The sequence below is a fragment of the Colossoma macropomum genome, unplaced genomic scaffold, assembly GCF_904425465.1.
Source record: "Colossoma macropomum unplaced genomic scaffold, Colossoma_macropomum, whole genome shotgun sequence".
Classification (NCBI taxonomy): Eukaryota; Metazoa; Chordata; class Actinopteri; order Characiformes; family Serrasalmidae; genus Colossoma; species Colossoma macropomum.
Genome location: NW_023494806.1, coordinates 11,225,076 through 11,284,301, shown reverse-complemented (window position 1 = coordinate 11,284,301; position 59,226 = coordinate 11,225,076). Strand labels below are relative to the sequence as shown.

General features: G+C 38.4%; 1 protein-coding gene across 5 annotated transcripts; it reads right to left on the bottom strand.

Annotated features, from left to right (window-relative positions):
• Positions 1-13,744: 13,744 nt before the first annotated feature.
• Positions 13,745-58,186, bottom strand: LOC118827296 (regulator of G-protein signaling 3-like). Of its 5 annotated transcripts, XM_036598601.1 has the most exons (25): positions 58,051-58,186; positions 56,175-56,372; positions 55,283-55,452; positions 50,136-50,186; positions 49,316-49,374; positions 47,319-47,413; positions 46,298-46,366; positions 44,820-44,880; positions 43,841-43,931; positions 41,592-41,659; positions 37,233-37,314; positions 36,371-36,476; positions 35,546-35,915; positions 35,140-35,188; positions 34,003-34,259; positions 33,806-33,889; positions 30,225-30,336; positions 27,488-27,531; positions 25,693-25,815; positions 21,437-22,243; positions 20,226-20,296; positions 19,773-19,877; positions 18,691-18,752; positions 18,247-18,413; positions 13,745-15,537 (listed from the first exon to the last, which is right to left on the bottom strand). In XM_036598601.1, exons 1-25 carry the CDS (start codon positions 58,098-58,100, stop codon positions 15,343-15,345), a joined length of 3,546 nt encoding a protein of 1,181 aa, XP_036454494.1. In that variant the 5' UTR covers positions 58,101-58,186; the 3' UTR covers positions 13,745-15,342. The 5 variants fall into 5 exon arrangements, with proteins under 5 accessions (XP_036454494.1, XP_036454495.1, XP_036454496.1 ...); XM_036598602.1 differs by lacking the exons at positions 55,283-55,452; positions 56,175-56,372; positions 58,051-58,186 and adding an exon at positions 51,273-51,481; XM_036598603.1 differs by lacking the exons at positions 41,592-41,659; positions 43,841-43,931; positions 44,820-44,880; ... (5 more) ...; positions 56,175-56,372; positions 58,051-58,186 and adding an exon at positions 38,756-38,907.
• Positions 58,187-59,226: the final 1,040 nt, after the last annotated feature.

Genomic DNA, 59,226 nt, shown 5'->3' with positions numbered 1-59,226 from the left:
TAATTACTGCAAACCCAGCGCATATTCTTGATTGGGAGGAATCTCCAGCGCTAAAGCCACCAGCTGTTTGTACTTATCTGGGGGCCAAGAGAGGGATTTGGGCCAAGAATGACACCAAGGGAGCATGATAAGCTTGCTTTGCACTGCCTGCCTTGTCTCTGCATCAGCTCGAGAGAAAATGTGCTGAAGTGTGGAGATTTAGAGATGGAGAACAACCAGACTGAGTTTCTGAGGATTATTTTTTTTTATTTAGACTTTAAGCTAGTCACTGAAACCTGTTTAAAATGTTAGATTATGCAATGAAGTTATGTGTTTAATGCAAAACTTTAAGTACATAGAGATCAAAAAGTTTAGATCATTATAACTATTCTTTTTTTGAGAGAGAGAAACTGTGTCATATGCTTGTATATCATTGCTCTCTGAACAAAACCTTGTATCTGGCTAAAGATAAATACATACATAAAATTGAATACATACATAAAAAATGATGTCAGTGCCATATCTGGGAATGGGGTCTGGGGTGGCAAGGGTCCCCACTGAAATTTCATTGAATTTCATGGAATCCATACCCTCCCACCCTGACAAGAAGTTGTGGTCTCACTTTATTTGGATAGTCCACTATAATCCCTGTAGATTATTTACAGATGTTGAAATTGTTAAAAAACTATCTGTTGCAACTCAGTTGATTCTAAACAGTGGTGGGGTTAGGGTTAGGATTTGGACCAGTGTTAGGGCTAGAACGAGAATTTTTTTAGAAGCACTTTGCTTCAAACTCATGACTTTTACTGTAGAAGAAACAGCACAATTTCCTACCAAGTGGAAAGGTTTCACGATGCCATGTTTTCATGAACAAAAGGAGTTTTGTGTGCTTCTAGTGGCATGATGATTGTGACAAGCATCAAAAATAGACTTGTGCTACATGCAGTGGGAATAAAAGACCACACTCACTGTAATTTTCACTTCATACTTAATGATTTTGATCTTTAATTAAATGATCCTTTATTTTAAATGTAGGTAATTTTGATTGTTACAGAATTTCCAAATATTGTGCCCCACCTTCCACCCCCCTCTCAAAAATTGGACAGGCCGCTGAGTGACGATATATGGTAGAACTACTCATTCACATGGACTTTAGCGTTGTGGTTGGAGTGACAAACTACCTCTAGAGTATAGCATGAAGTCAACTTCTATGCAGTTGGAACCGCACTTCATCTGAAAACACATCCGCTCTCCACTGGTTGTTGTCAGTAAACACGTTTGGCCCAGCCACAATGGCCAAATGTGTTTGTGTCTGCTTGCAGTCAGAGGCCACTCCACTCTCCGAGCAGGCAGTGAAATTGGCTTAAGGGAGAAAAGTGTGGCTTTGTGGCTTTAAGAGCAGCCAGTTCAGGCCCAGCAACGCGAGGTCACCACGAGGCCCAGCAGCTCTGGGAGGACTCCTGCGCCCGGAGCGGGTGTCCCTCTTCCAGTGAGGGATTTTCCCCCGTCTTCCGCAAGGAAAGGAAAAACTGAAGAACAAATCCATTTTGGAAATGCACTTGACCTCAGGCGATGGTGGTGAACCATTACGCCAAGTAGTGGAGCTTGTTATTTTTCAGGCTATTCTGGGAGGATAAATATGGACAGGAACCACTGCGAACCCAAAGGCCAGCACTCAGTGTGAAAATACATGCATAGCACTGTAAACAAGAGGAATAACAGCAGAAGAGGAGATTAAGGCCTCTCCAGGCCTATCATGGCCCAATGAATCTGAGCTACCAAATTTAATTGTTCTGTATATAAAACCTGTCATTAAATTCAGCACCTGATTCTCCAACCTAATTTAACTGTGCTATTTCGGTCTAGTGACATATTCACACTCCACTCACTAAAGCCTTCTTTTGTAGCAACTGCTGAAAGATCAACAAGCTTTACAGAACATTGGAAAAAGTGCCATTCAGCCTGATCATTGTAGCAATCTTTGCTTGGAATCACTACATTGCATAACAGGACTATGTTTATGTAGCTAATCAAAACGCATCCAAACTAATTCCGTAATCATTGATTTGATATGTGGTCAAAATGACCACTACTTTGTCCACACTTCGCCTTTATCACAGCTTCTTTTGTATTCAGGAGACTTGCTTTTAGTTTTTCAAAGAAATCTGAAAGTTCAGTCTTAGAAGTTTGTTGTATTTTGTTTCTTAAGATCCAAGTAAACACATTCAGTGAGGCTGAGGTCTGGACTCAGTAATGTTTTTTAATGGGTCAGTAATGTTTTTTTTAATTATATCATTATATTAATTATTATATTTTTTACATAATGTGAATAGCACTGACTGCTCTTTATTGCTCCTCATGTGATTATTCCAGTTAAATGGACCAATTGAAATGGTCCAATGTTACTTAGAAAATTAACTTACAATCTGCATAGAATAAAATCTTGTTACATTAAATTCCATTGAAAATTAGAAATCTTTTAGAAAAGTTACAGTTTTGGAGAAACATGGGTTTGGTCCATGCCAATATATATATATATATATATTTTTAACAGTGTGATTTTTACAGACAGACAGAATAAATCATTTGAAAGGAATAATTAATGTTTAAATATTTTGACAAAAACTGGTGGTACAGTTGCGCATTAGGTACTGGATGGGATTTTTGCCAACATTCTGTAAAGCCTGTCTAGAAACAGTAAATATGAAAGAATGAATTTGTGGGCATTGAGAGGTCAGTTTAACTTAACTGTGTTATTTTACCTGCATCAGAATGGGTACCTTTCTGAAAATGTCAAATAGGTACATAGTTTGCAAACAAATTTGGCTGATGGTGTTGATCTTTTATAGCCTATAGTCTCTGTCTGGTACGTCTCTAGCATAAGATTACCATGAACAATAATTTTGACATTTTTCCAGTATTTAGTAAAGAACAGAAAACCTTAAAATAGAAGACAATTTGTGGACTCTGGATGTAGCAGATAGAGATTAGGTTGGAAAATGCAGTATTCAAAGGTTCTTTAGGAAACCAAATACGGTTCTTCTGCGGCATCGCTCCAAAGAACACTTTTGGCCTCTTTTTAGAGTGTCTGTAGTAATACAGAGAAAGAAAGACACAATGATAAAAACTGATTTGTCCACATATTTGAATTCAGTTATTGGATGATATCTGCTGATAAGCTAGTTACTAGTTAAACTTCGGTTAATTTCCTTTAGCTGACATTCTTCACATTGGAATGGAACAGAACTTTGTGTGTAATGACCGGGAGCAGTAAGGCCTATCAAAATGAAAAGCATCCCAAAAGGAAAGGAATCCTATAGCGAGGCTTAGGCCCCATTTTCTCTCTCCAAGTGTAAAATGTGATGTTTTTGTGGTATAAAATGTGCCCAGGCTCTATATGTGAGATTTTTATGGGTCTGTGCTGACACCTACAAAATTCACTGCTGCTGAGAAAGAGCTGCAGTGCGTAGCAGGTCGGCTACGAGGATTCCAGGGGATTGTGTTACCCTCCAAAATTCTCCTGGCTCGCAATCAAGACGTGGGGCCATTATCCCTGCGTAGATGCCTAAATAGTTTGTTCTTCCCATATAATTTCAGCATTAAGCTTAAAGCAAAAACATGCACTTGCAGCTCATATTTTTCCTACACTATGACCACCTCATCACTCTTCACTCGCTTCGCTCTGGCTTACAAACAGGCCAACACAGGGAAGCATTAAACCATTCTCATGAAATTCAGATTTCGTCTTTCATTGAGAATATGTGGCGAGATATGGTTATTATTACTGAAATGATTATGATTGATGTCTTTGAGGAAGTAGAAGTTGAAAACAGTACAGTAAATGAAAGTATACCATCTGTTTTGAAGTGTTCGGTTTTCGCTTTCGGTTTAGTTTTATGGGCTGCAACAATTTTAAATGCCTTATACAGAGATCGCTTATTCTGTACATTATATAAAGATCACTTACTCTATACTTTATATTTTATATAGAGATCGCTTATTCTGTACATTATATAAAGATCACTTACTCTATACTTTATATTTTATATAGAGATCGCTTATTCTGTACATTATATAAAGATCACTTACTCTATTCTTTATATTTTATATAGAGATCGCTTATTCTGTACATTATATAAAGATCACTTACTCTATACTTTATATTTTATATAGAGATCGCTTATTCTGTACATTATATAAAGATCACTTACTCTATTCTTTATATTTTATATAGAGATCGCTTATTCTGTACATTATATAAAGATCACTTACTCTATTCTTTATATTTTATATAGAGATCGCTTATTCTGTACATTATATAAAGATCACTTACTCTATACTTTATATATAGATCACTTACTCTATACATTATATTTCATATAGAGATCACTTACTCTATACATTATATAAAGATCACTTACTATATACTGCATACTTTATATACTTATTCTATGCTTTATATAGAGATCACTTACTCTATACATTATATAAAGATCACTTACTCTATACTGTATACTTTATATAGAGATCACTTGCTCTATACTTTATATTTCATATAGAGATCACTTACTCTATACGTTATATAAAGATCACTTACTCTATACATTATATAAAGATCACTTACTCTATACTTTATATAGAGATCATTTACTCTATACTTTATATATATAGATCACTTACTCTATACATTTTACTTTATATAGAGATCACTTATTCTATACTTCATATAGAGAGCACTTACTCTATACATTATACTTTATATAGAGATCACTTACACTATATACTTTATATAGAGATCACTTACTCTATACATTATACTTTATATAGAGATCACACTATATACTTTATATAGAGATCACTTACTCTATACATTATACATTATATAGAGATCACTTATTCTATACTTTGCATAAAGATCACTTATTCTATACTGTATACTTTATATAGAGATCACTTACTCTGTACATTATACATTATATAGTGATCACTTATTCTATACTTTATACTTTGTATAGACCACTTACTCTGTACATTATATAGAGATCATTCCCTCTATATTAAGTGCACTTACCTTATATCTTATACTAAGATCACTTACTGTGTACTCTATAATTAACATCACTTTAACATTAACGTGTATTTTATGTGGAGGTTGCTTAGTCAATGCTTTGTACTTTATATAGAGACCACTTACAGCAGTTAACATTACCCCGCATTCATTACCATCACTATACATGCCTTTAAAATCACAAATACAGAACTATGGCAGCGTATCTTGAATTAAGGCCTCACTTTTATTTATTAATGGGACAAGCTTAAAAGTTTTCGGTCATTATATTTTACGACAGTGTTTTGTCTCGCAGTAAGATGCTGTAAAAATTATCGCCCTAACTGCAAAGGACTTTGATTGAAACTGAGGCATCTGGATTTAGGTCCTTTTACGTGGCAAAACATTTTCTCTTCCAATAAAAAAACAAAAGGGAAAAATTTTAATGCATACTCACTGCCGCAGTACCAGCCAACTATGAAGTTGCTCAACCAACTAAATTATGGCTAAATAACACACCAAAAAAGGAGATGCGAAGTTGGAAGCAGAGAATAGAAATACTCCTGGACAAAATGCACTTTCTTGAACTTCCTTTTCTATCCTAACCTGAACCACAATCCCAAGTGGCAATGCAACAAAAAAGGGAGATGCCTTAAGGTCATTTAAGAGGGCTTTCAAGTCCCGATTTAATAGCTGAAGTCTCAGAAGCTGGTGTCAGTTGTTGTTCTGTGGAGAGGCAGCAGTACATATTGCCTCATAAAGGTGATTGCAGGAGCTGTATGTTTTAGTGTCTTACAAGTCAGAGTAAATCAGCAAGCATCATAAATCATGGTGGAAATATCCCATAGTTTAGATTACAAACGCTAAGATTTATGGTAGTTCCTCTCAAAGAGCCAAACCCTTAGGACCAGGACACAGTAGCACAAAGTGTTTCCTTGCTCTGTTCTTCTACTAGAGCCAACTTTATTTATTAACAGTAACAAGATCTCGATCGTTTTTTACTGTTGGATTTTGTTAATTGTGCTTTGAATCAAACGAGTACATGTTTGCACATGAACAAAACATATTACATCAGCATAAGTATCGCCAAATCTAATAAACTGAAAGAAAATAATTGTAATCAAAAACTTTTTTCCCATTTTTCCCTCATTTGAAAATGCCAGCCGCCATCATTAAATGAGCATTTAATGATGAAATGACCAAAAACGTCCAAAAGTATTTGGAACAAAATCTCATTGCATTGATGTACATTAAGATTTAAGAGATTTATTGTCATATGCATAGTAAAACGGATGGCTACACTGTCTTACTTATTTTTAATTCTTAAGTAAAAAATAGGGACATAATAAAGAGGCAGATGTAAACAAATGAACTTAAAATTACATATGCATTATTGTGCAAAGAGCAGAGAGCAATGGTCATTAAAATGACAGAAGGCAGTGGTCATAGATGCACTGTGCATTATTGCAGATAATTAAAGTGCCCATAACGTACATTAAAATCCTGGACCATGCCAAACGCCCTCACTTTTTTGAACCAAAAGTGTTTAATGTAGTAGGTAAACATTGTTACATTTACAAAACCATTCACTTTCCAGTCCACACAGCCCACATACGGAAACTAAGCTGTAAAAACAGCATGTTCTGAATTCTTTGTTTTTGAGATGTCACAAAAACCAGCTCATTTACGTATATCCACCATTTCAGCCTACAGCAGGTTGGCCCATTCATGCTGAAAAGGATGTTATAATGAGTGTTTCAGCCTGGACTGTCTTTCAAATAAGGCACAATATAGACACAGAATATAGAACAGAGCATCTATAGCAATATAGATTATTTACATACATCAGTCTTAAAGGCACAATAACAAAAACAGCCTGTTTAAAGGATAAAGAGAGAAGTGGAAATGACCACATAAAAATGAATTATGGCTGTTTCTACAAAAAGCCATACAAATCTCATAAGTGGAAAAAATAAAACATAAGAAAAATATAGGATAAGTGGCCTCCCAAGATGAGAACACCTTTTTCAGTCTCCTCTGCGTTGCCATTTTGGAGAAACAAAGTTTTGCTATGACAGCAATGATATATTCTTTATGTGGAGCTGATATACATGTTTGACCCAGGTAAGTGTGTCTATGTGCACACACGTTCTCTGTGTGTTCTCCCGACGCACAAGGAAGAATAGCACTTGGCAGCTTCATTTCCCCAGGTTTGCACGGCTAGTCTGCTTGGCCACGGTCCACTTCTCTGAACACTCTGACAGTAGTGCTGCTTGCCAAAAAGCCTCTTGAGTAAGGTTCAACTTGTCCCCCTTATCTGCACCATGACATCACAAAAGACTGGAAAAATGGCTGTACGGAACAGCACTGCTACATCATCCACTGTATAACTCAGCTGTGTTAGCGATCATAAAAGGAGCCGTAGTCTTCACCGATGTAGGGATCATGCAATTACTGGGCCGTGGGGTCAGGGCCAGTGCAGTGCATAGCTTTGAGAACTCACGCACTGTCAACATGAGACAAGCAATACACAGCTGTTTAGAATTAGCCAGGAATTTTGTTGGGAGGGTGGGGGAGGGGATGGTGTAGGGGTGTTGTGGAAGTCGGTAATCTTTTGTTTTGCTTGTCAGGGAAAACCCAATGGCCTGCATCAGGTGAACACTTTGGACACTCCAGTGGGCACCGGACGTCAGTGCTGTGATGCTATAGCAGTAATAGGAGCAGCTTTTGTTTACTAGAGCTTTTGAAAAAAGCTGGAGTGCATTGTTTATCTAGTTAAAGACAGCAAAAAGAGATACAGCTCCATGGCCAAAAGTCAAATGATTGCCACGTTGTAGAGCCGTGATGACATTGTGTAGAGATGTATATCGTCAAGGTTGTATCAAATCATGTAACATCATTTTTTTTCATATTTTTGTTTTTTAGACAATTTTAAAAAATGCCAGCTGTTTTTTACTTTGTGTGAATGTTACATGACAAAAGGACCAATAGTAATGGTCTGAAATGATTTGGCCAGTACCAGGGCAAGAGGCGGGATTCTACTAGCCAATCCAAGCTCTGAAGCTGCAATACTGCTAGCCAGTGCTAGCATACAAGCTGCGGTTTGGTGGTATATACATGGGGAAAAAAGACTCACACTACTGTCACAACAAACAACCTCTCTGTAGTGCACTCAGTTTAAAGATGACCTTACTCCAGCAGGCCAGCAGGCTCAGTTGGGCCGAGGGGTTGCTTTTTGAAAACCACTACCTTAAACCGCTGCTGTTAATCATTTTTTTTTCAAACACACACTGTGGCGTAGATCATTAGCATCTGTTTTCCTTGGACGCGCTTGGAGCCCAAGGTGGGAGACACTGGCACACTGAGGTTAAGCTGACTGTAATTGTCCAGATTTTTCTAATCAGCCTGTGGCACTGTTTTTGAAGGAGGACTGAGCTAAAGCATACTTTGAGGTGAATGATGCAAAATGAAAACTTTTGGAGGATTTCATGCGTTGGCAGAAGGACTGCAGAGTGGGGTTATTTACAGTGGGAAAAGGAAAGACCTAATTTGAAACATCTGAGGCCACGAAAGAGTGGTGGGCACTGGAGGGAACAGCAGGATAGTGCCTCATGCGCAAAAAGAGGAAGGGGCCACATCATTATAACAGGGGGCTGGTGGATTTTTCAGATTTCCAAATGACCAAAAATTCATCTGATATGCTTTCAATTACATAAAGTGTCCCTGTTGCCTTTTTTGTTGCCTTTTTTGTAGAATTTTCTGCGTGGAAAGGAATGGAATGAGAATTAAAATGGCAGACAGAGCCTCAGTGACCCATTTCATAGCATTACATGTACAGTTTTGTCGGCGTATAAACTCTTCACTGTGTCTGGGCTAATAACATCAAGCCTCGGGGACTACAGTTGAAAATTAGCAAGTTGGCCAACAGTGGCACATTTACGTTATGGTCAGTAGCCTCTTTCTGCACCTGGAATGGAAAACAACTCAGATATTTTTATGTAATATAATCAAAAAAAGATGTTTTCCCAGAATTCTGTTATGGGATTACTTACGACACTGTTGGACCTCTTTAAGAAATGTTGTGACTCTATGTTGAGATGCTAGTGAGCAATGAGGCATCAAAGAGGAGGGTCGAGAACCCCCTGCTATGAAAACAGTTCACACTTCTCCAATTGCAGCTTTCTTAACATAAAAAATCATGGGCCACTGTTACAAAAACAGCATCTAAAAACAGTAAAAACACATAAATGTTGACCTGCTCACCTATCAAGACAATTCAGTTTGTTTCCAGTTTTCTGAATAATACACATTTCCATCAAATTACATTGCATCAGTGTTACTGAAGAAAAAATATAGTGCATTTTTGAGGGATTAAGGAATTAAGGGACCTCAAAGGCAAGAGGACATTGCATCCATGGCTACTGTGAAAAGGGTTTAATGTCCCTGATAACTAAATAAACAATAAATAAACAAATAAAAATAGTTCATGACTTCTGCACTGGCTTTATTTTACTCAGCATTTCACAAGCAATGACATTGCCTTTTTTATAGAATTTGCAGTGTGAAAAGTGACGGAATGAGGGTTAAAATGGCTGTTAAAAGCGTGACCCTTTTCACAGCACTACAAACAGTTCAGCCTCTGCATTGGCTTTATTTCACTCATGATATCGCCTGGAACCCACAGACTGAGTCGCTGGGGGGATCACCCCAGCATGGCCTATTGATTAGGCTCCTGCTAAAGCACAGCAGTGATGGACCAATCACTAAAGCGGCATTACAGTGGCTGTGCTTTTTGCATTACAGCCCATAACTTCCTGTAGTTTTTGGCAGGGATGGTCATGCCCGACTGCATCGGCCAGCTTGGGAAAACAGCGTTGCATTGCTGCGTTTTGGAACCAGTGGACTTTGTTTCATTCCTCTAACAGCCCATGTGTGAATGGAATAGCCACCGCTAGGAATACTCGAACCTTCCAAGCTGTCTGGGAGGGAAGCTATAGATGTCAGTAAATTGGCCTTGACTGTGTTTGTGAGCACGGTAGTGGAAAGAGAAAGTGAGAGCACATGCGTTAGCTTTGGAAGTGCTGCACATCGTGTACATATATGAGACCATGACAAGAGGGAGTGAGGGAGGGGTGGAGGGGGGTGTGGAGAAGTGGAGGGGAGGGTGAGTAAGAGTGAGATAGAGAAAGAGAGTTACTGTGCCTTTAAGAGATGGAGAAAGCTGGCTCCGTGCCCATTCTCCAATCTGCTGATGATGAGGCGAGGAAGGAGCCAGGAGCCATTTTTAGCGATGAGGTCATCCTTTATGGCTGAAAAAGAAAAAAAAGGAAAAAAAAGAGAAAAAGATAAAAAGAAAAGCAGCCATAGAAAGTGAAGTGTCTGTCGATGTCTGATGCTACCAGCCAGGACCTCCTACCTGCTACTGAACATATATATGCATTTAACAAACTCCGTACAAAAGATTTCTGCAATAAGCAAATGGAGGACTTGATTGATGTCATTGGAGCAACAGGTTCTTTGATTGGTGCATTGTGGTACATAGTGGTACATAGACTGCCGTTGCATATTGAAGGAAGTGGGTGACGTCATATTCATAATTCCACCAAAAATTATCCATTTGTACTAACAAGTCTTAACCGGTGCCTTGCAACTCTTTCCAAATGGTTTATATGCTGCTTTAAGGACTTTGAAAATAGTTCATTAGACTCAGTTAGCGATACGCAATGTTAAAGTGGTTAACCAGAAAACATTTCTAGCTCAGAAAAAATAAAAGTCCAGAGCTCAGTCAGTCCTGTGGAGTTAAGCTTGCGTGTTTTACCTCATATACCCTTACTATTGAACTGAGAATCTCACACACACACACACACACACATAGCACTGCCCTCCCATCCCTCAAATGATTTTCCTAAATATAGACTGTCTGGCCAGCACAGCTGTGCTAAAGGAGAAAGCAATGATTATAGCACCATCTATAGGGACAAATACATTCTTAAAATGCATTAAAAGGTAGCACAGCATGTTAAATTACACTATATGGAAAGAAATACAACATTAAAAACATATAAAAGCAGCTGTGCCAACTTTACATGATATATACTTTTGTTTTTTAAAAGAATAATATGAACTTTCTACGTTTAACAATACATTTGCCTACATCATATGTTTGTCCACGGCCTATTCTATAACATTTCAGAATATAGATGAACAGATTTTAATGCTTGTTGGGTGAATATGTGCAATGTTTGTCTTCTTCCCTCTCCTCTCTTGTAAATGAGACATCTGGGTGATATTACATCATCCCTCTTGCTAGACCCTCCCCAAAACGCTCCTATACATATGCACACGCGCACACACACACACACACACACAGAGTAAGCAAAGATGCCTTTATATGCCTCATAATTTCTATGACAGTCTATACCAAAATGAATTTGTGATGTCATGCTGTAGGGGTGTATGTGTAATGGCATGCATACGTGTGAACCTCATGTTGACAGCCTAAAATTATCAAGGAAGAGCATCAACATTAGCATAAGCAAAGATTGTAAGCTTTTACCCTGTATTAGCCCCCCTCCAAAAAACAAAAACAAAAACAAGCATGATTTTCAGGCTTTTCCCCTTTTACCATCCAACTTCCTGTTTTCTCACCCATGTCTAATTTCCGTTCATTTGTTTTTGTAACATATTACCCCTCAGGGTTACAGGAATGTATCCATTTTAAAGCTCTTTTCAAGAAACTACTCCATCCAAGTGGCTTTTACAACTGCTCACCCAAACAGACGCCTGAGATATGGCAATATATGGATTTCATGTATATGACATACAATGGCATATGGATTTCACTTATTTCCAGCTTATATTAGTCGCATATGGACACATCTGTGACATATATGCGAACTTATTTAAAATTGCCCATTTTCAAATATGGGACATTAATTTCAGCCATTTATCGGTGTATTTAAACATAGAAGTGTAACACACTAAAAATATATATGACAGAAAACATTCATATATGGTTGCATATATTACTCATGTATACTTCTTTCATGTTATATAATAATATTGCTTGTATGTTTTATTTCGATTTGATTTTTTGCTTTAAGAAAATGTTCATTGTTTGTATCAGACATATATGTATGATCCATATATTGTGCCTATATGTCCAATTGTTGATACTTATATGCATGTATATTTTGAAATATATGCCTGACTCCTTATGATACATATGCCTATATAGGGTTAGGGTTAGGGATTTCCTTTTGGTCACAGAGCTTAGCCTAACTCAAACTGTAAGACATGTGGTTCCTTTTTTTCCCCCTTTCACAATGAATATTATTTCCTAGGAATAGAAAAGGCCTTCAGCCAGTAAATTATGTAGAAGTATGTACAGTAGTTGTATTCTAGCCAACTTCATAGCACATTATATTTCCAAAGCTAGGCCTATAAGGCCAAATTATTGCCTTATTCTCAATTCTGGCTCAGTTATGTCATAGTTACCCTGCGGAAAAAGGGCTTTTAGAAACGACTAGGATTAAAACCTAATGGTTTTGCTTTCTAATAAGAGTTGGCTTCATGGTTTCCAACAGAGACCACTGGTTTCCTGTATAACACCTTTAGATCCCATTAGGAAACCATCAAAGGCATTTAGAAGCCACTGGTCGCCTGTTAAACCATTAGGATCCCTTACATTGTGATATCAACCCATTAAAAAAGCCAAAACACAGTACAAAACCAACAGGAACCAACAGAAACACAATGTCTTTCTATGGGTTTTTTAGCAGGGTAATAGTTTACTCAAGAAACAATAATTGAATCAGGACAGATTTGTACGCTACATGTTTTGGACGGAATGAGTCGTTTTTGACTAATGCAGGATGGCTAGAATACAACTACTGTACAAAGCCAGGTTTTATTGATTGCATTTCATGTTTTGTTGCCATAGTCTTTTCTGCCATCTAGTGTTACAAGAAGTGAAGTGCAATCTGAACAAAAAGTGTTTTTTAACAAGCCTCACTTTTTCCTCTCAGGGGAATCCTTGACCCCATCTTAAAGGCTGATCCATTACATTATTAGCTCAAATGAAGTTTATTAGACGAGCCCTAAGAAACCATAAGCGTTGGCTGGCAGCAGAACTTGCCCAGAAATCATTGCGACCTGATGTATTCCCTTATCAAAAGTTTTCAAGCTAAGGCAATAAAAATACTTTGAATTAGTTAACATCTCAAAGTCACAAAATTTGATTTGCTATGCTCAAAATGAGTTTTAGGTAGCAAACAACTCACAGTTACTTTGCTAACTTGATAGTTAGGAAGATAAAGCCTACACAACTCACAACAACAAAAAAGAAAGACAATACATTTTGGTTTTAAAACGAAGCTTATGGCAGAAAAAGCAACTATTCACCAAGTTTAAGTACACTATGTTCAGACATCTGAAAAAAAATCTGCTGCTTTACGCCTTCCGCCCTATGACTGCCGGGAAAGGCTCCAGCTCCCCCCATGACCCAGAAAGATAAGCGGCTTAGATGATGTGTGCGTGTGTGTGTGTGTGTGTGTGTTCTGCTTTACAAAGTTTGCATGGCAGCTAGCTCATTGAGGCTAACCTAACACAGTGGTGAGCGGAAGTTGGCAAAGTTATGTTAAAAAGACGTTTAAACTGGGCCATGATGCCGACTGCTAATGAGCTGATAACATTCATCACAATGCAAAACACTTTCAGTGTAAGTTAACTGTAACTATGATTTGATGTAGCTTTATTTGATCTGAATACGAAGCACTCACAGGCAGCAGTAAGTGGATTATGAGCCCACAAATAAATACAGCAATAATTGTAATTACAAGGAGATAGGATTAAAAAGAAAAGACAGCAATTTTATGAAACTCTGATCCCCCATAAGCCTAAAACATTGACCGAAGCACTGTCCCTCCAATGACGTTTGACTGTTTATGCAGCATCTATGCTCAGTTACTCAGTAGGAATTAGAAAACATACACAGTATATTGAGGTTTGATTTTCTGTTGAACACCTTCTGTATGCTTAAATAATAACATAGACTCCCTACAAACAGAATACAGCCATATTTTCAACAACACAGTTGGCTAGTCTATATATCAGAGTTTCATATATTTGTATATACTAGCTGATGATCTTATTGTTACTGTATCACTCCCCTACTAGTCTCTTTATAATGAATTATGTCAGGACATACTATTGTAAATGACAAATGCCCACTGCTCTGTCCATTCACATTGGGAAGTCATGAGGTGTGTTGCATTGAACTACTTGTATTGCACTTTTAATTTAAATACAGAGGCCTGTGATAGAAGATATGGAAATCCAATAAGCCAATAAGCACTACTGAAAACCTTAGGAATTTACACAAACCATTTTCTATGAAAAGTTACCAACGCACTTGGGGTACTTTAGTGTGAAATCTAAGAAAATGACTTCCACTAGTTATAATTCTTACAAATTTAGCATTGGATGAGACTGAATATATGCCTTTTGCACTGAAATGCAAATACATAGATACCAGCCATTTGTATCAGCTTATTTACAATGTGAAAACAAACACTTTGGAGTGTTTTGGAGTCCTGGTTAACCTGTGGTTCTCCTTCCAGCAGTGATAAAAAGTAATGCCTTATTTGCACACAAAACATCAGAACCATAAACTCATCTTATGGGCTTATATGTCTTTATGGAGACAACTCTCCTAAATAACAGAGTTTTAAAAAGTGAGATACTGATATTAAGAAGGCAGTGTCTTTAGCAGGGTGCATGTAAACTACATCCATAAATAAAGTCACTATTGATGTTTTGCCGCTGTTTAAACTCTCAGATGTACCTTGGTCTCAGTGAAGGAAAGGACTGCAGCGACAAACTGATCAAGGCAGTCAAAACAAAATCGAAACAAAACAGTACCAAGCCTTCTCTCTTCTTCCTCCTCACCCAACATGCTTTTTCACCCTCTGTACACTGCCAATGAGGCCACATGGGGAGATGGCCAACATTTACTTGTCGTCACCCAGCAGGGGGCAGCATGGAGTCAACACAACCCCATAGCTTGAGTTGTTCACAATAGACACTTATTACGTCTGTCACAATAGACCCCCTATATCAGCAAAACAACCAAAAAGACTTATACACGTACACAGTGCTGTACATCAGTTGGACAGTCTGATAACATACACCGATCACTGTCTTAAATCATCCATATGATACATCAACCTATTTCACCTCCTTAGGGATGTACTATCAATGGAGACACACTCTGTTCTGATGTCCTAATGTTGACTCTGCAGTCAGAGCAGGCAGCTTTAAGACAGCTCTGTGGCTGAGCTGGGTCTTTTTTGGTGGGTTAGGTCCAAGTAAAGGTCTGAGCGTAAGAAGCGAGGGTAGGGGTCTTTCTCCATGAGTCCATAGATCCTGCTCTGGGCCAGGTCAAAGCAATCAGCGCTAATGTTCTCCATGTTCTCCTTGGTCTGCTCCCTGGTGTATGAGTCCAGATTAACCTGCGAGCACAGCAAAGGCATGCATTAATTTGGTGTGCACAATGTTTTTGTACCTATTGGACACTGTTGTACTGTTACAGTGACAGTTTTGGGTAAAAAAAAAAAAATCATATTTACAAATGTATCATGCAAACTATCTGTCTAAATCATCACATGCTTGCCTCAAACAACAAGAAGTTATTAATTAATCTCAAATTTACAAACCCAATTTCCAGAAAAGTTGGGACATTTTGTAAAATGCAATAAAAACAACAATCTGCGCTTTGTTGATTCTCTTGAACGTTTATTTAACTGACAAAAGTACAAAGAAGAGATTTCCAATGTTTTCACTGACCAACGTAATTGTATTTTGTAAATATAAACACATTTAGAAGTTGATGCCTGCAACATACTCAAAAAGCTGGGACAGGCACATATTTACCACTGTGTAAGCATTTACCACCTTTCCTTTTAATTATACTTTTTGATCATTTGGGAACTGAAGATACTAATTGTTGCAGTTTTACAAGATTTCAACTGCTCAACAGTCCATGTCCGATTCTCCTCTTCATGATGTGCCATACATTTTCAAAAGTAGATTGATCTTGACTGCAGGCAGGCCTGTCAAGCATATGCACTCTGTGTCTACAAAGCCATGCTGTTGTAGCATGTGCAGAACAAGGCCTGGTATTGTCTTACTGAGACATGCACAACATCCCGGGAAAAGACGACGTCTTGATGGCAGCATATGTCTCTCTAAAATCCCAACATAGGCCTCCACATCAACGGTACCTTCACACATGTTCTTGACACCCATGCCATGGGCACTAATGCCCCCATACCACGACTGATGTTGGCTTTTCCACCTTCCGCAGACAAAAGTCTGGATGGTCTCTTTCTTCTTTGGCAAAGAGAACCTGACATCCATCCATCATCTAAACCGCTTAATCTTCTGGGTCGCGGTGGGGTGCTGGAGCCTATCCCAGCTGTCATTGGGCGGAAGGCAGGATACACCCTGGACAGATCGCCAGTCCATCGCAGGGCAGACAGACATACACAATCACACCTAGGGGCAATTTAGCACGTTCAATCAGCCTGACTGCATGTTTTTGGACTGTGGGAGGAAATTGGAGTACCCGGAGGAAACCCACGCAGACACAGGGAGAACATGCAAACTCCACACAGAAAGGACCCTGGTAACCCGGCCGGGAATCGAACCCAGGCCCTTCTTGCTGTGAGGCGACAGTGCTACCCACTGCGCCACCGTGCCGCCACCTGACATCCATTTTTACCAAAAACAAGTTGAAACACAGACTGTTTTCTCATGCAATGCTGTCTAAGTGCTCAAAGATCACATACGACAGTGGTTTCTGGCCTTACCCTACACGGACTGAGATTCCTCTGGATTCCCTGAATCCTTTCACAATATTTGTACAGTAGATGGTGAAAGAAGGTTCTTTGCCATCTTGCATTGAAAAATGTTCATTTTTAACTGTTTGACAATTTACTTATATTTACAAAATGCAATCAAGTTGGTCAGCCAAAACATTAAAAGATTCTAGATTCTTGTTTTCATTGCATTTTACAAAATGCCCAAACGTTTCTGGAAATGAGGTTTGTACTTTTAACTACTGTTTTTAGTAATGCAATATACATTTCTCTATTTTTATAGATACCAGTTGGTCAGAGAGTGTCAGACATCACAAAAGTATGTCTAGTTGAGATAGGATAGTGCATTGTGTCTAATTTTGATACTCAAGTATCCAGAAGAGTTCAAGAACAAATATATATGGTTAACTGCTGGGAAGAAAATAACAAAAAAAGGACAGCCGAATTTAACTTGGGCTGTAGGTTGACCTTCTTAGGTGATATCACCAGTGCACTGTCAGAGGAAAAGGGTTCTGCACTGGTACATTTTTGTCTATTTTGTATCTTTACAATGTTTGTGAAACTAGCTAACAGCAGCTAGAGAGATGTATTTTGCCTAGTTGGCGATAAAGCCACACTGCTTATGCCTTCCTAGGTATATTCTTAAAAAGTGTCCTGGGAAATGGACTCACATTCATGAATGCAATGTATGCACACTTCATGTTTTATAGAATAACATACATACTTGTGAATATGGTCAAAATGTCACAAAAAATGTCATAATTTACAGTCCTGTTAAAACATAAAATTGTACATTTTACTAAATTGTTGGCTTTTATATTTTCTTTTTTATTTTTGAATGTTTTCTTCACCAATACAGGTGATGAAATGTAACAAATACTTAAATAGGTATTTTTAGTATTTAAATATGGCACCTGGAGTCATCGAGTACCCATGCACAGCCCTAATTTGAGATTACTTGCTGCACTGAGGCAAGCGTGTGATTTAGGGATGCAGTTTGCACAGTGCTAATTGGTGGATATAAGCTTCCATTACTTATTAGCTAAATTAGGCTTTTAGCTCCAGTTCTAAAGTAAATAAGCTTCCTTTCGACACCAAACATATCTTTTGGGGTTAGAGCTGCTTCAAATGCAACAGAAAGATAAGCTTAACTGCACTAATTAGTGTGATTTAAAGTACAGAAACTTAACCCAGGCTCATTAATCATTAGAATATGATAGATCTTATTAGCTGTACTAATTTAACCATATTTACCTCATGTAATTTTGGCATTTATGTTTACATATAAAAACTGATGCACAGAGTCCAGCTGTCAGTACTTAATTTATTTTTTTAACCAACCTCTTTACACGACTGAATGGAGATATACTCTGCATATATCTTCTTTGCTCTGGAAGCCATCTTGGATAAAGACTTGATCCTCCTGTAGTCCTCGCAAGCCAGCCAGAAATCCAGATTCTCCTCGCTAAACTCCGTCTGCAAGAAGGAGCGAAACGCTGCCAGTCCATCTGACAAAGCAGAGAAGCAGTTACTACACATACTGTTACAACATAATGTGAAATCGAAATGTATTAGAGCATTTGACTCCAAACTAACAGTACATTAAATCAATGCTAGTTCTATTTAAATATATTTTCATTTTAATTTAAATCTAGAGTTCAATTTCAAAGTGATTTTGTGCTCCAAGTAAATTGAATAAAACATGATGTAAAAGGCTTCAATTATTTAACATCTATTCTACTCCCAAGAGACAACAGTGCAAGAAACAAAATTTCCAAAACTTACATTTGTGAGAAAGTAACAAGTCAAATGATTCTCCCCATTTAAGAGCTTCCTCTGGAGTGGGTCTACGGAAATAGCAGACAGAATGGACAACAACTCCATGATTTATTGCCAATGAGGCACTGATATTTACTTTACAACCAAGCCAGAAAATCCTGCCAAACAACCATTATGAGCAAGAAAGCAAATGCATAAAAACATACTTCTACATTTTAAGGACCTTTTACTCTGATAAAGCAAATCAAAACTAAAGCCTCGGTGATGTAAACTGCATTCTGAATGCATCCAGACGCTTGCTCAGAAACTACCAGAGTGCATCCAACGATAAAGGCACAAAGCTGTACATAGTGATAGAAAACACAATAAAATGCAGAAAGCTCCAATTCCATATGCAAATCCACTGTACTATGCCCCGCGTGCATATGCCTGCAGCCCAACATTTATTTTACATTTTAATTTATTATTTCTTTATTATTTAATTGTTTTTCTGTGAGGTCTTTACTTAAGGACTTTTCATGTCATGTGTTCACCAGAAACAGTCATACTTCATTTTAATGGCCTGTTTTCAACCTCTCTTTATCTCACTGACTTAAACTGTATATTATTGTTACTGTGCTTTCAAGACTGATATATGTAAATGATCTCTGTTATTACTGACAGATTGTCCTGTATTGTGCCTCATGTAAAAAGCAGTCCAAGCCAAAAACTCTTTATAAATTAGGCATGAATGGGTGGGGGCTGTATAGTTAGCTCATGATAGGCTGTTTTTGCAGCTCAGTTTCCATATATGGACCCTTTAGACTGAGGAATGAATTGAACTTTTAATTTTAAACAAAAACTTCTATTAGAAAAAAAACCAAAACATTTATTTTTTCCCCATGTTATGGGCCCTTTAATTAGTTAAAGTAGACAAAACCAACGTCTAACGATGACACATGATGTAAGATGGGGTTAAACCTATGTTTTAATTCAACTATCCAGGCATTCTAACTGTAGCTGATAAACAACTAAAAGATATGCTATACAGTGTGATTCCAGTCTTGGAGTCAGTTCAGGTAACAGAGGAAATAAACACTTGTACTCACTTGTCCGATTTGAAGACTTTCTCAAGCTTGTAGGCTGGATTGCTTCCATGTCTGTCATTGTTCTTCTTCCGAAGGAAGGTCAGTCGATTTTTCATGTCTTTGGCCCTATGGGAAGACCAGAAGAAATTCAGCACAGCCTTCATTTCTACAATGACTCACCACCTAACCAAGTACCCAAGCCTGTGTCATCGTTTGATGAGTCAAAACAAGGACTGATAGAAGTGGGAAGAGATTATCAGCAGGAGTTTCGTGACAGAAGCTGCTTTTCCCTGTGGGAAACAGCTGGGAGAGACGCCATCATTTACTGCACTGAGTGGTTATCTAGCATGGAGGAACAAGCGTTTTGGAGAATATAAATAGCCTATAGTGCCCATTCAATCTCCTACAATTCTACATTTATTGCAAAAGCACTAAATAAATGTCTGAAAAAACACACAAAAAGTCACAACTTACAGATTTTTTGACTTCTTCTTTTTCGTGACACTCTTCCCCAGCTGACATTTACAGTTTGGCTCGCCGCAGACCTGAGAGCAAGACAGAAAATGCTTTGTCATTGTGTAACATCTAATAAAGAAACTGAATGTTTCCAAGGAAGTCCAAGGTGAAAAACCCAGCAGCTTTAATCAAGCAAAAGATGATAATCACACAGGCTAGAGGAGGGGTGTCAAACTCCAGGCTTTGGGGAGCCGCAGCATTGTAGAGTTCAGCGTTCTACCTCATTAAACATAACAGATTCAATTCATCAGCTAATTAGCAAGGCCTTCGTGAGTTGAATCTGCTATGTTAGAGGAGGGAAAACAATGATCTTTGCAGAGCTGTTGCTCTCCAGGAGTTTTTTGACACTCCTGAACTTGAGAGACTTTGGATGGAGAAAAGGAGCTGAAGTTCCCCTCCACTCTCCCAAACGTTGTATCTGCATCATTTATACGTTACACGAGTTTTCACTTCTTGAAGAAGGTAATAGCAGCCAAACTATGACACGCTCCACTGTTAGAGTAAAATAAGCCAACATTAGTTAAAGGTTAGCTAGCCTTTAATTTTGAGAGACTGCAGGTAACTGAAATTGGTACATACAGAGAACAAGTCTAACGCAGAAAGAATTAGTAGGGATATGGGAATTGTGGGCCAATGCCAGCAATATTTTATACCTACATATCTGTTGAGGCTGATGCATGAACATTTATATGATATAAAATTTGAAATTTGAACTACATCCAACTGGATTGGCATTACAAAGAAATACAACTTTTATTTCTGTAGAGCAACTAATGCAGTAAAATCAATACAATATAGATCTACAATGGCACTGCTTGAGGTCTACTTTTTTCCAGATTCCTTTTCTTCCAAAAATGGTATGCCCTTCAGAACAAGGGATTTCCCTAAGGACAAGTGTGGAGTGGAAGCTGTAAGAGTGCCTGTCTTTCCCAGACTAAAAAAAATAAACTGCCGTATGAACTTAATTTCCTTTTAATCCAAAGAATCAGCATATATGGACTTCCTCACTATAAAATGCAACTGCAAATAATAATATAATGGATTCCAAATTCTAAACATACTCTTCGGTCCAGTCCATATGGTCTATATTAGAAATTAAGCTGCAAAAAAGCAGATAAGAATGCATTTACATATATCCATGTTTATTTGACTGCAGGCCTGAAACCTACCCTCCTGCCAGTGAAGAGCAGGCAAATATGGTGGACGGACCCCCCATTCTTGTTGAGCTCCTTCCTCAGGGTCTGAGGGGAAGGGATAGTCCAGCGCTCCTGCGTCTCCCTGCCGCTGTCCAGGCAGTGAATGGCCTGGTCAGAGATGAAGCGTGGAGAGCGGGGCTCCTGGAGCAGGCTGCCCTCACTGTGAGTGCGCCGGTGAAGGGAGCGCTGTACGCACAACCCTCCACTCTGTTGCCCCCTGCTGGGTGATGTCTCCACCAGGCTCCTCCGCTTCAGATAGCCTTCATCACTGTCCTCTTCCTCTTCTTCCTCCTCCTCCTCATTATCGTCGTCATCGGTGGATGGAGAGGTCAGTGGGTCTGGCTTGAAGGAGCGATCCAGGCACAGTTTGGGAATGATGAGAGGTGAGGATGAGGAGGATGAAGACGTGGGACGGGCGCCCACGCTTACCGTCTCTGAGGCACTCTCGCCCTCGCCCTGCTCCCTTCTCTCCAACTCCGCCTCCTGTTCGCCTCTCTTTGGCTCCTTTCCCCTCTCCTTCCAGATGGCAGAAGTCTCCATGTACACAGCTTTAGTGGCTTCGCCGGGCGGGGGAGGGGGCTGGACAGTATCTCCGGTGCCGCAGCGCAAGTCTGGGTAGGAGAGGTGCTCGATGGGTGTGCTGGTTCTGGTTCTGGTTCTGCTGTGGCCTGTGACTGGGGACCCAGAGGGACAAGATGGAGAGCAAGGTTCTGAAACACTATGTGGTCCAAAGCCAAGCAACCCTAGATCAGCCTGATCCCCAGCTTTTGGCTCCAGCATCTGCCAAGAAAGCAAATGTAGCATTAAGAGAAGTATTTTATTATAATATATTATAACATAAGTATGTATATACCTTAACTTATTTCAGTTTCAGGCAAAAATGCCATAAGTACAAGTTTGTTTTTTTTTATCTCAGAGAAAACTGAGAAATACGCTAAAGCCTCAACAACTAAATATACTATTTTTCAGTATTCATTGTCCACCTTTTACCTTTATTACAACTTTTTATTTCAAGACACTTGTTTTGAGTTTTTCAAAGAAATCTGCAGGGATAATTTTTCACACAAAGTTCAGTCTTAGAAGTTGGTTGCATTTTTTGCTTCTCGTGAACAAAGTAATCCCAAACACATTCAGTGATGTTGAGGTCAGGGCTCTGAAGTGGTCAGTCCATTGTTCTGAGAACACCAACAGTTTCTTTGTTTGATTTGTAAATTTTCTTTTTTTGTCTGCTTCCTTTTCTCAGTAATGGCTTCCTAACAGCTACACATCCCTTCAGAATCATAGTGTTGTGATGTCTTCTCACAGTGGAAGGAGGGACAGAAACACCTGTGGATTTTTGCAGATCTGAAGCAAGAGCTTGATTTTCTATTCTCTCTCAAAGGTTTATGGACTGTTTATTTGATGGTGACAGTTTTTTGTGGTTGTTAGCAGTCCCCTTTTTTCTAGGTCTTAGAATATTTTTTTTCCAGTTTTAGAAACTCCTGCTTTTTCACTTATTTTCCTTTGACTTTCTGCTTCTATGAATCATCTTATTTCTAAAAAAACTTAGAAACATTCCCTGAAAAAAGAATAAATTGTTCTTAATAACTATTTTGACTGGAAATTAAATGAATACAGGGTAGTTTCTCAATGTTTGCACAGTACTCCGTATGTAAATGTAAAAAATACATTTCCAATGCCGAATCTCCACTATTTTTTGGTAATAAAGCCAAACACTTCCAGATATCAGTATTACATTATTATGGTACACTGTAAAAAATATTTGTTATTCAGCCTAAAAATGTCCTTCATAACAAGCAGTTTTACTGTCTTTTCATTTCAAGTCAAATCAAGCAAAATAACAGTTTAAATGAACAAAAGCAATGCTCATCACTGTTCATCAATCATGCTCAATCATTAAGCCCTCAAAAAGAAACTCTGTCATTTCCATTTTTTACAGTGTAATATTACATTACCACATAATCAGTATGGATCAAGACTGGATGGGTTATTTTCAGTGACTCTGAACAGCCGAAAAGTGACATATACTGTGCTTGATAGCAAACAGAAACACAATATAATGCAATTTCTTGCCAAGAGTTCTTCTGCATTTTGCTATTTTTTTGACAGCTGAGCAACCAATAGCAGAATCCTTCAACCACGGCCATCAATTGTGTTATTATAAAAAAGATATTTGATGCCACATCTGATATCTTCCATGCCAGGAAATTACAGCATGGTGATGGCACAGCATTAAGGAAAGAACACCCACCTCTCAAACATTAATCACTCATAAAGCTACATGTTGCTGAGGGATTTATGGGTTCAATGTACTTTGAAAGTAGCGCATTGTCACACAAAAATTACAGCTTAACTGCACTTTCTGAAGTCTCTGAACATCAACAAACATTTCAATCCGATGTGCTAAACAACAGAATCCAGCTTGAGTAAATACAGTAAATCCTTGTGAGCACTGTAAATACATCAAGGTCTGTGACAGTAATACTGTCTAAACAAGCACAGCACATGCATGTTAGAACCTCATCTATGAGCATCTAATGTTTAAGCAATAATATATCAGTGAAATAAGTCAAAATATACTCTACATATGTCAAATATTACCATGCAATGCAAGCAGATTAAAAGCTAATATGACATCACAGATTTCAGAAAAATGATGCAAGTCAAATCACTTTAAAATTATGCAAATATACTGTACATACTCTGCAAATATACTGCACACACACTAAAAAAGGCATTATCTGGATGACCTCACCTTTGCAAACGATCCAATGTTTATCTCCTAAAGACAAATAATGTGTTCTTTCATCACAGCAGCATGCAGTAGAACAGCTCTCAGTCACATCTCTTTATCCCTCCCTCTCCCTCTCCCTCTCTCTTTCTCTCTCTCTTTCTCTCGCTCTCTTTCTCTCCCTAAGTCACATGTGCGTATCTGTTTGTGCTAGTCTGATTAATGATGTCGCTGCTGCATCAATTGTTGCTAATGCCAACCCAAGGGGCACTAGTCGCAGAGGAGGCTGAGGGAGAGATAGAGCGAGCGAGAAAGAGAAAGAGAGAGAGAAATCTGATTTTCTCTCTCATCTTCTTCGAAGGGAATGGAATAAAATGCTAAGATGCAACTCATTTACACACACAGATGCTTGGCTAGACAGGACTTGCATGCACACCTTATAAGGACAAGTCCATAGTGAGTGAGTATGGAATCACTAGTTATATTCTATAAATGTCTTATGAACGTTACTCAGTTGAATAACATATAGTGTATGTACAGTGTGTGCATGTATTAGAATCGATTATAATTAAATCATCAGGTTAATCAATTATATTGGAACAATCAGATTAATTATCATTAAATAATATTCAATAAAATATCCATTCATTTGCAGGCCAAAATCACAGTTCTCTGGCTATGTTCAAATAAGAGGCAAAAAAGAGCAGTGCATTTTGTTTTAGCTGTATGAATGGAGAATGAATTTATTATTTTCAATAATACAAAGACATTTTTTCACTGTGTAAACACTGAGTTCACATGAATCCGATTCCTACAGAGTGAATACAGTTTCCAATTTTCATCACTGATGTCCATTTAAAAGCTGTAGTTGAACAAGAGGGCTACAGTCACAGTGTTAGCAACAGTATACGAACAAGAGGGCTTTAGGGTGGAACTATGAATGGTTTGAAGGATCAAACTTGAATACTTGAATATTTTCACTTTTACAGCGAATTGTTAGCATGATACCCATGCCATATAATCTAAAGTGATTCCTTTACAAAAACCTTAAATCTCCCTTACATCATAACAATTTGTTAACAAAAAATGGACAGAGGGTGATACCTTTATGAACATATTTTAATTATTAATTTTAGTGTCAGTGGACAAATTTTTAAACCCACATTTTCCAGCGTCCACTTTCCTTCCACGGGATGAACTGAGTATCAACTGTTGATGACTGAAGTATAAATGATTGAAGATACAGAGGATCAAGCTTACATGTCCAACTTTACATTCTATCCCACTTTACCAATAATAATCAAAGTTGGTGCATTATTTTCGGGTTATATTACACTACTGTACAAACAGCTTCTCCAGTGACATTTGTTTATTTAATGTATTATTAAAAATAATTCATTTTTTTTAAGAATAATCACAAAAATAACCAAACAATCAAATCATGGTGAGTTTCATGAAGCACTGAATCGTGTCCTAAAGAATCATAAATGTGTTGTACCTGATCAGGACCCATTCTCTCCCTCAGGGCGAGCTGCTTGTTAATATTATCTCTCAAGCACTGGTACACTCTTCTCTTCTGCTCAGCTGAAAAGGCCTCCAAACTGAATAGACACTCAGTTCTCTACAGAGAGAGAGAGAGAGAGAGAGAGAGAGAGAGAGAGAGAGAGAGAGAAAGATTCAAAGCCATCATTCAAACACATGTCTCTTTCATTTGGCTGAGGAGCTGCTGATATGTTCTTTATTCTCAGGGTTTTATTACGTGTGTTCGTGCAGTGCTGGCAACCTTTGTCTTACACGCTGCGAGGACTGACAAAGGAGAGAAAGCAAAGACGAGAGGTACACACACTGTCACTCACCAATCAGTGTGTGTGTGTGTGAGTGACAGTGTGTGTATGTGTGTGTACGTGCGTGTGTGTGTGTGCGTGTGTGTGTGTGTGTGAGTGTGTGTGTGTGTGAGAGATGTTGTCAGGGAGATGGGCAGATGGCTGTGTGTTGAGCGCTTCGCCTCTGCGCGTATTTGCTGGACTGAGCCGTCTGTCTTGCTGACATGTCTACTCTGCTGAGAGAGACGAGCTTGGAACACGCTCGCACATGACGTACACGCCGATATAATTAAGAGTCGCTCAATCTAATGGAGATGCTACTGACATCCTGTAAACATTTATAACACGGTCACGGTGTGTCAACAGTCTGCTGAGGATATTAAACAGTGACTAAATGTAAGATATTACACTAAAGTAGCCTGTAAGATCTGATAAGTTACATTCAGGTCCTTAAAGGAGAATTAGACCGATTTTTCAAAATTTCTGTATTATTCAACCATTAAGAGTTGTTTGATGTGAAATGCGACATTCTAGTAACTTTGAGAGTCACAATTGTTCACAGCAGTGGTGATAGGAACCAGACATATGAAGAGTGTAATGGCTCTAAAATATGCTGTATGCTTTTTTTTATATATATATATATATATATATATATATATATATGATTTTTTATGATTATGATTTATGTTTTACGATAAGATTTTGCCATGAAACATATTTATTTATTTTTTATGCAAAATAATCCCCGAAGACACCTTTTTTCACATTTACTCATATTTTACCTTTATCAACATCACATTAAAATCTGAAGATGTGTGTAAATTTTGGATAGTACAGCCCTGTAAAGAAATCTGAATTGATACGTTTCTCACAATACACAAAACACTCTGAATGACTGTTTACATCTCAGTGATTGAAGTATGCAGAATTTTTGAAAAACTGGTGAAATTTCCAATTCTAGTTGGTTTAATATTACTTTAGTTTGGTGGTACAATTAACCCTTAGAAGTCCTTATTATTTATCTGTAATAACATGATTACATTGTTAAATGAACAGTTACATAATTAATTACGTTTACATTTTATTTACATTATGTATCTACAGTTTCGAGCACACACTTCCGCATTTATTTCTGAATGACACTGAAAAATGCGGCAAAAACGTAAAGGTTTTTTTCCTTTCCACAGAAAATGACTGTACGCACAACAATAACTTTTCATCAAATTCAAACCATAACCTTCTAATTTCAAACACTAATGTCAAACAGACTGTCAAATCAGTTTAGAATCTGCACTTTCAAGACAATTAATACTTGATAGAAACTACATAAAATTAATCTACATATAAATTAGTACAAAATCACAGCATGCTTTTATTATTGCTGGTGATGACTGCAACTTCTAGAGCTTAATTAATATTATTAGTAGGTGTTGACTGTGGGGTAAAGAAAACAGGTGTAAAAGTGCTCACCTCGACTCTGTAAGAGACATACAGCCGCAGCTTGTCTGCTGGAACTAGAAAGTTAAAAAAGACAGAGATGTTTGTTTTAAAGGACCCACATCACGGCAAACTGAATTTTTCTCACTTTTTTTTTTAAATAAAATATGTTGATGTAGTATGTAAACACTGTTAAAGCTTCAAACATACTGTTTACTTCTCAGTCCATATAGTCCATATGTGCTAACTATAGCTGGACTATAGCCTGTTTTGAATTCACTGCTTTCATCAAGTCACACAAACCATAATGCTTGCATATAGCTGCCTATTTAGCCTGCAGCCGTTTAGCCCTGCCTATTCACACTGAAGTTCTAAGGGGTTATAATTATAAGAAAAGATCATTATTAAATGAGGTACAATACACGGCAGCCAGTCAGAAAAGAGCTGAAAAAAGGCACAGTAACACTGTACAGGGATAAAGAGAGGTGGGAAAATAGTAAACATTAATTATGACTGTGCTAGATACATAAAAACACACAAACAAATTATTTAGGATTAAAAACAATAAATAACAAATACTGTTTACACTGCAGAAAATTAGCTCTCCACTAAAACGGACGCAGAGTTTTTGTGAAAGCTCCACTTTCTTTTTTCACTAACAGCCCTATTAATGTAATAAACAGCCATTAGTGTTGATGGTACCTTCCGCAGCGAGGGTGCCATAAATATAACCTTCAGACATAAGACTGCCTCTAAACATAGAGGCAGTAGGAGAAGGGGGAAAAATGCCAGCTATAGCACGCCTTCGGATATTTCTATCCATCATCAGGAAGACGAAGAATACACAGGCCCTCCCAAGCAGGCTGGAACGGTCTCTACCGGAGACAAGGCCATTGTTCATGGCAGACACAGCAGAGCAGTGGAGAGAAGCACTGCATCGTCTCAGAGAACTTCTCTTATACAACGCACACACACACTCACTCACACACACACACCCCCGCCGCCTCCTTCCTGACTGCTGCCGTGGCTCATACACACAGTCACAAATAACTCAGGGTGGAGCTCGTTCACATCCCCTCCTCTCTAAACAATCAGCTCAGAGATGCATCATACACTTTCTCACACAGACACAAACACGCACATGCATACAGCTGGCCGTCCAGCCCCATTTCTCACTTCAGTAAATAGAGGAACAGTTCAACTTCAGGCTAATATGTTTCAGTGGACCAGCTGGGCCTGCAAGTGTGGCAAGAGCCAGCTGTTCATTAAAGCGATATGTACACATCTGACCCATTACCCCAAATGTAGTCAAGACATGTTTGGTGTCTATCGTTTGCTTCTTTAGTAGTGCTGCCAAACGAAAATAAGTAATAATGACAATTTGCTTTTATGTAGTAAATCAGAATAAATTGTGTCTTATTTGCTCAAATTTGACCCTAAAGAAAGATTTTTTTTCATTTATGTATGACTGAACAAAATCACCTTCAGCAGAATATTTTAAATACTTTTTTTTATAAATTCAATAACATTATTATCATGATGTGAATGCTCAGTTCACATATAGCACACAAGCAGCTGGGCTTTAGGCTGGAACTACAGATGGTTTGAAGGGTGAATCTAAAAAAAAAGGATTAACAGTGTTTAAAAAAATCTGTGGCGTTAATAATTCATTGCAATAAAGCATCATTAACATGTTAACTTTGATACTAACATTCTTCAGGTTTGCACTGGAGCTACAAATATGTGAAGACACAAGGCTAATGTAGCTAACAAGTAATGAAAGCTTATAGCCACCAGTTAGCATTCAGGAGAGAGTGCAGCCACATTTAAAGCAAATTACCAAATGTTTTCCCATTCAGCAAATCTTTTCACCACATGCAGCGCATCCCTAAAAATGCCTATACAGAGTGAAGCACTCAAATCCAACTATCTGAATCAGTGTTGCCTTTTCTATCGGCCACGTGCTGTAAGCAGTAGCAGCGCACACAACATTAGTTCCACTTGGACTGTTTTTGCTGCCTTCCTCTTTAAAAGCATGTACAAGTAGTGGATTTTGAGGTACATGATTGGTTGGTGGGGCATTGCCTCACTAAATGACCTCCTCAATAATCTCAAATAGACTTGCAGACTAGACTATGTTCTCTGACACCGTATGACATTGTTTTTTACAGAAATGAGCAAAAGCACCTCTCTTAGAATACTTGGACCCTGAATTTTCTGTACTTTTGTCTATTTTTACATGTAACAGTATGTCATACAGTGTCAGAAACCATATAAGAAAGATTATTTCAGGGTGCCTAACAAGCTGACACTGTTTGAGGCATGTGGATTACATGATGCTAACTGGTGAGATAAGCTTCCAATACTTGTTATTTGCACTACCTTTGATCTTCAGTACAAAAATGACCCCTTACATGGCCAGTGGGCCCAAAGTTTTATTACACATTTCAATATCTGAACCAGTCTGCACTGAAGTCCCTATATTTACTGAATAATAAGCCTTAGTATGTAATAAGCCTGGGATTTAGTAGTTAAAAATGCATACACCAAACATGCATTGGTTAATCAACTACATTTAGGGTAGGGGGAAAGTTCACCGAACTTCACATCACTTGCAGTTATAATAGCATATATTTCAAACCAATTTATTATATAAAACCGTAGAAGCTCCGCAACAACAACAGCAAAAACACGTAAGATATAATCCAGATTATGATCCAATCAAATAAAAGCTGAACTCAGTGTGATTCAGAGATGTGAGAGAACATACCATCCTGCAGTTGAATCTGATGGAGGTAGAGAGGACTCTGTAGCACGTTGCATCGGCCTGGCTCGTCCTCTCTGGTCAGGAGTATCAGGTCGGTGTAGATGAACACTGTGGCCTACAGGGGGCGAGAGAGTCAATGATGAAAACGAACCTGCAAACATCACACCATCACTGGCCTGCTTGTGTCAATCTCACTCAGAGGAGACCCTGTACAGTAAAATACTAATGCAAAGTGTCCATTCTGTCGGCTTTTGCATTATGTATGCATTCAGTCTTTTTCTGTCACAAAAAGAGGACACAATATACATGTAGATGTATAATTAAGCACAACAGGCAACACAAAATAAGACAATATGCTTTGATCTGGTTTCCTCTCTGCTCTTTGGTAGAAGTTGTCCTCTGATCTGAGGCCAGGAAGTAAATATATTCACATGTATTTTTTACATTAATGTAAACATTAAAAACTGACACTAATACATCTATTTAATGTACATATATGTTCATGTATTTTAGTGTACTGGCATTTATACTTTGAATACACTGGGATGTATTTACAATGTGGTGATTGTGTTGTTTTAGATGAATAGTACAACTTAAATAGATGTGAAGAAGTAAGTACACCCCATGAACAGTTTAGGCCTTTTCAACATATTTGGACAGAGATATCTGTGACAGTTTTGCCATGCTTTATGTAATTGAAATAAACAGAAATGCAATTTTCTTATGTGGAAAAAACTAACTACGTTCCTACATACAGCACTACTCCTGAAGCAGTTATCTTGGAGAAACCTGTCTTATTTAAACCCCAGATACCTGGTCTGGTTAGCCTAGATCAAAGGACCTCTCTGAGGCCTTAAGAAAGAAGTCTGTAGATGCCTGTGAGTCTGGGCAGGGGTTTTAGAAGATTTCCAGAATTGGAAATCAATCATTCCATGATCCACACAATCCACAATCCGCCAGTCCACCCCTGGCAAATTTAACCCAGGAGCAGATCATAAGATGCTGAAAAAAGTCTCTATGAACCATAAAATTTCATCACAGGATCCGCAGGTAGCTCTTGCCACTTGTTGATGCTAATGTGTATGCTTTTATCATTAGAAAGGGACTGCATAAATTTAAGCTACATGTGAGGTCCGATAGGAGAAAGACTTTGCTGTCTAAAAAGAATACTGGGGCAAGACTAAAGTTTGCTAATGAATATCTAAGCAAGGATCAGGACATTTGGAACAATGTGCTTTGGAAAGACAAGTGAAAGATAGAGTTGTTTGGCTACAGTACCAGAAGCCACATTTGGTGCAAACCGAACATAGCAATTGATCAGAAGAAATTTACAACAAATACAGTATCAAATGCCAAATGCAAATTGCTGTGGTGGAAACGTTATGGTTTGGGGCTGCTTTACTGTTTTCAGCTTGGCCAACACGCAGTCATAGAATGGACTATGAATATTCTTTCATATCAGCGAGTGTTCGGGGAGAAAACTGTAAAAAAACTGCAGCTGAAGGATACAGGATAATGATCCTAAACACGTAAATCTGCCAAGGAATGGCTGAACAGCAAGGAAAGAAGGGTTAAGGAATGACCTAGACAAAGCCCAGATCTGATTCCCATTGAAATGCTGTCATCTAGGCAGTCATCTTACACCTAATCAATACTTCATTGAGTTAACTCTTGTGTGCTGTTGGTGGAATTGCACAAATCTATGCAATGGCTGGGGTACATAGAGGAGAGTTCTTCTAACCAGCTCACAAGATATCATTTACTTTACAAGAATTTGTTGTTATTTTCACACAAATTCACACTTACTGACCATAGAAATATTTTTCTTGGCCTGAGACTTCTGCAGAGTACTGTACATTGCTGTATGCTGAGCATATATTTTAAATATGAGGAAACTTCTTCCGCACTGTTTAATATTTCTATTCATGTAGTGACCTAAACAATTTTGTATTTGTTTTAACAGCATTAACCAATACAGTGGTAGGTGGTTAGGTCCTCAGCTCAGTGCTTTATCACCAGCCTGTTCTGATTCCCACAGAAAAGCCAGCTGGCCAGTTCGGAGTGTTTGTCTCTATCGGCGCTCCGGCCTGGAGCAAAGCCAACCTAATAAACTCAGCAGCTCCAAATCACAGGCAAACACACACACACAAATACACATTAGCGCTAGGACACTAGAGGAATGTGCGCTAGTGATGAACAGCTCATCCTTATTAAACACACTTTACAAATGCCAAACTCCTCAGCATGTTACACATACAGGTCTCCAAAGAGAATTAAGGTCAGTTCAGAGCAGTGTCTGGTGAGAAAGCACAACAAGGGGACCAAAGAAGGGAAAGGAGAATTGCTATAGATACAAAGTGAATCAGAGTGGCTATTGTAGCCCAGAGAGATTTATCTTTGCTCAATATGACTCAAGCTGTGTTATCTAGAGGTCAAGTTATTCCCAAACCGAGGGTTCCTCAATAGCTGCTGCTGCGAGAAAACATGACCCCAGGTGTCTCCTTCCCTGAGCCTCACAAGCACAAATCTGATTAGTGTTCAACATTGTCGCTACTGAGACTAATATTCCTCCATTTCTCAAACAACTGCTCAGTGAAATGGATCTAGAGCAGAAGGTAATGTTTCATGTATCTCAAAAAGTGCAGGCCTAGCCTCCTCATGGGGAGGTATCATGAGAACCAGCTAAAAACCTGACAGGGCAAAAAAGTCAATTCTGCAGTAAGGAGACACCATGGCTGAGCAATGAGGGTCACCTTCAAGGCTAGAAAGCAAGATGTTATATGAATCCTCTCTCATGCATTTCACCCATGAAGGCAATTTAAGCAACCCTCTCTTAGCTTGCATTTTGGATCCAAATCAACTCTTATCCTCAACTAATTATCTCAATTCATCCTTTCATTCTGCAATTAGGTTTCAATTTGGACCTGAAAAACAGCTCCTCTACACGTTAGTGTATGTAGAAATATAAATATTTGGCAGCAAACAGCATAACTCCCATGAAAAAGTTCCTGTCATTTCATTTTTTAAATAAGACTTTGATGTAGTATTTAAATAATGCTAAAGTTTCAAAATGCACCATTTACTCCAGAGTCCATATGGTCCATATAAAGATGTAGACTAAGCCGCAAAAACAGCCTGTTTTGAATACATTGTTTTTAAAATGTCACAAAATCAACACACACTATAAAAAATGATCCAGTATTTTAACTTTAAGTTAAAACAGTGAATCGTTTTTAAAAGTGCATCTATGTATACCTGCCTATTCAGGCTACAGTAGTCTAGTCCTGCCCTTTCATCCTGAAGTTACAGTGTTTCCTTATAAAAAAGGAAGAAAACATTCTCAACTTGTAACATTTTTTTTTACCATTTTTATTGGTAATCACAGTTAATTCAATTTTTACACAACGTAAAAAGATTATAGCGTGAACTTTTCTTTCTTAAAGTGTACAAGGAGTAAAATTAAGTGGTATCAATATCGGCCACATCAAGGCATAAATTGAAGGCTATTGTTACCAGCCTGAAAATCCCCCTCTATTTATGAGAGTAAACTCTTGTGAGCAGATAAATAATGTTTCTAGCCTTACCTTAAGTGACATGTGTGTGCTGTCATGAAGGATCATCTCTTCTGATAATAGCAGAGTTCTGTCTGGGCTGCACAGGTCCAGCGGCTAGAACAAAAGTCAATTTACGTAGCTTGAGTTTCAGTCACACAGACAAATCTAATTTCTTTACAGTCATAATAGGCACAATAACCATATGAAAACAGCCAAGGGAACCGTACCTGCACAAACACTGGGAAGATGAGGATTTTAGGGGCCAGGGTGACATAGGTGCCGTAGTTTGAGTGGGGGAGATGGGACTGTACGATGGTGCAGTTCTGGTAGTTGGCAAAGCTCTGTCTGTATGCCGAGGGGGGTATGGTGGCGTTCTTGCTGTTCACAGACCTCCGCAAGGTGGCTCGTGCCTCCAGTCCAGTGTCTTGTAGATATCCAGTGCTCTGCTGAAGACCTCTGGAGGGATGAGTCTGATAGATCCTCCCTAAACAAAACAGCAACAATTAAAGCAATAAGCCACAAGATGCCATGCTATACTGTGATTTTATCATGGTTAAGAGGTGTTGTAAGGCGTGATGTGAAGCGGAAACTAAATCTAAATCACCTCAAACATGGTAAAATCACTGTAATGCCTTGTCTCAAGTACAATAATGCAATATTATAACATACTTAATACTTAATAAAGCAATAAACAATTATTCCACAAAGCAATGTAGTTTGTGGGCTGCAGTTGCCGAAAACATGACAACGATTACTATTTGAATAGCAGTTTTTTAAATAAACTGCTAAATTAGTACAGAATTCAATTAATATGTATGGTTGTATACATGTACACTGATTACTTTACATCTTTGAATGTGGCTCAGCCAAGCAGATTTTAGAACCATGATAGAGACCAAAAGCAGTAGATTCAACTTATTTCTATGTCAAAATGAGGGTTATAGTGAGTTTAGAAGCATTTGCCCAAACCATCTGCTATTCTCATCTATTATAAGTAAGGATGCATCAATTATATCACAATCATATTTGTATAACATTAGTATTGCCAGACATTTGCTTAAAAAAAAAACATCAGTACTAGATAGATATTATATTTGAACGATATTATTGATGATGTACTTATTGTACTCTGGAAGAGCAGAATGTTTAGGCAAAGCTCACTACTGCTCAAAAATGTCTGCATTTTATTCATTTTCCTGTATTTGTAACAATACAGATGTTAAATATTCCCCTAATCCCTAATGCAAAAAAATTTTAAAATATTGGATAAGGACAGAGCCCATAATTTCTATAAAGGAGCATCCCTAATTATAACAGAAAATATAAGTCAGTTTAAAGGAAAAATTATATATATACTTTCTTACCAAGAGTTCCTAGTGTTCCATTACTGTCTGGATAAACAGGCTGTAATATCTAAAAGTAAAAAACATACATTTAGCAGACATCTAAAGAAAGCAATGAAATCCAACTATACTCAATCAAAAGCAAAAAACAGGCATACTCAAAAGCAATTTTTTGCAAGCCAAACAACTCAAGCATATGGACTGGTAGAAAGCTTTAGGAAGACTGAGGCTGTGCTGCAGTGAGGGTTCCTGAGTGCTGAGGTGGAAGACATACGTCCCTAATGTGAAAATGCCTGAAGGTTGCAGCTCAGAGCATGCCATGTTGGTTTAATCATGCTCAAGTCAAGCAGAAAAGGAGCACAGATGTATAATAAAGTATTGATATGATGCTGCAGGGGCTAAGAATTAGTTCTAGATGAATCATTACCTGATTTCCAGGGTTGACAGGGGAAAGGATGATATAATTGTCGCCATTTGATGATGTCACACGGGTGCCCTTCAGGGTCTGGGTGCGTGTTTTATAGTCGTTCTCTTCCCGTTTCCCTGTCCATGACCATGTCGGTTCCCCCGCTCCACTTCCTGTGCTCTCAGAGTTGCTTCCTTTCTTACGCCGTCCAAGTTTATGGTTGGAGGGCCGAGACAGCAGCGGTGGGGTTTTGTTTTGGGTCTTGGCAGTGGGGGAGAGGGTGTCAAAACCACTGGGTTTGTATGACGGTCTGTGAATCAGGCCTTCGTAGTAGGGCTTCATGACTGGCACTGTTCTCCACACCACCACAGTAATCTCATTACGACAGTTTCTAAAGAGAAGAGGATATTTCAGAAGTGTTGAGTGCATAAAAGATTAATAAATAATATCCTCTGTCTAATGTGTAATTTAATTGCCAGCATTTTTTAAATATTGTCCGTGAGGCATCTTATGTTACGAATCATTCAGATGACTATCAGGGGTGGAAAATCTATCACTTAATTGCTATGGTAATAATTGCTATTTGCAATACTGATGTCACAGAGCTGCAATATGAAAATAAACAGGCTACTCAACTACAATCATGTGCTGTGAGCATCCTGACCAAATCTCAGATGTCTATCATTAAGCTATTCTGAGTGAAGTTCACTATCGTGTTTTAATATACTGTATGGCATATCACAATTGCAATGTATTTAGTCCACATCATGCAGGCCTACTTGACATATTGTTCTATGCTGCCCAGCAGGGCACGCTTTTGATGATTCCACAGTCAAAAACACAGACCTGATGGCATGGGCCAGGTCCACACATTTCCAGTGCTCAACTGGTTGGCCATTTAGCTGTAGTACTGTGTCCAGCTGCTGCAGGCCAGCCTGGTGAGCCGGGCCACCTTAAAGTATAAGAGAAAAAGAGACCCTGTAATCAGCTACAGTCCAAAACAATGGAAAGAATAACATTTCAAATCCTTCTAGACATAGGCCCATACGGAAATCTGATATACAGTCCTATACTTTTCTAAAGTTACATATAGAGGTAGATACATAGGTCACATATATTTATATTCTATGTAAATTACTTACTGAGACATCTATATGACCATGAATATATAAATTCATGAGACAGTAAAACTAAATACTTTATTCTGCATCAGGTAAAATGACAGATAAAATGTCTAAATGCATGCCTAAGTACATCAGTATATTCTATGTTGTGATTATTTAGCCATTTAAGTTTAGAATAACAAACATAATGGGACAAATATACACACATATATTTACATTTTATGAGGGAAAAGAAGGAACAAAAACACTCATTTACACTGGTAAAAAGAGCATAAGTCATGATACTGGTAATTCCCATGTATGCACCTACACAGCATATATGTGGACACCCAATAAATACATTGTCATAAATCAGTTTTTCAGATAGACTTCAACCTCACAACCTGAAATGGTCTACTAGTACTTGTTACAGTAGCATCTAGTAACACTAACTTACACTGATAGTTAAGAAAGTTTTTTCCTTCTTCTGTAAACTTCCTTGGAAATACTAGAAGTTTTTTCCAACAATGTTAATATAACTTATGTTAAAGCTCATCTATGGGTTTCTATTTTGAACATAGCTTTTCTAGAACATGAAGACTGACCTGGGTCCACAGCCTGCACTCGCACGGGTGAATCTGAGCAGATAGTGAAACCAAAGCCATCCTTGCCCCTCAGAATGGTAACCTGTGTAGCAAAGTAAATATATCTATTGTTACACTGAAACTGTGGGAAATAAATTCCGTATGTGTCTGGCTGTGTCAACCTGTCAGCGTCTAGGTTAGTTCCCTTCTGTTCCAGCCATCTCAAGAAGTGAATCGAAATCTACTCACTTAGTGTGAGACCTCCAAGTGCGTCTACACCAGACTTATTGAGCAGACTGCCTGAACCAAGACGGGTTGAAGTGATTTTGATCCAGTAACTACACTAAATGCAAGAATTGGTATCATTTCATATAACATATTGACCACCAGGATGCCTTTTGTCCAGGCACAGTAGACAGGACCTCATGCTGACCAAGGTCGAGCAGAACATGTGCTGATGAAAAAGGCCACCCTCTGAGAGTCACTGTACCCCAGCAGCAGTCCAGCTCAAAGGCCACGGCCCCAAAACTGTCGGCTATATTAAAAACTACAAGCTGAGAAATTAGTTGAGGTTGCTGGGAGATCGGGGGAGGCCTTCGCTCTCTTGCTGGCAAGAAAAGGAAACGTCTGGCTTCTGAATGCTGCCAGGGCTCGGACAAACAGTGAAGAGGGGGATATTTGGATAGGGCAGAGGCGAAACGCCGAAAGAAGCTGGTGCCAAACTAAACAGGGAAATGTGGAAAAAAAACAAAGTGCCTCACACTGAACATGACACTAGGTAGACAACAATAAAGTAGAGAGAGAGAGAGAGAGAGAGAGAAAGTTGACAGCACTGCAGAACTTTGCTGGCATTCCTCACACTTCCTCTGGGTTGGCATGTTGTCCTCATTACCTGCTCATTTGATTACACTGATGAAACAATTATCAATACAGCCTGTATTCCCCCCCTCCCACCACTTCAATCTGCTCTTTCTTTTCAGGTTTGACACCCAGAGCTCTGGTCTCTTCAGAGAAAGGTTTGTAAACCTGGCAGCATCAACAGTACTTAATGTAGGACCTTATCCACATCCCTTAATGCATTATTTTAAATTCCAGGAGGCTGCTTGACTTCTACAATAGCCTGAAGATTCAAGTGCTGAAATATTGTAACATCTAATAATCTAGCACCTGAACAGCTTGTTAACACAGAGTACTCAACCTTACTTGAACCTGAGCCTTAGACATATTAGTCAGATATAAATTGTAAGATTTAATATGCAGTAATTACTAACTAATTACTAGGTAATACATAGGTTATAAGCATGGGGAAATAAAATTTAGAAACATAAATGAGTCCTTAGAGTTTAAAGGCATGAATATAAGTATCAATGTCTAAGCAAGTCAAATTCTTCAGTACAAGACATTTATCTTTCACATTACTCTCCAGATACTCCATATTCTGGTTCCATATTACTTATCTACATCTTATCTGTGTAAGAACGCTCCATAACTCCATCTACGCTAGTCTACCCATCAGCCAGTGTAATGTAAACAACGGGACCAACCTGAGGCAAATTGCGTTCGATGCAGAACCTGCACAGTCCGTGGATGGTATGCATAGCGTCTGACCTACACCTGCCCATACATGTGCGCCTCTGCTCTATAGCTGTGTGCGTTGTAAAGCAGGCTTAAGCCCCATATGCGATGATGCCGTGGCTTGGATTGTAGCGCAACTGAGGCTAGGCATGCCCACTCATGGGAACCGCTCAGTGCAGAAGAATGACAGGAAGCCACCTTCCAACCCCCCAGCCTGTGGCCAGGCAGTATGTCTGCACTTGATAAGCCAACAGGCTTCCTGAACAGCTCTGCACAGTAGTACTAACTCTCTCTCTCTCACTTTCTCTCTCTCTCTCTCCTGGAATCAGGCTCCCCCTGATAGACCTGATTTGGCGTAAACACAAACATCCATTATGACTGTGGGGCATTAAAGTTTAAAGATATGTTGGTTTAAGCTGGGCACACGTCAACAAGGTGCTGTTGAGGGACTTTCTTTCTCCTGTACGTGCCAGGTAGAATGGTGAAAACATGTGCAAGTTCCAAAACATCTACTCCTTTGCATGCCTACTATATGTTTGCATTGGCAAATTCAGCAAGAATCCTATTTAAAATATAGATCTACACTGGGACAAGGACAGAATTCCCAAGAAACCACAATTAAGTAAGTGTGTCCTTATTACATCTGTATAAAGGTGGGCAGTTTGGCCCAAAAACACCACGATGCCTCATGACATATTCATGATACACAGTCTCAGGATTTTGTTTTCCTGAGATTTTCTAAGTTAGAAAAGACAAAATACTACCAGTAGTGACTCATTTCAAAAATGCATAATAATGCATAATATGATGTTTATTCAACATTTCACTAAATCCAGTTAAACAGGACTAATTATGCTCTCTTTATGGTAAAACACACAAGTTGTGTTCTTAAAGTACTGAAAATATGCTGAGGAAATATACTGTAAGATAATTTAACAAGATATCAGTACATATCATCATAATGCAATCTACTGCTGCTATATATGCGTCCATGTTCTGCTCTGCCTGACCGCTACAAACAGCTTGTTTATGAGTGTAATAAAGCACATCATAAAAGAACACAGCAGTTTCCTAAAAATCCTAAATGGCTCATTACGGTAAGAGAGGAAGGAAGGGCATCGATGATTAGCCACCAACTTCACCAGCTTCCACTTTTCGGGTATGAAAAAGCTGCTTTGCCAGGAACAAACAGAATGGCAGCGACATGAAAATCAAACGGGGATAAATCATAAACAGCGCGTAGAGGCGGGCTTCCTATTACAGCCACTTTGTTAGCCTTTCCCGTTTCCCAGCTTTGTCTGGAGAGAAAAAGCCCAAGTGGAGAGCAAGGCCTGGGAAAAGCTGTTGGCTAAAGTGGATGGGCGGGTTTTGTTAGTGAAAAAGAGAGACACAGAAGGGACAGAGAGAGAGCAAAAGAGGGGGTGTATGGGTGTATGTGTGTCTGTGTGAGGATGTGGGTTGATGGCTGGACAATACTGCAATATCCAAAACGCACATTAACACACCTCCCCATTCTTCTGCCGCCCATTAATGCGGACCAGTGAGCTTCATGTGCTGCCCTGATGGTGGGGGCAATTAAGCCTCTCTCATAACACTCCACACATTTATGAGTTACGAGCTATCTTATTTTTTATCTTTCCACAATGCTAACATTATATATTATATATAAGCTTAGCTTTTCAAATCTTCAGTGTGAAACTGATACTTTCAAATATTTTATATGACTCCTGTCAATTCTAATCATGTAATGAAGACAGTAATACAAATGTATGGTCACTACCAGAACAAAACCATTTATCTCCATTTTGGTCATTTTTTATTTGCTTATCACTCAAAAATTCCAGCTGCTCTTTGCACTGAAGACATCATGACAAACTGACCAACAGAAATGCTCCAAAATTACTTGGAATGAAACCTTGCAGCATTAGCTTAAGAATGATTTTTTTTCTCCTGTAAAGTTACTATTTCAGAGGGTTTTGGAAAGTTTTGTTCTGACAGCAAAAATATACAACAAACAAATATATTAAGCATAACAAAAAAAACAGACTGCACAGCAAAAAAATGGCATCTTGGCAATCGAAATTATCTTAAATCTAGTCAATATAACTGATATTTCTCATTTTGAGATTGTTGTAGGCTTATTATAAGATTATTTAACTAATTTCTTGTATTTCTACAAATGTTTCACTTATTTTAAGTGATTTTAAGTCAGATTATCTCACTAGACTGGCAAATAATTTAGCTTGTTGCACAAAATATGCATGAAACAATCTAAATTATCTGCCATTATAGTAAGACAATTTGACTTAACTGAATCACTTAAAACAAGTAAACAATGTCTAGAAATAAGTTAGATAGTCTTATAATAAGGCCATATCAAAATTAGAAATAATAGATATATTGACTCAATTTATGATCATTTCACTTGCAAAGATAATTTTTGCAGACAATATTTATCTATCATGATAGACATACAGTCTCAACTGAAGGAAAACATTTGAATTTTATAGTAACTAACATGCACTTAAAATCTCAGAAGCGAGTAAACATTAAGGTTGCTGGGAATCCCCCTGTAAGCAGAACACACACACATTCAAGCAATTTGCATTAGAACTTTTACATAATGTCCACATTTCTTCTGTCCTCTCTTTTATACTATTCCATCATCATTGCATCCAATTAATACTATATTGGATATGACATTATCTGGCCATGCATATTCAAAAAACAAGCAAATCACATTATTAATGCAACCTGCAAGTAAGCGCCATTACAAAAAAGGTTCCTGAAGAAAAGCACACTCACGGTCAATGACTGCATGTTCTCTGGGGTTGCGAGATCAGGTCCGGCAGCATGGTTGGACAGGGCAGCTTCTGAAACATACACAAGAGAATCCCATGAGTCCCAGCTGGAGAGGGTGGTCTTGGAGAACATGGCTTCAGCCTGCAAAGGGGTTCTTCAAAAGTCAGACAGAATGGGGCACAGATCGGTCAGCGCTGCCTCCGAGCTGCAGATGAAACTGAGTCAAAGAAGACAGAGACAGAAGTGTTTAGTCTCTATCCATCTGACATGGTGCGCTGTGAGCTGCCCCAGCCAGAGAAGAAAGAGCGAGTGAGGGAGGGAGAGATGTGGGGGGGGGGATTATAGAAAGAGTAGGGTAGGGAGAGTTAGAGAGAGAGAGAGAGAGAGAGAGAAAGAGATTGAGGGACTAGAAATGGGCAGAGGAAAAGGGAAAGGGGTAGAAAGAGAAAGAGAGAGAAGGCAAAAGAGAGAGAGAGAGATAGATGGAAAGAAGGGAAAGAGAGGGGTATAGAAGGGAAAAGAAGGGAAAGGGTGAGAAAGAAAGAAAGAAAGAAAGAGAGCAAGGGGCAAAGAGGGAAAAATCAACTTCTCTCAATGCATTATCCCCTTTCCAATCAACCACCGACACGGCTCCTCCAACTACGTAACCATAGTGATTACAACTCTCCCAGGAAACAATGTCTTTTTAAGCATTCTACACTGAAGCTGCATTCAGTCGGAACAAAATACAACTGGCTTTCTCCCCTTTGCTCTCTCTCTCTTCTACTCTCTCTCTCTCTCAGACTCTCAAGTCTAATCTCTTCTGATTTCTTAGACGGCACACGCGTCTTCCATCTCACTTAATTCATCCCTCCATCCCTGCATGCACTTACTCACTCACTCAGCACGACTGGCAGCGTTCTCTCCTTTTGTCAGTAATTAAGATTGCCTCCACAATGCTCTTGCTTACATGCAAAAACCCAGCCAAACAAATGCCCTAGCATCTATCCTAACTAGCCATTGCTGTAGAAAGTCTTCATAGGGGGGCATGAGAAGAGGGGAAGGGTGGGGGCTTAGATCTCTAAAGTAGATTTGGACTCACTTGGACACTCCACGCAGCTTTAGCATTTAAAAACCTAATACCTCAGCCTCTGGCACATCACAGCCTCACAGTGTGCAGCCTCCTGGCCCCCAGCTCTTTGTTACTGAATAAAATAGAGTGACTGCTCTCCGCAGGGGCACGTTAGCTTTCAGCACTAAGCTCTGCGGGTCCGTGTGAGAAAGGTACAAGGATGCTGGCAACGTTGCTATGGCTTTTTTAAAGGAAAAGAAACTTGAGAAGTGAACTGCTTTGGCCCTGAGACTGAACATCTGGTTAGATACAAAAGTACATACTTTGATTCCAGATAGGAAGTGATCTCACTGTCAGATTTTACTTTGCCTCTTTTTATTTATATAACAGTTTGTAAACAAATCAGCAAAGCCAGGCATGTCCAGATAAATCTCATGGGCAAGTGAACGTCAAGGCTGGTTTTGACCACTGTAAGCAAAATATCTATGTTCCATGACAGTCATGTACAAATATACACACTTTCATGCACAACTACTGTTTATTTGCTGAATTTGACATTTTGAAGCAAAAATGTGGCCTGTGCAAAAGTTATGGCACATTTTATTTTATTTCCACTGATGCATCAAATTTTTGTCAGATATCAGAATTTTTAGTCATCTGGTTAGACATAGAAGTGTTAGATTTCACTAGGGTTAAATAATTTGGGCATTGCAAATATTTCAAATGCGATAATTTTAACATATAGCACGTTCAAGGTCTGAACGCTGAATGTAGAGTGCCACACTGCCAGTTCAACAGGCTCTGTGTTATTAGGCTCAATATCTCCACATAAAACTTGAGACAACTGTGAATAATGTAGCTTATAATGAACATTTTCTGCAATGGAAAACTGCATGCTTTAAATTGCAATTTTGAGGTAAAAATGACAAATCCCTAGTCCTAGATTTGATGTTGCCAGTTGTTATTTATATAACAGTTTGTAAACAAATCAGTAAAGCCAAGCATGTCCAGATAATCAGAGCTCATCTCAGGTTTTTAGCCATAAGCAGACGGGGTGGGGGAGGAAAAACTGTCATTTGGAATTTTGCCAACGTCATTTACTTGACTTCCCCATGAGCCAGCAGAGAAAGAAAAATGAGAGAGAGAGAAAAACAGAGAGAGAGAGACAGAAAGAGAAAGACAAAAAATCATCTAAACTCACCGGCAGACTGCTTGATGCGCCGTGAGGCCACTCGCAGATGTTTGCTCCTGCCCAGTTCTTCACCCAGGAGATAATACCAACCTTTAATCTCCTGCCATAGAGCATTCAGAAAACATACAGTCAGCACAGAGGAGAGGGAAACGCAGAAAGAAGGAAAATAAAGAGAGATTGAGAAGAAGAGAGAGGAAAAGAAAGCTAGAATGAGGGGGCAACAGAGAAAAAAAGCTCTCATGCTCGTTTTTGACAGAATCCAATATCAGTGTGAATGCAGTGAATGTATCCCATTCCCTGTGGTGCCAATGATGTGTATATGACTTTCAGCTCCCTGTCAGAAAGCATCAAGGTTCGTCAGCATCTGATGCCCCTCTCCTTCCTCTTTCCTCCCCTCTCCAGGCCTGCCAGCCAGATGGCTTGCATTGCATAAAATGCCCAACAGTAAATGCCTGTCAGCCTTCATCTAATGCTGCTAAAATTAACACCCTCCAAGAGCGTCTTAAATCAACTCTCATGCCACAAAATCCCAACTGAAAAAAAAAAAAATTCACTGCCAAATTTGAAAAATGTGACCTTTCTAGGTCTTTATGCACTGGGGCTAGAAGACAGCATGAAGCTACCACATGCTCGTTACATGCTGCCTTCAGTAATTGTAGGTCATTTTTCAAGCCTCACTGAACCTTATTGCAGCTTGTCCCACTATACAATCAGCAGAATGGGCAGTGGAAATGCATTGTCTACAAGAGGATGCAAATAATGAAGCCCCTTTTTCGCTGGAAACACACATTTTCTTTATAAATGAGTTTTGGCACGAATTAGTCAGTAATGAAGACTGTATTACAAGACCAGAGACTGCTAGGAACTCTGTGAATAAGATCTTCTGCTTTCTAATTAAAAGTTCTCACAGGTTTTGTTCACTGGATTCAGTTTCAGTAACATGCCCCACTGCATTAATATAAAGGACATTATTACTGAATGGACTCACCTTTGCTGAAGTGATGAGGGAGTGAACTCCAAAACTCATACAGCCCAAGAAGTCACTCCGTCTGCAAACACAAATACAACTCTAATCAAGTACAACAATCAAAGGATCTTTTTCGAAATTTGTGAAGTTAAAACAGCAATAGCGTGATTAAGAAACATGTTTCACATGTATTTCTCCAGATTTTACTAAAAAGGTGCTTTTTTGCTTTTCTGCATTTCAAAAACTTTGGAACTGTTGTACTTTCAAGCACAGAAAAGGATCTGATTATGCATGAATACACATGTCATGATGCCTCCTCCCTCTGGGCAGACTCTGTTTGGACTCTCCCTGGCTTCACCCACTTTCCTCCACTACCTACACCTGCAGCTCACCTCATAGACATTTACGGCTCACATATATACCTCTTTGTTTGACCTGTTTGTTGCAAAGTTTCTGTGTTGCTAACCTGAGTCCTAGCCGGTTTCCTTTTGTTTGTTTCCGTGTTTCGATCCCGGCTTGCCTTTCTGTTTTTTTGATTACAGATATGTCTCTGAAATGGCCTGCCTGTGTTTTGACCCCTGCCTATATGGATTTTGAGTATTGGACTGCCCCAAATAAAGCCCATTCGCACTTGCAGCCAACCTAATAGCCTCTGACATTACAATACAGTACTGTGTGAAAGTCAGAGATCACCCTCCATTAGCAGTCAAAACTGAGTGAAAGCTGTCCATTTTTTAGCATCATGGAAAAAAGCAGAAAACATACATTTAACAGAAAACTACACTAAACAATTACATCAATTTTTCAGTATTTAGAGTGCTCACCCTTGCCTTTATTACAGCTTTCATTCTTTTCAGAAGACTTGCTTTCAGTTTTCAAAGAAATCTGAAGGGATATTTTTCCACACCTCCAGAATTCAATCTTAGAAGTTGGTTGTATTTTCTGCTTCTCACGATCCAAGTAATCCAAAACACATTCAATGATGTTGAAGTCTGAACTCTGGGCAGGCCAGTCCATTGTTCTGAGAACATCAGCAGCTTCTTTGTTTGATTTGCAAATTTTCTTCTGTTTTGTCTATTTCCCTCTTTGAGTAAAAACTTTTTGACAGCTACACGTCCTTGACGTGGTCTTTTCACAGTGAAACGACAGACAGGAACATCATATTTGAAGCAATAGTAGAGCTTAATTTTCTAGTTCCTAAATTTGAAAGCACTGAAGGACTGTTTATCTGAAGGTGACAGTTTCGAACTCCAGTTTCAGAAACTCCGGTTTCTTTCCATTTATTCTCTTTTGACTTTCTCCTTTCTTATGCAAATAGATTATCTGAATCTAATCTCCTCAGAAATGTCTCCTGAAAGAGGAATAACTTGCACTTAATGGCCATTTTGACTGGAAATTAAGCACAAATGAAGGGTGGTCTCTTTTGCATTGTACTGTATTTAGCCAAATTGTTTAGTTAAAGCTAGTACATATCATGAAAGGAAAAAAAAAAATCACACCTTGAAGTCCGATTGCGATTCCAGGCGGTCACCAACAATCTCTTTTGGTGCTCGTCTTCACTCACAGATCTGCACACAAACAATCAAAACCTCAAAATCTCATCAATCAATGCCTGACCACTTCCCAAAAACAATGGCTTTCCTCTACAAAGGGCTTCTAAGCCCAAAGAGGAAAAGCAGGCATAGGCCTAATGGGCAGGTCATACCACAATGGGCAGGTCATGACTTTAAAGAATGACGAAGGGATGGAGGGCACAGACACACACTGAAATATTCGGCTATATTTGGATTACGTGACACTTTGCTTCCTCTTTATTTTAACACATGATGTTTTACTTAAGAACAGGGCGGTCACAATTACTCAGTTACCTCCTTTTTTTTTAAATGCATCCTAATTTATCTCTCTCCAGTAAAATAATTTGGATGTCTGTAACAATCATGAAATTTTAGCTGACAATTAATTGCCATAAATATAATTGCGATTAACAATTAAATTGGCTGAAATAAAGAAACTTTACTCACCATTTCTTTCTATAAAGGTTTTCATGCAGAATGAAACACATTTTTTTAGATTTATGAGTACTTTTCTATTATTAACATTGCATATAAATAAAAACTCAGACACATGTAGGTTCACTGGTTATTTTGGACAGTAAATATAATGGCAGTATGTGTGCTGTTCCTATCACAGCTATTTTAACTTTTCACTCTGATTTCCACGTCAAACTACTCTGAATGTTTAGGTTTACATCTCAACATTTGAATTATGCAGTAAATTTGTGTAATTACTAGATAATAATTGTGGTCAGCTTTAATAATTTTTGATCAGGTGATTATGTAATAATTATGAAAGGCCTAACATTTTGGAAATGCTATACATGGTTTGTGGTTTAATCCATTTTTGTTTTTATTTCTCAACTTAATCTTCAACATAATTGGAAGATTCCTCAATTGTGAAAGCAACCAACAGTAACAGCCCAACTTAAAAAGCAAGATGTATAATGAAGAGAACCCCACTTACATTGCAAATGTCTCATTGAAGACAGGGTTTTTGCAGTCTAAGACAGTCCTAGTCTTCTGCCTTTTGCTGTGGTCAGCATCTGGTACTAGAGCTATCTGGAATGAGATATCACAAATAGCATGCATTTCCTCTTTCTTTCTTTGCATTAACACGTGCGTCCTTTGTTCAGAGATGCTTAATGTTAACATTTGTGTCATGGAAGCAGGGGATGTCAGTCGACACATTGGTTTGTATCTAAGGGGACAGCTGCTGACCCAGCTGCTGATGCTCTCTTCTGCCTCAAAGCAGCAGAGCCTGACAGGAGAATGGGTTCAGTCCAAGGCCAAAAAGTCCTCAGAGGGAAATGTGTCAAAGAAGGAAAAAATAAAAACAATTCATCTTCTGCGCCAGTAAACTATCTAGGGAACTCAAGCTGCAATCGAAGAATGTCTTTAAATAAACAGTAATTTTAGTGTTTTAAAAGCCACAGCATCTTCTGTTACCTTCCATCCAGCCTGCTTGCAAGGTCCAAACGATGCATAGTCATCAGTACATTAGAGCAATACTCCAGCATCTTTCAGCCTAATCTCTATCCACAGCATCTGTAGACTACAGTCTATTACCAAAGAGACAGTAACTCAAAAAAATCAAAAACTGAAGACATTGGAAAGTAACTGAATCCTGTCAGTGAACGTCTATCCAAAATCTGCTGTCAATATTCAATGACAGACTAGCACCAAGGGGAAGATTTTGTGGCAAAACACTATGAACATGGTGATACAACTGGACTTTCCACAGGTTCCTGCCTGATCACTCATGGATACCAAACAAACCCTAGTGATAGTAAAAGTAACTGCTTTCTTAATGCATTTTTGGAGTGTTCGAAAGTTGGAAAGTTGGAAGTTTCACAAGAACAGCTCTGGAAAGACATTCTGCCATGTCAGACTCATCCTAAGATTGTTGGAGTGTTGAAGTTTTGAGTTTGCATTATATACCATTGAGACAAAACATTATGACCACTCACAAATTAAGTGAATAACGTTGATTATCCTGTTGCAATGGGGCATGTCAAGGTCTGGGGAGGTAAGCGAAGTTAGTTGCTGTAGTCAAAGTGTTACATGTGGGAGAAATGGGCAGGTGTGAAAACCTGAGCAACTCTGACAAAAAACAAATTGCTACAGCCAGACAAATGTGTTGGAGCATGTCCAAAACTACAAGTCTTGTGGGGACTCCCAGGCAACACTGGGGATTCGAGAAGGGACAAACAATGAAGCGGCATCAGGGTGCTGGGCACCCAAATCTCATCGATGTATAAGGGCAGCAAAAGCTATCCCATCTGATTAGAAGGTCTGAAACAACAGAAGGGCTACTGTGACACAAGTCATAAACTTGGTTTGACAGTACGAGAGGAATGTGTCACAACACACAGGGTGTATTGCATCGTGCTGTATATGGGGCTGTGTATCTGCAGATCAGTCACAGTGCTCATGCTAACACCTGTCCACTGTTCAAAGCATGTGAGCATCAAAAAAAAAAAAAACCTTGGAACGATGGAACATCGCCTGGTCTGATGAGTCCAGTTTTCTTTCACATGGACGGCCAGATACATGTGCACCAGAATGCACTGTGAAAGAAAGAGGGAGTGGAGCATTCATGTGGACATCAATTTGACATATGCCACCGACCTAAACCCTGTTGCTGACCAGGCACACCCCTTTATAGATGTTCTCAAGTTAAAAGGTATGTGGTGAAATGCAGTATCACTAGGCTAAGATGTCGTAAGATGACATGAAAACAATGTCACCTACTATATATTTGTGCTCTGGGTGTGGGCTTAATAGAGTGGTAACAGAAATGCTGAGTGGCACCCAATGTGTGGCAGCGTGCAGCTTTAAATGCACTATAATATTTTTAGGGGACTATTATTCAAATACATTTGAATCAAATCTGGTTGAAAAGCCCATTCCTGGTAGTGATTAGGCTTAAAAAATGCTGGAGTAGTCTTTTAACAAGCTTACCTTAACATATGAGTCACATGGTCTGTATTCTTTTCCCAAGAGACCTCTGGCCTCTAGAACTGTAAACATTTTTTGACAAGACAAGCAGTCAGTAGGAATTTTAATTATGTTAGTATGCAAGTAAGTGAACAGATAAAGGGCCCATATCTTGTAAAACCAAATTTTCTTTACTTTTCTGAAATATGAGTGTTTGATGTAGCATATAAACATTGTGAAAGTTTCAAAACGGACTGGTCACTCCCCAGTTTATACAGTTCATATAGGGAAACTAAGCTGGAAAAACAGCTCATTTCAAATTCACTGTTTCTGTGAATCCTTTTTCATATACATCTGCCTATTCAGCCTACAGCACTTTAACTCTGCCCATTTATACCAAAGCTATAAGGAGTGTTTCATCCTGGACTGCTTTTTGAATGAGGCACAATACAAGGAAGAAAATCAGAGGAGGTAATTTGCATATATTAGTTTTAAAGGCACAGTAACAAAAACAGCCTGTTTAATTCAAAGTGATAAAGAGAGGTTGGAAAATGGTCATGTAAATTGAATTTCAACTGTTTTTGATACATAAAACCATGCACACATTATAAAGTAGCCCCTTAAGGAAAAAGATAAAACAAACATCTACATTTGAAGAAAAGAATTTACATTTACAATGCCTTTGCCCAAATGATTAAACTTTATACAGAAAAACAGAAGTTTCATATATCCAGTACAAGCACAGTACTACATGATCAGTAGTGACAGTTGTGATAGTTTTATGAGCTGTCTCATAAAAAATTACATATACAATACGCCACAAGACATAAGTCATGGAACTTACTTTGCACACAGAGCAGTCCACTGTATGGTGTTACAGTCAGTTTCAGTTGGCCTGGGAAAAAACATATCTATTAAACATACCGACATCTCCTAGTAATGAAACAGTGCTGTTTTCAAAAATTACATTTCATAATTAGAATTAACTTTATTTTCTTTATTTTATTTCCTACTTTTATTTTAACCTGGGATGCTCTAATATGGAAATTTGGAACAGCAGATATTTTTCAAGCACATATCTGCCAATGTTGACACCAATGCTGATACATAAGCATTCATAAAATTGTAAAAACTGGAACTAGATTTACCAGGATTAGCATTACAGAAAACGTAATGCATTTCTATAGAGTAAAATAAATAAAATGAACATATGTTAGTGCAGTAGCCAAGTGTCGCCTAAAAGTTCTGCTGTTCCAAAGTACAATTATTGCATCCTCAACTATCGGCTCAATATATCAGTCAAATCTAAACATCTGCCTAATGCTAACTTTTTTAAGTCAATATCTGCTGATACCGATATGATGCTGATATCATCATCCATCCCTGATTTGTACTACATTATACAACATTAGTTTGAATCTAAAACGAAGAAAGTGGGCACTACTTTCATGTTCAGGCTAATTTAATAACCAAGGAGACACTGGCCTCCCCAGAGACAGCTGAGCTTAATAGAGCATAGCTTATAAGTCTAAAACCTGGGTTCAGACCTGAGACACCAGCTGTTGCCACACAGTCCATTTCTCCCATATGTGCACTGATAAATACACACACACACACACACACACACACACACACATTGTGGTACCCACTCACACCCACTTCAACTTCGCCCACCCTCTATGGAGTACTACACAGCTCTTAGAAAGTAAGAAGTGAGGCCAAAAGAGCAAATGGCACAGCTTTGAACTGAACTGAATCAAACATTAACTCCTTAAAATCCCAGGATCATTACTTACTAAAGCTTATTATTCACTAACTACACAGCAACAATGCAAACTGGCTGGGTTATGAATTGAGAACAAAAAAATCCAATAGTAATTTCATAGCTAATTTGTTAAAATTGTCAAATTCAGCAAACCATTTCAAATCAAGTATAAAAGATCTCTTATTCAGAGAAGCTTAAATGAAGATTAAAACTCACCATGAGTTTGCAAAATAAATGAAAATCTCTGCCCTTTGCTAGACCAACCAAGTGGCACCCTCAGAGAGTCCTGACAGGCCATGTCATAATAACAGAACATAAACAAAAGAATTTCTCAAGGCTAAATATCCTCCATGACTCTGGTCTAAATCCACAGCAGTCCAAATGGCCACAGCTAAGCATACAACTCAGCGTAACGCATGTTTGGCTAGAGGAGAAAGGACAACAACAGAAAGCAAGCATAAATTTTAACCGCCTTTCCATTTTTGAATAGCTGATAAGGCAGCGGGGGTCCTGATTGGTCAAGCTGCTGCTTTGAATGGAGAGAAAGGGGGAGTGTCACTAGGAGAAATCCACCTGCTGCAGTCACGGTTATAAACAGTGCAGTTAGTCAGGGCTGCTGCTGACCTGAGATCAGTTTCTCTACATGTTTAATGCTTTAAACATACAGTTTAAATAAGGCAAGCAGGAAAAATTCTACCTAGAACACAAACAATCAGCCTTCTCTTCTCCTTCCTCCCTGCAGTCTGCCGGCATTCACAATACAATCCTCTGACAGCGCAACCAAGACACAAGGTCAGTGGCAAAACACGGAGTGGATGGCCCTTCCACTGGACCTGATGCAAACTCAGGTTAAAGATTAGACAAGAATAGCCTGACCGAAGACATAGGAAAGGGTGAAAGAAGTACTGAAAATCTCTACTTCAGTAAAAAAAAAAACATACTGTTACTTTAGTGATAATTTACTTGAGTAAATAAAAAATTAAAACAAAAAGTAAAAATAATAAATGAGAACAATAAATTATACAAATTAAAAAATAATAAAATAAAATAAAAGAATGAATAAAGAATTCAAATTACACAAGTAAGAGTGAATAAGTTTATTGGAAGACTACTTGAGTAGAGTGAAAGAGATATGGGCCTAGCATAGAATGAAAACTAATGTCATTCACTTTCATTCACTGTTAGTAAAAAGTTCCATATTTAAAATCTGAAAAAAGGTTTAGTTGTCCGGTTTATCCTGGAACAACTGTGAAAGTCCTCAGAAAATGACCAGATTATTAAGTGGAACATCAGCTATGTGTTAGCAACGTTAGCATGTTTGACTAAAATGTACAATTAGCATTTTTGACTAAACTGAGCAGATGTTTGATATGAGTTTATCATGAAACAGCTCTCACAATCTTTAGAAACTGACAGTGGAACCTGTGTTAGCATTTTTGACTATTTAAAACCTGAGCAGAAGTTTAATGTGTCAGGAAATTTAGACTAGACAGTGGAACATTATCTGTGCTACTAACATTAGCATTTGTGACTAAACATATTTAAACTTGAGCAGAGGTTTAATGTATGGGTTTGTCATGAGACGGCTATCACAGTCCTCAGAAAATAACTACTTTATTTACTGGAACATTAACTACATGTTAGCAACAAGCATTTTTTAACTGTACATTTCAAATCTGAGGAAAGGTTTAATGTACAGGTTTATCATGAAACAGCTGTCAACGTCCTTAGAAATGACTAGACTTCTCAGTGGAGCATTATCTATGTGCTAGCAACATTAGCATTTTTGACTGAACTGTACATTTAAAATCTGAGCAGAGGTTTAATATACGAGTTCGTCATGAAACAGCTCTCACAGTCTTTAGAAAGGGACTGATGGAACCTGTGCTAGCATTTATGACTATTTGAAACCTGAGCAAAGGTTTAATATATGAGTTTGTCAGGAAACTTAGACTAGACAGTGGAACATTAACTGAGCTACTACCATTAGCATTTATGACTAAACATATTTAAAATCTGAGCAGAGGTTTAATGTATGGGTTTCTCATGACACAGCTATCATAGTCCTCAGAAAATTACTAAATAATTTAGTGGATGTGTTAGCAACAAGCATTTAACTAAACTGTGTATTTAAATCTGAGCTGAGGTTTAACATATGGGTTTATCATGGAACGGCTATCACAGTCCTCAGAAAATAACTGGATTTTTTAGTGGAACATTAGCTACGTGTTAGTAACCAGCAGTTTTAACAGTACATTTCAAATCGGAAGAGAGGTTAAATGTACAGGTTTATCATGAAACAGCTGTCAAAGTCCTACAACTAGACTTATCAGAGGAACACTATCTATGTGCTAGCAACATTAGCATCATAACTAAGAAGAGGAAGAAAACGTATAAACTAATCAGTGGAACGTTACGTGGAACGTAATATGATCTACTGAAAAGTTACAGGATAACATTCACTCATTTACTTTAATATATATGTATATTAATATTCAATTGGAATAATAAAAAATAATCAAGTTTCCACATCAGCACACATTATCATTCACTGAGCAAAACAGATTTCATGCGGCTGGGCTGTCTGTGTTTGGTCTGTTAATGGACTTTAATCCCGGTGAGTCACTGATTAGCCCAACAGGAAATTAACCGGTCATGATGCCTCATTAATTCCTGGATCAGGTCATTCATGACCATGAGCTAAACGCAAGTTCACAAACCTGACTCACTACCAGTATGGAAATAATAACAGCACTTATTTGTTATTATAATGCAATTGCTGAGCAAAGATTTAATATTTCATGAGCTGATGTATGATCCAGCCTGTGCTGACATTCAGGGGCGTGGTATGCAGCCCTCTCAGCAAAAGCAAAACGATGTTCCATGCCTGAGGCAATACGTCCTGTGTTTGAATTTCCTCTGGGAGAGGAAAACTGTGGAAAATATGTGTGACACACACTACAACACTATGGCTGAAAATGGCCTATTTTTTAACAGGCACAATAATTTGGGCAATATTTTTCACGCTCTATTTAACGCAGAACCACAAGGTGATGGTGCGCTTGGGACACATGAGATGGGGTGAGTTTATGGTCATCAGCTTTTTAGGGAGTAATTGAAATGTATACTGCGGACAGGCACAAATCATTGGAACTGCAAGCAAAAAAATAATGAGGCAACTTTGAAAGCTTTATCTCAAATCATAGCCTTGTTTGAAACTTTTTTCTGTGTCTGCTGTTGCTTTATGATCAAGGATGAAATTGCAAACTTCATTAAATCAGATCCCCACTGTTATTAGATGAAAGGGTTACAATATTATTTATTGATAGTGCTTTGTAGCAATGATTTAGTGCCACAAAAATAAAATTATTCGCATCTCTTTCTCCAAAGGGCTTTCTAAGCCGTTTTCCACAGACATTTAATGCTGCCATCTAGTGGTCAATAAAGTGAAGCACAAGAGAAAGTTATTTATTTTGCTTTCTGGAGAGAACACTAATGGAATACTCATATATGTCTCCTCCGCATAGTTTAAAGCTCTCTTTTGCAAGGCTAACAGAATATAATGCTCAGTAACAACCAGCCTGAGTGATGCTGGATGTACATCTGCCTTTAAACTGATGCTACAGCTTGGTCTGTCACACTTATTACATAATCACTTGATTGTAATTACTTGAGATGATTGCAATTATTTAAGTTGACCGCAATCATTTTACACAATTAGCTTTCATAATCATATGTTTATGTTGCAACAAACAGAACGTGAATTGGGTGAATTTTTACAAACTAATGCAAATACAGTCATATGCAAAAGTTTGGGCACCCCTGATCAGTTTACGTTTTGTTGATTTTCTAAGTGAAAATAAGATCGTAAACTAAATTTTAAAATGTGAATTTTGTTTATTTGTAGAGGATTTATTAACTTATTTTCACTTTAAAATAAACTACACATGTAATTTGATGGGGAGTATCCAAACTTTTAAGACTAAAACAAAGCAGAAACACATTTGTCACAGGTTTTACGAATACAACAAAAGTTCTAACTTCTGACTGATTCTATTAGTTTAGAGGTTCTATTAGTTTATCATTGTTTAGAGGGCAGAGATAAGTAATTTTGTTAATTTGATGTTTGTTTATGATACATTTAGAGAAAAGTGGTGAGTAACGTTTGTTTAGTTATCATTGTAACACAAATGCTGAAAGCATTAATAATGAAGAATAAAGCTCACCTTTGCCCCTAAATACAGAGGGCTGAATCTTCCTCCTCTTTCTGGGGGCAGGTTGACTGTTGTTTTTCAGGGAGGTTTTGACCACTGCTGCCACTTTAACCTGTGCTCCTGGACTCCTGCGGCTCACAGCCTTCCCCCACTCACTCTCCTCTGGCCTACCTGCACATACCCTGAAATAATAATAAAGTCAGTGGAATTTATTCTATTTGTTGTCACTGATACTGCTGTCACTTTCTTGGCTATACTGTTTCATGCAGAGGTACACTGATTTTTTTTTTAATAAATACTTGTGAACCAAGTGAACACATGAAGCATACTAGTGCCAGTGCTTTTTAATAGCCAAAGCTGCAATAATAACATTGTTTGCTACTTAATGGGATGAAACAACATTTTAAATCATTTTAAAGTTAATAATTAGTTGCCTATTTAAATACGAAAATGTCATATAAAGAGGGGATGTTTCGATGCAAATGTTACAGCAGGATTCAGCCATTTACCTGGCTTACATTATTTACATCATAAAAATGCAACACAGGTCAGACAAAATCAAATAAGCTGGCTTGATTTCGTGTTTGGAGCAGAAATCCAAAGATTCCAATGGCTGATTCTAACAGTGCATCTCTAGTTTCATGTTAAATGTAGCACCGGAGCTCCTTTTTCAACACATGGTCGGGATGAGAAGGAATGACAACAAAGTTTTACTTGACTTAAAATTCACTCTGTGTTTCTCTGAATATGATCAGCCATTATTCCAAATAAAAAGGTATATTATGAGTGTGCTGATAATATAAGTGCCTCATTAAGAAACATTTTACATGTGCATGTCTGGACTGTACTAAAACATATTTGTGCTTTTGAAGTGGTTTCAAAGAAAAAAACACAGATCGCTTACTTTGACTGCTGTTGCGGTGCTAACACCCTCTCGTGCTTTATATCTCTGATTCTTCTGCTGCATCCTGTTGATGCTCTCCTCTCCACATTGTCTGAATGTCCAGCATTTTCTCTGTTCTCTCCACATCGCCTTTTCACTGAGCGCGCCTGGTTAAGGTCTGGGTCCTGGAGCCATTGATGATTTTTATGAATGCTCTTCCTAAAGAAAGAACCCAAAAAGTCAATGCTTAGTGGGGAACTCAGCAGATTTTTTAAAAAAAATTTACATATTTAAATGGTTGAGATGTAAACAAAGTCATTCAGAGTGGTTTGATGTAAAATGCTCTGTTCTAGAGAAACTTGCTGAGTCAGAATTGTTCACAGTGGTGGTGATAGGAACCAGAAGTCTGAAGAGTTTAATGCCTCTGAAAGCTCCCTCACTGAAAGTTATTACATGAAATGGTTAGATATACGCTGCCTGATGTCTGACACATTATCGTATGATAGTTTTGTGATATGACTTTTTTCTTAAAAAGCATTTTAATCCATTTATTTCAATTCATTCATGGTGAAGGGGTACATGCAGGACATTGTAAGGCAAAATAGTTTCCAAAGAAAACTTTTTTTCGATTCATCACTACTTTACCATCATCAACGTTACAAATAAAAACTCAGAAGACACGTGTAGGTTCACTGGTGGATTTGGATAGTAAATAAAATGGCTATATTTGTGTTGTATCCATTGTGACTCCTGGTTCATAACACCACCACTGCAAGAAATCAGAGTCTGTAAGTTTCTCTATAATGAACCATTTCTCATCAAACCACCCTGGGTAACTCCGTTTATATCTCAAGGACTGAAATATTCAGAAATTTTGAAAAACTGGTGAAATTCCCCTTTAGTTTCTGCTTGATGAATTGAAAAGACAAGGTGTTGTACAGATTAGCACAGCAGGAGTTTGACTAATTACCTTAATCTAGAAAAGAAAAACAGTTATTAGATGTAGTTCTGTGCACAGTAAAGCAATGATCAGTGTAAACTGTCTAAAAGTAATTTATCGAGAGGTAAACATGAAACAACACTTGAAATCTAGGCTTTGGTATTGTGAAGGCCAAAGTCACCTCAGAGTATTTAAAGAGCTCTACTCTAGTCCTGAAGGATAGCCCTTGACAGCCAGGCTGGAGACCTTTGTAAATCATGGAATTCACAGCAGGAGGAGGTCAGGCTCCCAATTCTTCATCTGGCACAAATCACTAGAGCCTTCTTTGGTATTTAGTATCCTCTACTTAACATTTGAGCTTAAAGCACTATGAAAATGACACAAAAGCAATTTATAGCTGGAACTACTCCAGTGCAATGAATGTACAATGGGCCAAGAATAGTCCTACTTTGGATTCTACAGCTGCGAGAAAAGATGTCTTTATCCTGCCATTAGGCACTTAAAGGTTGAGCGCTCCACTGATCAGAGTGGAGCTGAGGGGGGCGGATTACAGCAGCAACCCAACACTTCACTCCTATACCAATCGACATGCTAATGCAGCCTATTCTACATGAAAATGGACAAGTGAGAGCATTTTTACATTTATTTCTGTGGCTGTTCTTAACAGAGAGCATTCTAGCCGACTTTCAGTGAATAATGAACAGAAATAAAAATAAAACCTGATACATTTAAATGATCCTGTGGAACAATTTAATGCATGAAAATAGGTATGTAAGTCAAGTTTATTATTACAGAGAATGTCTAATGTTCCAGAGAAAATGGGGCTGCTGGGACTTGTATGCAGTACTACGAGTGGAATGTAAATAACGCGCTCACTTTCTGTTCTAGCATTCCTGACTGGAGAGAAATAGCGTTTCTAAATGGACCATAAAACACAGCTAAAAGCTTGAGTCCTACCTTTTAGCAACAGCTGTGGGCTGCGTCTGTATTCTGCCATTTTCCATCATTACAAAGCAGAGGATCCTGACGGTCCGCTCCTATTCTCTACTCTTGTCAAATCCTTGTAGTGCATGAATGGAGCCGCCTCACATTCAAACTCCCTCCTCCTCCTCCTTCATCCTCCAGAGGAAGTGCGCCTTCAGAGGAAAAACACACTGAGAGCGCGAGCTGCCTTCGACCAATCCGCGCGCTGCATTTTAAAACACTCAGGCGTTCAAGTAAAACCGCTACAGGCTTCGGAAACGGAGGAAGGAGAACATGTTCCAGCTGTGCGGAGCTCTTTCTGCTCCTTCAGAGACACTGCAGCTCATTTTGTGGTGTTGACTGCTGGTGTCCTGCATGACATTTCTGCTTTTTATAGATGCAACAAGAAGTTATCATCTGAAAGTTTACATTTCCTCTGGTCCATATAGGTTCTCTGAATACATTTTCAGAGGATTTAATCACTCTTAAGTTCAAAGGTCATATGGGAACATTTTTAACTAAAGTCCTAAATGAGTAGTGAATAAACACATAAAAATTGAGTCATGAAAATAAATAAATAAAAAATGAGTACTGCTAGTATCTTCGTATCTCTAAAATGCTAACTTTACAGGAGAGGGAAAAACTTCTTTACTTTTAATGTAAGTCAAAGGAACCAGACCTTTTTCCTAGGCATTTTGGGCCATTTTCTTTGGTCCATACATCAAGAAATTGATACACAATGTGAAGAGCAACAGGCATTTTCAAATTATGTCAAAAACTGAAAAATGACAAAAAATTGAGATAAGAGGTTTTGTTCTGACAGTGATATTTTACAATTATAACAGTGCAGTACATATACAGTACTATATTCTTATTATTAAAACACATGAAAATACAGAATTTAAAAAGTTATATAGTATAACAACATGTTCTCTTTGAGTGAGGGGGCTTGGTTTAGGATAACTTCCTGGTCTTCCTGGTGGGCCAAATCAAATGTCATCATGCTTTGGAAAGCTCTGCTTTAGATCAGTCTGAACTATTTCTATGTTATGTTCATTATCATTTTCATGCTAAATTTAGTTGCTGTACTTGATTAAGACATTATGCAGAAGAGTTGTTAACTCAATCCAACAATAGTCTGGGAGATTTTTTTGTGTTTAAGATGAATCC

Bases quoted from the DNA above. Each gene is read 5' to 3' on its own strand.
- LOC118827296 (XM_036598601.1), bottom strand. From the start codon at position 58,100: ATGATGGAAAATGGCAGAATACAGACGCAGCCCACAGCTGTTGCTAAA. The intron at 49,375-50,135 runs GTAAGTTCCATG...AAATGTTTACAG, and splicing joins TGGACTGCTCTGTGTGCAAA to TTCTAGAGGCCAGAGGTCTC. The intron at 41,660-43,840 runs GTGAGTTTAGAT...TGTATGTTTCAG, and splicing joins GCGCATCAAGCAGTCTGCCG to AAGCTGCCCTGTCCAACCAT.